The sequence below is a fragment of the Vitis riparia genome, chromosome 8 (genome assembly GCF_004353265.1).
Source record: "Vitis riparia cultivar Riparia Gloire de Montpellier isolate 1030 chromosome 8, EGFV_Vit.rip_1.0, whole genome shotgun sequence".
Classification (NCBI taxonomy): domain Eukaryota; kingdom Viridiplantae; phylum Streptophyta; class Magnoliopsida; order Vitales; family Vitaceae; genus Vitis; species Vitis riparia.
In genome coordinates, this window is record NC_048438.1 from 15,474,745 (window position 1) to 15,535,692 (window position 60,948).

A 60,948-nucleotide genomic window follows, 5' to 3' on the forward strand; every position below is an offset into this window, starting at 1 on the left:
AATAATCTACTTTTTTAAATTTTATTTTATTTTTTCACTTTTTTACCTTTTCATAATTATTGATTTTAATTATTTAGATACACCTTAAATATATAATAATAATAACAATAATAACAACAACAACAATAATATATGATAAATAATTAATAAGAAAAATTAATATGCAAATTTAGAAGTTTAAAATATATAAAAGATTTTATATATTCATATTAAATAAAATATTTAGTTATTTGATAAATCTTATTAAATTGACAATAAATATCAAAATGCTTATTAAAAAGGTACTTAGAATAGCATGTCTAACTTGTTTATTTCTAGTTTCCCAAGTTAGTAACAAATGAGAACCATCTTTTGGTTTCAGGTCAGTTAAAATGTGTCCCAAGTTCACTACATCAATTGCAGGGAAAACCCTTTCTTGTCATCTTTTAAAGAATGTCTCGTTGAAGGGATCAATTTCAAAGGTGTCAAGACAGGTGTGAACCAGAGAAGCTTCCATTTGGATTTTATTTCAAGATTGTTGGATTAAGGGTATGGAAACAAATGACTAACCCAAAAGATACAAACAAAGAACAAAATGAATAAAAAGAAAAACCCCTTCTAGATCCACCTTTCTCGAAGATGAACTCGGTTTACTAGGATGCCGATGGTCTACCTCTAGGATTCAACAACCAAAGAATCTCGCCTTCTGAAAAACTCTTTTAAAAAATTGGTATTCGCATTTTGAGAGTGAGGGGGTTACCTGCTTTTATAGGCCACAAACACAGTCCCAACAGGACTCTACTTGTAAGTAGAATAGGACTGAAAGTGGAACAGGATTCTACTTATAAGTAGAACAAGACTCCATTATCACAATCCCAATAGGACTCTTCCAAAAAATATAAGTGTGGACCCCGCATTTCGGCTCAATGCGTTTCCCACTCGATGGCGAGCTCGATTTTTATTTTGAAAAATTGATTTTTATTTATTATTTGAAAATGACTTGGAGTCGCCACTTATTTTTGTTTTATTTTTAAAGGGTAAACAAAATAAGAAAGAAAACCCTAAGTGCGACTCCTTATTTTGGAAAAGGTGATCTACGAAAAATCGGATCGGGTTCGGGGGTCAGGTTACTTATTGGGAAGGTACGGTAAAGACCGTAGCACCCCTCTAAGTCCATAAATCGGGTCTCTACTAATAAAATGAAGCTGACATGGCAATTGATGCGTAAATCAATGGATACCCCAAATAAATCATGCACATGTGAGAATCAGAAAATGCATGTAGACTAACCAGAGTAGGAATGAGTGTGTACCTGAGCAGCGAGCCACTATGCGCTATCAAAAGAGAGGGTTAGTGCGAAATAAAGAGCATAAATGTAGCTCACATGTCACTAAATCGAGTATAAAATCATCAAAGGCATGCACGGCACTCCACTCAAAATTCATTTTTATTTTAAAGAAATTTTATTTGATGTTGGGCCCCCACCAAAGCCCGTTTATTTTTGCATGAATTAATTCCATAAATTCCATTATTCGGAATTACGGAATTGAATCTATGCTTATTTTAAAACATTTTAAAAAACAGAAGAGTTATGAAAATTGCTTGCCAGAAGGAAAGATGACAGCAAATTTTTATTGAAAATGGACTCTTGGGTGATCTTAAAAATTCTAAGGATGAAAGATGAGAAAATTGGAATTATTTGAAAATCAGAATTTTGAGAAAGATATTTACAAAATGGGATTTGAGAAAACATTTTCAAAATCAAATAAAAAGAAATCCAAGAATGTCACATGGCCCAAAGGTGGCCCATACTAAAGATGGCCAATGCATGGTCTGGTAGGAATAGGGCCCAGTTGACTTGTGCATGCTGAATACAGAAATCCTTACTCACAGCATCTCCACATCAAAAGCTGTATTTGGAACCATGTACGTATCTACATTCTTGTCTTTCACTAAGATGTCCAAATTCTTTGCCTTTTCGAAGAGATTTCTCCTTCCGTTTAGCTTCTCATTAGTCTTGCCATGTCCACTTCCCAATTCCACCAAAGCTGTGATCCAATCAGAATCTCCCTGTGACCGACCCAGTACTTGAACTGAATCTCCATGTACCTGTATCTGAACTCTATCTTTTCTTGAATGTCCTCCAATATCTTCCCTTTGGTGTCAGAAGCATCTATCTTCGGCTTCCTATGTATCGTCTCAAACATCTTGAATGTTGCGGCCTGACCAGCAGCAAAATGCACTCATGCAAAGAGATGCCTGCCCTAGAGACATGGAACCAGTCAATACGGCAATAATGACATTCAGAACTGTACCCCCAGTGTATCCTTTTTCCCAGTATAATTTTTGCACCAAACCATACTGCCAAAACACAACTTGCAAAGATGATGAACATAACTGTTCCAAGGCCTAAATCCTGCAGCCAGGCTTTCGAAAACACCTGATTTATAAGCATTTACCAGAAACTAATTGTATTTAATTACAACTTGTTTTTCCCCAGTAAATAATGCAACTGTTCTAATTGAGTCGATTGTCTGTTCTACTACAGTTGCTGCTGTTGCATAAGCTTTTGGTCCGCGGGTAGCCATCTTGGATAAGAAGAGAGACATGGCTCCACTAGCTATCACATGAAGAGGAGTTGATGATAGCATGACAAGGGTAAACAAAAATCCTTTAATGATGTTATGACAAAGCCTCCAAATAACAATCATTTTCATTTACCAGCCTGATATCCTCCACTGTCTGATCCTTACACATCATGTGAACATTTCCATCTTTAATGGCAAAGGATCCCTTGCTTTCTTCCACCTCTGTTTTCAGCCAATGCTGCAGAGACAAAGGCTTGTCCAGAGACGGTTGATGGCATCATAGGTGTTGCTGCAACAGAGAGTATTTTAGGGGAATCCAATCTGGTAACAGGAGTGGCAGAAACCCATGTGGTTTTAGCAGCCAACACTTCCTCGGTGCTAGTATATCCACTCCCAGACTGAGCAACAAGATGTGAAGAAACAGATATGGGGCTTGAGGGACCAGAGCAAGGTGACATATTCATGGGCTGGTTTGCAAGGACACCATCATTTTTTGTCCCACAAAGTAAAGATTCAAATTCAATTACTCTATATACCCAAGCGGAAACAAAAGATTCCTTGTTGTTCACCCTTTAGCATTTCGTTCCAGCGTTTGAAACATCTTTGCGGGTCACACTTCCTCTAATGATGATGGCTTTGTACATTGAGATGAAATGCATTGGGAGGATGCCACTTGTCACTCGGTTTACGCCCATCCCAATGCTATACTTCTCTGCCTCTAAAGTCCGAATATTTAGTCCTGATCCATCTAATCATGGCGAGACGAGCTGAGAGTGTTCAACAAACTCAACTTCCTCACATCATCCTCAATATATGGGTTCATGCATGGAGAGTAGGGTGGGGATCAGTGAGGTGTTGCGCTTTACTGTCAATACAGTGAACACCCAGCCATATGCAAGCATCACTGTCACTGGAATTCCCATTGGAAAAGGTGCCATATGGATCACAGTCCACTCCTGCCCGGAATCCCAGCAAAGCCAATCCTTCAGAATTAAACGACCAACACCTTTGAATTCCTATTTGCAAGACCATCATTACCACTGACCGCTGCAGTATCAGAATGCCATGCATCAGGAAATACTTCATCTGCTTGAGTACCCATCCAAACAGCCAACATCAGCTATCCTTTGACCTTGTCCCCCTTTCTGTCCTCTAACCTATTCCACTGAGGTGCTAGAGGACTGTACGGGGAAACCCGTTTGGCATTGAGATCAAATACAACCTGACCTATGTAGTCATTCTTCATTAAATCCTTATCTTCCACTATAACTCCCAGCGCTGAAGCCTGCATCCAATCTTTTGAGAAAGCAAACACCCGGTCCCATTCTAGATTAGTTTTCTTCTCAAAATGTGGTGTGGTGCACTTAGAGCTTCCAAGCTTAACTTCAACACACGGGTCACAGCTTCCTGTAACATCCCTTGATGGTTTGAAGGCATATCAACTTCTATATCCTCACAATCCCAAAAGCATCTTCTTTGCCAACCACGTATGCACCAAATGTAGAAATGACCCATGTATATGATTAATGCAAATCCCCCCAATCATCCAGACTGTTGAGTGTGCCCAGATCCACATGGACCTATATTTGTTCCTATCATCAACAAGTAGATGGTTTCCATTTGCTTTGCCAGCTTCTGGAAGAACCTCATTTGAACGTTTACGCGACCGAACCCATGCAACAGGTATTGGCAGGGCGCTGGTAGTGTTATCTTTTTGCATGGCTCTCGTGTATAGCCTTTACTAAATTAAGGAAACATATCTACCAGCATGTGCAAAAGAAATTGTTGTAGGGAATCCGAACCATATGAGACCCTGTTTTTCTCAGAAAAACTCAACCCAGAGAGCTCTTAGATTGTGAGAGAATCCTTGTAGAGGCAGCAGAGAACTCGCGATGTACTCATAAACACCGTGGCTGTGGGTTCTACAGAATCTGCATGGAACTGAAATCCACCAAGTCTTTTCTGCATGAAGCCTAATGGGACTCTTCATCACAATATCCATGCTTATAAAAACCGCTTTCATGTAAGTAAAACACGCCAGAATCCTCACAGACCAGCTTCTCTTTCTTTCCAGGCCTCATCATTAAACTGCCACCGCATGTCACCCTTGAAGGCGCACCCTTGGTTGCTGATTTTTACAATGTTTTGGGCTTCCTCTGCTCTTTGGTAGGATTATGGGACCTCATACATGTGAGAAAATGGGCAACAAGTGAGTAATGCAAGGAATGAGAGGTAGATATGAACATGAAGGGCACGTGATGTCATGGATGAAGTGTGGCCACGGGTGGAGAGAGAAAATGTGGTGAGGAAAAAGAATGGGTAAGTTGGGTGTTGGGAAGAATGAGATGACAGGTATGGTGGGTATGAGAAGGTGGACGTGATGATGGGTACAATGGAGCGAGTCTGATTGGTTTAGAAGGAATGGATGGCATGTATGAATATGGGAAAGTGGGTTTGAACGGTGAGAGGTGGTGAAAGGATGGATAGAAGTGCATGTACATGGTTAGTATGGGGATGAGAATGAGTAGGAAGATGAGAAAAGGTGAAATGAAGAATGGAAGGGCATGTATGTAGTGAGTATAGGATGATGGAGTGAACGACATGGGAGGATATGGGTGATAAGTTAAAGGAATGTATAATGGATGTTTGTGGGGCCAGGTAGGGATAAAGTAGACATAGAAGGGGGTTGAGAGTGATGGATATGGTAATCGGGTCCACTACTGGGAAAGGGCATTAAGTGAAATTCATGGGCCTGAAGGAATAGACCCAGAGGTAATGTTTGATGAACAGAGGGTATAGTCATGGTCCATATCACATTAACCTCATGATTTTATGCCAATATTCCTAGCATAGCCTTGAAAATCACAGCAGCAGCTTCAAACGGCAAAACGAACGTCATCTCGGACAATGGAACCTCTCCGTTTATTTGCCGCGAGAACCCGTAGTAAACTACAATAACAACCACGGAAGTGATCCCCAAAACGGCACGACATCACACCATCATGCCCTGGGCGTAGGGAGAAAAAGTTGCCATCACATGCTTCTCATCGCCCTATTGTGACTAACAGCCATATTTACTTGCTGCATCATCTCATACTCTCCCTTTGATAACCAAAACTGGGCACCCCCTTCAACCTGTATAACCTCTTATCTACTCACTCTAGTAACAATGCTTTGGAGATGCAGACTGCACAGGATAATAATGCATGGCTCTCTTAATATGTGAACATCGTATTGCCAATCAGAAATCCTCATAAACTAAACCCCCAGCTCTGATATTCAGCCTCATCAACGTACCAGTAACAGGGAAACAAAATGGAAGCAAAAGGAGCCAAAACAAAAACAGGGGAAATATAGACGAGGAAAGAAGTAAAAACATGAACGTATTAGAGCCTCATTTCAGGTGACATCCATAGGCTAATACGGGTGAGGGGATCTCAAGCTAGAGTTACAAAATATATGAGAAACATAACTCCATTAACTCCAAGTCAAACCACAAGGATAACAGCAAGATCAATAACAACAAGAAGGGAATGACCTAGAAAATCAAGAGATTCCAGCATATAATCGAACCCAAACTGATGAGTAATGTAAAGCAAACCAAGATGAGAAGAATATGAATCAAAGTAAGCAAGAAAATCGCCTCAAACTTACCTGCAGCTGCCCTCTTCTCCTCTTCTCTCCTTCTCCCAGCTTCCCCCTCACCTGCAGCTCTGCTCCTCTTTTCCTCTCTCAAAAATATCTCTCTCCTCCTGTAGCAGAAACCCTGCCTCCACTCTCTCTGCAAACACGTCCAAAAGCAACCTGCCCCAGCTGCAGGAGACGCTCCCCTCATAACCGACTCTGAATCCTCTGCATCCTCCCATACGTGTTGCCCTCTCATTCATCCATCAACTCCACTATTGTGATTCCCTAGCAGCCAGTCATGAAGCAACACGTGGCTTTCAAGGAGCCCTTCAGCTGGCAAGTGAGCTGCACAAAATGAGAGAAAAAAACGTGCCCCTAATGGGGGTCTACAATAAGATTAAGTCAAATGAAATAAAAATAAAAAATAAAAAAGATATTTTGAATTTAAAAAATAGTATAATTCGTTAAAACACTTTTTCATATTTACACTCTTCTTACATCATGTGTAGCTTATATGAGGTAGGGAAAGGCCTTCACAAAAGAGAACTTGTCTAAGGCATTATTTCCTGGGTGGCAATCAAGTTTTCTCAATAGTCAGACTTCCTAGGAGGTAACGTACGTTCATAGTGCGCCCAAATTCGACAAAGGGCACCTTCAGGTGTGACTCTTTCTATAGTTAAATTGGATAAATATATGTTGTCTCCCTAAGGTTTCTCAATAATTCATCTCCCTCGGGGGCTTTTTTAACTTTTGCAACAATTTTAAAAAATAATTATTAAAAAAGGGTAGTTGGAAAAATATTGATAGATCTACGACACTTTTGGCCACATGGAAGGTGTCTTTTGAAGACACCTTCCATAATTTTCAAAATCATGATACATATTTAAAAGAATTGAATTTAAGCTAAAGGTGTCTCTTGAAAAGATACCTTCTACTCCACAATTTGACAAATTTGAATGTCTCATGAATTTGATTTTAAAGCTAAAAATGTTTCTTGAAAAGACACCTTCTACAATTCCAAAAAAAAAATTAATTTATACAAAAGGTGTCACTTGAAGAGACACTTTCCACAATTCCACAAATTCCAATGTATACTAAAGGTGTTTCTTCAAGAGACATCTTCTACAATTCCAGAAAATTGGATTTATACTAAAGGTGTCTCTTGAAAAGACACTTTCCACAATTCCACAAAATCCAATATATATTAAAAATTATGGAAATGATTTTAAAGTTAAAGATGTCTCTTGAAGAGACACCTTTAGCATAAATCCAAAATTTTCCACTGTGTATGGAAATTGTGGAAAGTGTCTCTTAAAGAGACACTTTCAGTGTAAACCATTTTTAAAAAAAATTATGGAAGGCGTCTCTTCAAGAGACACCTTCAGTATAATTCCATTCTTTGGGAATTGTGGAAGATGTCTCTTCAAAATTCATTCCACAATTTTTTAAAATTGGGTTTGTACTGAAAGTGTCTCATCAAGAGACACTTTCCATAATTTTCGTACAAACAGTGGAAAATTTTGAATTCCCAAAAAAATGGAATTATACTTAGACACCTTTCATAATTTAAAAAAAAATTAGGTTCATACTGAGATCTATGTGTCATAAGATCATATGTCAGGGTACCTTTCATCAGTGGACGTCAACATTTCTCTATCGTCAATTGATCGTCGACCACTCTACAGAATCTCTTCAATCTCGGGATACGATATCACACATCCTCATTTAATAAGTTATTTTTATCATCCCGGTGATAAGGAAGGCATGCAGATTATAAGTATTGATATAAACAGACATGAAATGAACAGCTCTATGAGGCCAAATTCCAAGTAAAAAGTGAATTATAAGTAACGAGAAAATCAAAGCGGTGATCCAAATCATCCACCTCATTCGACGGAGCGGGGGGTACTCAACCTGTATAATCCCAGAGGTTGCTGAGGAGTTTTATTAAGTCGAGTCGCTTGAGCCGGCGAAAAAAACTTTTATTTGCGTGCTAGTACCATTCCTTAAAACTGGTTTTTGGGGGGTTTTGTGCTTTCTTTAACTTGACTTAGTTTCCGCTAGTTCGATAAGTTTTGTTGTATTGAGCACAATAAGAGAGATCACATAAGAACCCAACAGTAGTTGTGAAGAGACACTTTCCACAATTCCTAAAAAATTGAATTATACTAAAGGTGTCTCTTCAAGAGACACCTTTTATAAGTTTAAAAAAATTGGGTTTATACTGAAAGTGTCTCTTCAAGAGACACTTTCCACAATTTCCTTACACAGTGGAAAATTTCGAATTTTGAAGAGACACCTTCCACAATTCCCAAAAAATGGAATTATGCTAAAGATATCTATTCAAGAGACACTTTCCACAATTTCCATACATAGTGGAAATTTTCGAATTTATGCTGAAGGTGTTTCTTCAAGAGACACCTTCCACAAAAGAAAAAAAAAATCTCTTAATTAGTATTACCTTCTATACAACCAAATGTTTAAAGTTTATCACCTGTATACATTATAATCAATATATTGACATTCAATCCAAAACCAATGAAAACAATTAAACCAAATGTTAATTAAGTCAACACCTTTCCAAAATAGTAACAATACTATTTGTGTAAAATAAGTCCAAAATAGAGAGAATACTATAGAACTTACATTAATAAAAAGTTAGTTAATTCAAAATATAACAAGTATAAATATACATCTTGAGTATTTGTCCAAAATAATGATATGCAAAATATTAACAGTATCCAAAATACAAGTCATATGTAGTAACATCCTCAATGTACCGCACGAAGGAGTCTTTCTCTTCCGTTGTGGACGTCTATGATATGCATGCTCCACTATTGGCTCTATGGGGCTAACATGTACTCCTCCATGAGCTTGACGACCACGTCTCCTACCACATCATCGATCATGATCATTCTTTTGTCCTGCTGATCATCATTTGCTATATGAACTAACTTCTCATCAACTAATGTAGCCTCTATCGATTATGGTGATGATGCAACAAGTGGTACTACAGGTGGGGTGGATGACACCTCCATAGGTGTAATAGGAATCTCCTCAACAGGTGGCGAGCTAATGTCAATTGATGATGCATCTCTAAGAACAAATAAAAAATATATATGACTGAATCAAATTAAATTTATTTAATTTATCAAATTCAATTTAATGTATTAATTTAATACAAGACAAATTATTTAATTTTAACAAATAAAAAGATAGTATATCCATTTTTATATATAATAAATGATTTGAATATTAATTAAAAATTAAACATTAATTAAATTTAAATATCGCTAATTAAATATAATAATAATAATAATTGTTTAATTAAAATGATCCAATACTTCATTATGTCCCAAGCCAAATCTAACCCATATTCGATTGAGTTAGTTTCATTGTTTTCCCAAACCCAATCCAAATTACCCCATCTATAATCTCCAAAATCTCGTTGGATTTGGTTCAAAGTTGCAACCCAGTGAAGAATCCCATTTTGCCCCATGAAATTGAATTTGCCATCGTTGGTAGCATTTCCTTCACTACATTGGCAACAAGCTTCACCCAGTGAAGAATCCCATTTGACCTTCATGAAAAAGGCCCTCTTGTCCTCTCCCACTCTCAATCCTCGCAGATACTAATCTAATCATGTTATTATTTTTTATTTTTTTTGCAACCCCGTTTGATTGCCAAGAAAATCCATCCCCCATTCGATTTCCGGGAAAAATCATCCTCGTTTGATTTCCGAGAAAATCCATGCAAAACCTTTAAGGAAAACCAAAAAAATTGTTTTTTTTTTTTTTTGCTCTCTATGCTTTCTGAATCTGTTCTTTACTTTTGTGCCATTGGATTTCAATTTCACGAATCCTAAATCCACGATTTTTTAGCCAGGCTTAAAAACACAACCTTTCCTTGCAAATCATGATCAAATTACCAAATAGCATCTTATGTTTTTTTATATAAAAAAAATTGGATAGATTTTGTATCTTATGTGCGGGCTGGACTGGTAGGAAATATTGAGAAATTTCTTGAAAATTACCGAAATTTGCTTCGACCAATAATCGGTGACCAATATTATGTTGGAGCCGGTCGAAAAAAAAAATGAAAACAAAAATTTCAACTTTCCCACGCTTTCTTGGCAACCAAACAGAATCATAACAAGCTGAACCACAAAAAAAATCAAAACTTTCTCCATAATTTTTAGTCTACTTGGTTTCATTGTAAAAAAAAAACTAAAACTTCATTTTTTTTTTCAACTTTTCCACACTTTCTTGGTGACCAAACACAACCACACCACCTAATATAACCACAAAACTTACAAAAAACACCCGGGGGCAATGGTGTCTCGGATATGCACTTCACTTCCTTCCTATTGGTGTTGAGGCAAGGATCTCCACTCCATGATCAGCGTGCAGGAAAATAGGTTTTCGGACAGAGGACAAAATGAGTTGAGGCAGAGAAGAAAACGGGCGGGGGAAAATGGGTTTGCACTTCTTTTCAAATATAAAATACTATTTTTTTCCCACTGAGTCCTATGTGTTAAAAAGTGTCGTAGAATTGGAATTATTTTCCAATCTACAGCATTTTAAAAATTACTTTCCCTAATAGCTATACATTTATCAAAATTCCTCTCCCTCACTAAGGTTTCTCAATAATTCATATCCGTTAAAAAATCTTGGGGCATCATTACTTTGTGGTTGACAGTTTGTTTGAAAAGCTGATCAGGATAGTGGATAAACTTAATTGGTGCCATGTCTTCCCTGGATCATACGTGAACTAGTGGATATAAATCCAACATTTTCTTACCAACCAAAGATACATCGCTAAACAAAACTAGGAAAGACATGGGAAACCTTAGTCCTACATCTTCAAAGTTTCCTTCCATTCTTCTTATCCTTCTCATATCACTCATCTCCTTCTTCTCTGATGCAACTTCCAACACCCAGAACCTTTTGCGAAGAGGCTCCTCTCTCTCTGTCGAAGATGATTCAGACTACATCACCTCCCCAGACAAATCATTCACTTTTGGTTTCTATGGGATGGGGAAAAATGCTTACTGGTTTTCGATATGGTTCACAAATTCAAAGGAAAGAACTGTTGTTTGGATGACCAATCGAAACAGACCTGTCAATGGCCGGGGCTCCAGAATTTCGCTGCAGCGAGATGGCACCATGATTCTAAGGGATGCTGATGGCTCAACTGTTTGGGAGACGAACACTACCTCCAAAGATGTTGATCGAGCAGAGCTTTTGGACACTGGAAACCTTGTTCTGAAGGACCCACGGGGTAAAATTCTATGGCAAAGCTTTGATTTTCCTACTGATACTCTTCTGCCAAACCAAATCCTTACTACAAGCACACAGCTGATCTCTATGATCAGAAGAGGGGATTTTTCCTCTGGTCACTTTTACTTCTTTTTTGATAATGACAATGTCTTGAGAATGATGTATAATGGGCCTGACATTTCAAGCTTGTATTGGCCTAATCCTGATTGGGATGTTTTCGGAAATGGAAGAACAAAATATAACAGTAGCAGAATTGCTGTTTTAGATGAAATGGGGAGGTTTCTTTCGAGTGATAAAATGTCTTTCAAAGCTTCTGACATGGGTTTTGGAGTCAAAAGGAGGCTGACAATGGACTACGATGGAAACCTGAGGCTCTATAGTTTGAACCATTCCACGGGATTATGGGTGATATCATGGAAAGCTCTTAGCGAACAGTGTAAAGTGCATGGGTTATGTGGTAGAAATGGGATTTGTATTTATACACCAGAACCTAAGTGTTCATGTCCTCCGGGCTATGAAGTAAGTGACCCAAGTGACTGGAGCAAAGGTTGCAAGTCTAAGTTCAACCAAAGCTGTTCCCAAACACAGCAAGTAAAATTTGTGGAGCTTCCCCAGACCGATTACTATGGGTTTGATCTCAATTACAGCCAATCTGTTTCAATGGAAGCTTGCAGGAAAATCTGCTTGGACGATTGCCTTTGCCAAGGATTCGCCTACAGGCTAACAGGAGAAGGGAACTGTTACGCAAAAAGTACCCTTTTCAATGGCTACAAGTCCTCGAACTTCCCAGGGAGTTTATATTTAAAACTGCCTATGGATGTCGAAACGTCAGCACCCACTATTCTTAATGGTGCTGATCCCATATGCGAGTCCAAGGAAGTTGAGGTCGTGCTGAGTTCTTCTTCTATGTATGACCCTGCCAATAAAAGGATGAGATGGGTTTATCTCTACTCATTTGCTTCTGCCATTGGTGCAATGGAAATTCTCTTTATTGTGTCAGGTTGGTGGTTTCTTTTCAGGGTACATAATGTGCCATCTTCAGTTGAAGATGGATATGGTCCGATTTCAAGTCAGTTCAGGAGATTTAGCTACACCGAACTCAAGAAGGCAACCAACAATTTCAAAGTAGAGCTTGGAAGAGGAGGCTTTGGGGCTGTTTATAAGGGTGTTTTGGAGGATGAAAGGGTAGTAGTTGTGAAGAAATTGGGAGATGTCATTCAAGGGGAAGAGGAGTTTTGGGCTGAAATAATCACAATCCAAAAAATTTATCATATGAACCTTGTCAGAATGTGGGGATTCTGTTCAGAGGGTAGACACAGACTTGTAGTCTATGAGCATGTAGAAAATCTATCACTGGATAAGCATCTCTTCAGTACGACTTTTCTGGGATGGAAAGAGAGGTTTAACGTTGCAGTGGGGACAGCAAGGGGTTTAGCCTACCTTCACCATGAGTGTCTAGAATGGGTTATCCATTGTGACGTGAAGCCTGAAAATATACTTCTAGACAATGGGTTTGAACCAAAGATTGCAGATTTTGGGCTAGCAAAGCTGTCTCAGAGAGATGGCCCCGGTTCCAGAGAATTCTCTCGGATTCGGGGGACTAAAGGGTACATGGCTCCGGAGTGGGCGACGAATCTTCCAATTACGGCAAAAGTTGATGTTTATAGCTATGGAGTTGTGGTTCTAGAGATGGTGAGGGGAATTCGGCTTGCAAATTGGGTGGTTGGGGATGGTGAGGAGCAGGAAGCTGAGATGACAAGGTTTGTCAGGCTAGTGAAACGGAAAATTGAATGTGGAGAAGACAATTGGGTAGAGGATACAGTGGACCCAAGATTGAAGGGTAACTTTAGCAGGCACCAGGCAGCAAAGTTGATCGAAATAGGTATTTCTTGTGTAGAGGAAGATGGAAGTAAAAGACCAACAATGGCCACCGTAGTCCAAGTTCTCCTGGAATGTGAAAATGAAGCCCAAGTCCAAACCCTGGACTGGGATTAAATGTCCTAGGTTATGGGTTGTAATTGGTTTTTCTTGTTTTCTTTTTGTATGTCTTTCTCCGTAGCCACTTCTCTGAAACTACATCAATTTGGAATCGCCCAAATTCATGGTCCTGTGTAGCATAAGACATTCACCTCCCATAAAATAATAGAAATTCACAGCATGCAGATACTAAGATTTTTTTTTTTCTCCCCAAAAAGAAAGACAAAAGAAAAAAGACAGAAGTCTGTAAAAAGCAGATGAACAAACTTGAATTTTATTTTTAGGACTCAAGTCAAGGGTGACTAGATGAATTGGTGGATGTAGATTCTGATTTCCTTTCATTTGTTTTATTTATAGCAGTTTCATTTCCTTGTTCAGTCAGTAATTTTCTTTTTCCCCTCACTTGAAGATTATCGTTCCCTTACACCAACCCCCCCCCCCCCCCCCCCCCCCCAATTGGGTGTATAATTGAAATGGAAGTTGGCTTATATTTACTGGTAATGCTTGTGATATCCTTTTTCTCACCTTTTTCTTAGAAATGAAGAATGGGGAAATATGGGTGCTACATGTTTCACTTGTTGAGAACTGCCATTGTTTCATAGATTTCCTATTGATTAACATGATGTAATCCTTGTATGATTTTTGTTCCAAGGAAATTAGTTGGTAAAAAGCTTCGGTCAAAATTTAATTGTGTGACATTGTAGGAATCTTTGTCCTAGATCTTGAATGCCTTCTTTTTGTATGATATTAGATATCATGCATCCACAAGTTCTTCTCACTTGTTCAATTTTTTATGATGTGCGGTTTTTAACATATGGTGTTCTTACATGTCTGGATCCTAATAAGCTTTACTTGTGTGAGCTTATCCTTGTAAAGTTGAAAATTTATCCTACTGATGCAGTGTTGTTAGATATTCTAATAGCTTTACTTGTATGAGCTCATCCTTGCAAGCTTGAAGGTTATCTTGTTCAGGGACATGGTCCTTGCTCTTCTTCTTCTAGAACTTTTTATTCCGTTCTTTTCATTTATTTATTTATTTATTTTTGGTGTGTGTGGATAGCCTTACTATTATAGCACGTGTGTTATTTTTCCATGGGCTATATTACAATTTATCTCTCGTAGTTTCTTCCCTTATTTTTAGGAAGCATACTTATGTACGTCTGAATTCTTATTTGGAAGCGTCTTGGTACTTTGACTGTTTATGTCTTAAGAAGTTGATATCCAAGTGTAGCTATATATTGTTACTTAGAGGATCTGCAGATTTAAGTAGGTTTAGATCTGACAAAACTATATATCAGCACTCATGACTCCATTGTTTGCAATCTGGAGCTATGCTGAACTGTGAAATGAGTAGCTACTGTTACCAACTTGAGGCTTGGGTCAAAGGATGAAAAGGAGGTTGATAGGATATGTTGAACTGTGAATTTAATTAACTCATGTTCATCATTTGATATCATGATCCTGAATTGTTGATCGGATGGACCAAATGCATTTGGTGTGGCACTTGTTTTAATTGGACCTGGTAACATTGATCAGGTATATCATGCCAAAGTTCAGTGTTGGTGATTAATATAAATGGTGATAGCATGTAACAGTATTTTTGGCTCTCTCGTTTCAATGCATTTGAAATCTGTGAAATATGCAAACTTTTTAAGAATTTAATTTCAGTCTAAAAATAATATTTCGGGAAATTTTGCCATAAAATTTGGTTTTATCAAGGGATGCTTTCATAATAAAACTTGAAGTACTCATTAAGCTTATCTTGCTAAAGATGTAATTTCAAAATCTCAAAAAATTTTAATTCATTGCATCATGCTAATATAAAATGTCTATTTCTCACATAAATAGAGAAGTACACACTCCTGGTTTTTTTTTTTTCCAGCAATGTTTGCTTTTTGAAACACCAATTTTCTCATCATGATTGTAGGAAGTACAGAGATGCCAGATGCAATGGAGATGATACTTCAATCTGCCCTTTCTTTGGGTAGAAATGGGGCCGCGAGTTATTTATGTTCCCTGAAATTTCTTGCACTTACATCATACGGTGCTTTTTCCATGTCTAATTTTTAGTACCACACTCAATTGAACTAATTGGCAGTTTTATAAGGTGAGAAATTAATATGTAACTCACCTAGACTTGGATTGTGCTCGTTTTGCCATAACTTCACCTTTGTTTCTCTTTCATTATGTTGGATCTCAAAAAATATTAAAAAAAATGATTTTTTTTTTCATATTTTATTATGTATTTTTAAAATTATTTAATATTTACATATTATAATAATAATAATAATAATAATAATAATAATAATAACTAAATAAAAAATTAAGACTGAGGATAAAATATACAATTTCTAACACAAGTCTAAATGTGTTTTATTGATACAAATGCACAACCAATTATATATATATATATATATATATATATATATATATATATATATTAATTTTAATTATTTTATATTATTTTATAAGGTATTTTATATAATAATTAAATAAAAAACAAAGGTAAATTTATAAGTAAAATTATCAATATTTTTAAATAAAAAATACTTAAGTATCATTTTTTTATATTGTTTAATATATATTAATTTCTTTGTTAAAACAACTTTAATATAAATATTATCATTTTTTATTTTTTTTAATATTTTTATAAAAATTTATATCAATTTTCTCTTATTAAGTTTTTTTAAAATCAAAATATCCACTCATATATCAATTGTATTTGTACCTAGCAAAAAATATAATAGAAATATTTTATCCAAAATATTGGACAAATGACTCAGTCCTCGAAAGAATTTTGTCTTGTAGTTGAAGTTAAGAACAAGAAATATTGGACCTTGGACGTAAATATAACGGTTTCCAGTTGTACCCAATAAAAATAAATAAATAAATAAAGACCTATTTAATAAAGGGTCTTCGTCCAACGTAATTAGACCAGACTTGAGTAGATTAGTCTAAGTCATCCTCCAATGATCAAGTCAAAAAATGTTAGGCATACCAATGGGCTGGTCTGGTAGGCGCGGGTCGCAATATGCCTTTTCTTGCCTTATCATATTCAAAATTTCACGTGTAGTTTCCCACTTGCATTTAAAATTTCACACCTAACCAAATCTTTGTGTTTTTAAGAGATCCAACCAACCAAGTTTCTCTAATAAAGATAATTGAGCACCCTTGGTTTGTTAATTGTAACCTCTTTGAGTGGGGGCTGGTCAGATGAGACTAGAATAATACCAAATGGAAGCTTTGTAGAGTCGACGGTCAATGGTGAAGTGATGGTGCCCAATCAAAAGGCAAATAAATGTTATAACAAGAGGTCATGACTCATCACTTATAAACTGGTATATCAATGAGAGAATAACGCTAGCAAGTTTTCCACGGGTCATCCGTCGTCTGTAGCTTAAAATAAGGTAATAAGATAAAAGAGCCATCATGTCTACTATATATATTGGGTAAGGGGACGTCGGTGTAAGGCATACTTCTGCAACTTGCTTCTTTAAAAATTATCCAGGCGAGTGTGTCCAAATTTGGCAAGTGGGATGGCGACTACGTGGAGTCACAACAGTCATTATATTCCAACAATTATTTATTCTCATGCTCGCCCACTTGTTCTTGTTTTTCTCTCTTTTTTTTTTTAAATCTTAATTATATTTAAAATAAATGTAATTTATATGTAAATAAATATTATAACTTTTTATGATTTATTTTTATAAGATATATTTTCATTTTATATTTGTTAAAAAATAAAAAATATTTTTTATTTAATTATTTTTATAATTTGGATGAGACCATACAATATCTCAAGTACCCCCATCAAAATTTAAAAATTCAAATCTATCACTATTTTTTTTTTTTTTGTCTTATCCCAAACTCATCTAATGTCACATAAAGTACGAGTATCCGCGAAAACGTGCTTCAGGTCCATTCCTAATTGAGACATCTTTTTTGACGGTCTGTTCACCTCAAAGCCCAATGCCTGACAACCAAATGACCAACCAAGCACGTCTTCTCGAAGAAAGGACCAAGCATTTTCTGAGAACAGCTCAAGAGGGTGAGTTTAAGACCAAAATAATCCATTTATAAAATAAAGATACATCACGATTTCATGTGTCAGGGTGACGGTCCAGTTGTCTCATTCCCATTCCCACAACGTCACGTATACGGTGGAGCGAAATTTGACAAAGGGCACCTTCAGATGAGACCCTTTCCCATCTTAAATTGGTTAAATATAATTCATCTCCATTAAAAAATCTTGGGACATCCTTTGATTGACAGTTCCATGTTTGAAAAGCTGATCAAGATATTGGATACTTGATTGGTATAATGCCTTCCTCCTTAATTTCCTACGTGAAGTAGTGGCTATAAAACTAACATTTTCTTAACCAACCAAAGATGCATTTCTAAACAAAACTTGGAAAGGCATGGGAAACCTATTTTCCTCCATTCTTCTCATCCTTCTTATCTCTTTCTTCTTCTCTTTTACAACTTCCAAAACCCACAACTTTTTGCAAAGAGGCTCCTCTCTATCTGTGGAAGATGATTCAGACTACATCACCTCCCCAGACAGATCCTTCACTTGTGGTTTCTATGGGGCGGGGGGAAATGCTTACTGGTTTTCAATATGGTTCACAAATTCTAAGGAAAGAACTGTGGTTTGGATGGCCAATCGTGACAGACCTGTCAATGGCCGGGGCTCCAGGATTTCACTGCGGCGAGATGGCATCATGAACCTAAGGGATGCTGATGGCTCAACTGTTTGGGAGACTAACACTACCTCCACCGATGTTGATCGAGCAGAGCTTTTGGACACTGGAAACCTTGTTCTGAAGAACCCACATGGTAAAATTCTATGGCAAAGCTTTGATTTTCCTACTGATACTCTTCTGCCAAACCAAATCCTTACCAGGAGGACAAAGCTGATCTCTATAATCAGAGGAGGGGATTTTTCTTCTGGTTACTATATCTTATATTTTGATAATGACAACATCTTGAGAATGATGTATGACGGGCCATCTATATCAAGCTTGTATTGGCCTAATCCTGATTTGGGTATTTTTCCAAATAAAAGAAGAAACTCTAACAGTAGCAGAATTGCTGTTCTAGATGAAATGGGGAGGTTTCTTTCGAGTGATAACGCGTCTTTCAGAGCTTCTGACATGGGCTTGGGAGTCAAAAGGAGGCTGACAATTGGCTACGATGGAAACCTGAGACTCTATAGCTTAAATCATTCCACTGGGTTATGGATGATCTCCTGGATGGCTTTTGGAGAACGGAATAGAGTGCATGGGCTATGTGGTAGAAATGGGATTTGTGTGTTCACACCAGAACCCAAGTGTTCTTGTCCTCCGGGTTATGAGGTAAGTGACCCAAGTGACTGGAGCAAAGGTTGCAAGTCTAAGTTCCACCGAAGCTGTTCCCAACCACAGCAGGTAAAATTTGTGGAGCTTCCCCATACAGATTTCTATGGGTCTGATGTCAATCACCTCACATCTGTTTCATTAGAAACTTGCAGGAAAACCTGCTTGGAGGATTGCCTTTGTGAAGCATTCGCCTATAGGCTAACAGGAAATGGGCTCTGTTTCAACAAAATTGCCCTTTTCAATGGCTTCAGGTCTCCGAATTTCCCAGGGACTATATATTTAAAACTGCCAGTGGATGTCGAAACATCAGCATCCACCCTTGTTAATGTTTCTAATCCCATATGCGAGTCCAAGGAAGTTGAGATTGTGCTGAGTTCTCCTTCTATGTATGACACCGCCAATAAAGGGATGAGATGGGTTTATCTCTACTCATTTGCTTCTGCCCTTGGTGCGCTGGAAGTCCTCTTTATTGTGTCAGGTTGGTGGTTTCTCTTCAGGGTACCTAAGGTGACATCTCCAGTTGAAGATGGATATGGTCCGATATCAAGCCAGTTCAGGAAATTTAGCTACCCCGAACTTAAGAAGGCAACCAACAATTTCAAAGTAGAGCTTGGAAGAGGAGGCTTTGGGGCTGTTTATAAGGGTATTCTGGAGGATGAAAGGGTAGTAGCTGTGAAGAAATTGAGAGATGTCATTCAAGGGGAAGGGGAGTTTTGGGCTGAAATAAGCACAATCAGAAAAATTTATCATATGAACCTTGTTAGAATGTGGGGATTCTGTTCAGAGGGTAGACACAGACTTTTAGTCTATGAGCATGTAGAAAATCTGTCTCTGGATAAGCATCTCTTCAGCACGACTTTTCTGGGATGGAAAGAGAGGTTTAACGTTGCAGTGGGGACAGCAAGGGGTTTAGCCTACCTTCACCATGAGTGTCTAGAATGGGTCATCCATTGTGACGTGAAGCCGGAAAATATACTTCTAGACAATGGGTTTGAACCAAAGATTGCAGATTTTGGGCTAGCAAAGCTGTCTCAGAGAGGTGGCCCCGGTTCCAGAGAATTCTCTCGGATTCGGGGGACTAAAGGTTACATGGCTCCAGAGTGGGCTATGAATCTTCCAATTACAGCAAAAGTTGATGTTTACAGCTATGGAGTAGTTGTTCTAGAGATGGTGAGGGGAATTCGGCTTTCAAATTGGGTGATGGAAGATGGCAAGGAGCAGGAAGCAGAGCTGACGAGGTTTGTCAAGTTAGTGAAAGAGAAAATTCAATGTGGAGAAGACAATTGGATAGATGATACAGTGGACCGGAGATTGACGGGGAGGTTTAGCAGGCACCAGGCAGCAACATTGATCGAGATAGGTATTTCTTGTGTGGAGGAGGATAGAAGCAAAAGACCAACAATGGCTACCGTAGTCCAAGTTCTACTGGAATGTGAAGATGAAGCCCAAGTTCAAATCCAGGAGTTGGAGTAAATGTCCTTTTTTTATTTACTGATTTAGTTACGGGGTTTGTATCTCGTTATCAAATTAGTAAATTACATAGTCGTCATTGGTTTTTCTTGTTTTCTTGTTTTTGTGTTTTTCTCCATAGCCACTACTCTGGAGACTGGAACTACATTAATTTGAAATAACTCAAATTCATGGTCCTTACTCCTGTGTAGCATCAGATTTTCACCTCCCATATAATAATAGAAATACACATCATGCAGATGATAGGAATTCTTTTTTTCTCCCACCACCACCCCCCCCCCCCCCCCCCCCCCCCCCCCCCCACCCAAAAAAAGGAAAAAAGAAAAAAGACAGAAGTATGTAAAATAGAGGGATTTGGCAGGGAGACTGTAGTTTGGGCAGAGATGAGCATCATAGGGAACATCGATCATAGGAACCTGGTCAAGATGTGGGGTTCCTATGCTGAGAGGAGCATATGCGTTTGGTTTATGAATACTTGGAGAATGAACCCTTGGTTAAAATTTCATTCTCAGAAATCTCATATTCATCCAGGAGATAATTAAGATGGGAGGCCATAGGGAGAGCAAAGGGTTTATCTTATTTACATGAGGGGTGTCTAGAGTGGCTACTCCATTGTGATGCCTTAGAACCTACTGATTGGTGAAAGTCTTGGGTATCTCAAAAACTTTTCAAGGGTGGGTATGATGCGGGGTTTTCTATGGTAAGGGGCACTAGAGGATATCCGGGTCCAGGGTGGTTGATAAACCTAAAGTTTAATGCAAAGACGGATTTCTACAGCTGTGGACTTTTCCTTTGAGTGGAAAGGCTGCATCTGGTTTCAGATAGGCTACAGCCCAGGGAGTGAGCACAACCACTTGGAACAATTGGTGAGGCAGAAGATGGAAGAAGTAGAGCTTGCAGTTGCTAAGGGTCGCTTTGCTGTGTGCAGGAGGAGAAACACTCTAAAACTACCCATGGCGTTCATATTGTCTTGAAAGCACCATCACATTCATTCTCCTCCCTCTAGACCAAATCAAGGGAGCTTGCCATCAAATTGTAACAATTCTTTAATTTTTATTCCTAATCTTCTAAAACTACAAAATGAAAACAAAACATAAACAAACAATACTCGAGACTAATCATTGTGATCAACGCAATATAAAAGGCTTCAGTATCAACCTCTTTTTGTGAACATATGATAAAAAAAAATCAACTATATTTTTAAGATTATATTTGATTATGAAAAGTATTAAGAAAAATGATGTTATAAAAGATGTAAAATACCATATAAAAATAATTTAATTTTAAATCTATCTTTTTATTTTTATTCATTTTTTTCTCTTTATTTCATTTCTTTTGCATATTTTTCTCAAATTTTCCACCCGGCCAGAGCAGGCGTAATTGTTCTTGAGCTGGTTACTGCTTCACCACGTGTGACGCATCCTAGACCATCCATCCCGAGATTTTTATCCTATGAAAGGCCCCAACACATCCTCAACCACGCATTCATTGCAAGAGACTTATTCCAGCTTCCAAGAAAGAACGACTCCTATGCTCATCACGACCATAAGCAAACAGAACGCAGATGAAACTGCTTTTGTGCTTCTCTCTGTTCCTTTTTCACTCTGTTGTCAAAATCGATTCAATTTGTTCTGTTTTTAATTAAATTATAATCAATTTATTTGTCAAACTAATCTGGCTCTATAATGGACATGAAAATATTTGACAAAAAAAAAAAGGACCATATAATAACACTTTGGTAGCATTAAATTAAAGGAGGCTGGCAGATTAATAACTCACTGCCTCCTTAATGGGTCTATTAAAGCGGAATTTAAGTGCTGAAACCCTAGAGATCTCGTCACGTGCTAATGTTTTTGGGCCACGTGCGAAGCCCACGTATATATGGTAGCAAACATGGCGCCACGCCCACGGCCATCTCCTCCAGCGCAAACAAAAAAACACAGAAGTCTCTGTCTCAGTTGCTCACGCACGCTCCTCCTTCCTCTTTTATACGCCATTTCTGACCATCCTTTTCAGGTTCCACCTTTCTTTTGATTTCCCCCATTCCAAACAACCTGTTCGTCGTTTTTTTTAAAAAAAAAAAAATTCTTTATTTTCTCTCGTCATTTACGGCTATTTTTCCTACATTTTCCGGGAGACTTTGAAAAGGAAAGAGTTGTTTCGGATGATCCGAGCGGATTTTCTAATTTATGCATTAGATTTGCTCCAAATCTTGATTGTTTCCAACCAGTACTTTAGTTGATTAGTTGGTTTCTTTGCGTTTTACTCTCAAATCTCAGTTATTATTTGTCGACGTATCCGAGGTTGTATTGGTAGCAACATGGCGGCTTGTTCATCGAGTATTGGATTGTCTAGCTCTCTGAGTTTGCGAAACGAGGTCGTTTCGGGGATGATTTGGAGTCATAATTTGATTATTGATAACGCCAGGTTGGGGTATTTCGTAAAGGAAGTGGCATTGCCACTTTTGTGTAGGAACAGTGGAAGTAGACATTTGTATAGGAAGAAAAAGCAGAGGCGTGGAGCAATGAGCATGTTGGAGCCACAGGCTGAGCTGCAATCTGGTGTTGCTGAAACTCCGGTTTCAAAAGATGTGACTGATACTTCTGTGAGAAACGATGTTAGGGTTTTGGAAACTGGGTGTGCATTAAAAACTGATAGTGAAGATGGTGGTGAGGATATGCTTGATGGCAATGGTGGTAATGGAAAATTTCCGAATGGTAGGGGGGGCGGCGGCGGCGGTGGGGGCGATGATAAGGACGATGGGGATGACCACGAAGAAGAGGAATTAGGACCCATTTTGAGCTTTGAGGAGGTGATGAGAGAGGCGCAGGCCCGAGGGGCCAGCCTTCCTTCCGATATGCTGACTGCTGCCAAGAGTGTTGGAATTCGGAAAATACTTCTCCTGAGGTATTTAGATTTGCAGGTACAACTTTGCTAAATATTGATACAATTTCCTTTTTGGTTGTGGGAAATCAAAGGAAAAAAAAGGGGTAATATGAGTCCCAACTTTATAATTGGTTTGCTCCTCGGATTGAAGTTTAATGATCAGCTCAAGCAAATGTGAACAATTACTTGAAGCGGATAAGTGTTTGGAGGAGATAGCAAATGGGCAACTCCCATGGTTTCTCATTGTTCTTGCTTGCATTCAAACAAAGCCATGGTTTTTTATACAATTAGAAATTCAGTTAATTTCCTTGTGCAAGACTTCCATTCGTCTTACTCATTTTGTCTTGTAATAACTGGTGTTTATGATATTCCTGTTGCAGGGGTCAGTCTGGCCTCTAGGCTTTGCTGTGAAGTCATGCTCTATGCTTCGTAACCGAATGTTGGCTGATCCATCTTTTCTTTTTAAAATTGGAACAGAGGTTTGTTAAACCTTCTCTGATATAACTTCCTGCTTGAAAATTTTCCAGCTAAACTGTAGACATATGGTTCTGCTAAGGTATTCTTGAACTTGAGTAACTGAAAATTGGGTAAGTACTTACAAGTAAATCCATCCTTCAGCCTACTTAATAGAGTGGAAGTGGCCAACTTATACTTCAGATTGAGCATATAATGTGTGGTCCACATGATTGTTGAGAGCACCACCAATGTTGAGGCCCTTGGTATTGTCATATATATGTTATCCTTATTGATTCAATGTGATGCAGATAGTCATTGATTCTTGCTGTGCCACATTTGCGGAAGTTCAAAAGAGAGGCAAAGACTTCTGGGCAGAATTTGAGTTGTACACTGCAGATCTTTTGGTTGGGGTGGTTGTTAACATTGCTTTAGTTGGTATGTTAGCACCCTATGCTCGAATTGGGCAGCCATCCATATCTAAGGGGTTCCTTGGACACCTACAACGTGCTTATGGGGCTCTTCCTAGCAGGTTGTTAGTTTATGCCAGGAAGAATGTTAACTTGTTTTCCTAATAAGAAAATTTTGATTGAAGTTTTTAACTTACTTGAATTCAGATGTGTTTGATGTGCTTAGTCTTACATGTGAGTTCAGGCTGTCAATTGTTTATCTTATGCTTTATGCAGTGTATTTGAAGCTGAAAGACCAGGTTGTAGATTTTCTGTAAAGCAGAGAATTGCTACATACTTCTTTAAGGTGTGACAATCTAAAACTATTCAGCAACAGTATTTTATTGTGTATTTTTCATTGATTAAGTAGTTCTGTTACACTGTCAGTTTTCCATGACAGTATTTAGTTTTCATTGTTGAACATGGTTGTTTCTTGTTTAACTGGATTTCAGTATGTGTTTGCCATTTTTTTTTTTCGTTCTGTAAGTTATAACTAATGCACACATTCTCTTTCCAGGGAATTCTATATGGATCAGTTGGGTTTGCCTGTGGTCTTATTGGCCAAGGCATCGCAAATTTGATCATGACTGCCAAGCGGTATGCTTCTATCTAGAATATATGCTAATTTTGACCTTACGTACTTTTCTGTTTTTCTTACCTCAATATATTAGTACATTCTGCATATCTTGAAGAATTGGTACTTGAGAGATTTGATTAACTTTTAAATTGCTGTTATCTGCTTCAAGTTTTTGTAACTGTATTTTTGTTTTCTTATAATTGCTTTGAATGATAGTTATGGATCATTGTCTAGTTGTTTTTTTTTTGATAAGTAAAGGATATTCATTCAAAAGGCACAACGCCACAAGGTATACAGGGAGTATACAAGGCAGCTAAGGCCTCAAAAAACAACAACAAGAACAAAAGAATCACCTCCCTTTAATTGGAGGCTATCCACTCCAGGAAACCTATAAGGAGAACGCCTCCTCACCTACATACAATTTGGCCCAACTCCAAAGATTACAAACAAAAAAATTCTTTAACTTCTGCACATTCAACACACCTCCCCTAAAAGCTAATCTATTCCTCTCCTTCCACACCGTCCAAAAAATACACAACGGAATGGCGTCCCAAATCTTTTTCCTTTTCTTTCCCACAAACGAGCCCCTCCAGCTAGCTAAGACCTCCTTTACACTTTCTGGGAAAACCCATTTCACATCAACTAAACCAAAAACAGTATCCCATAGAGCTCTAACCACTGTACAATGAATAAGGATATGATTAACACTTTCCTCCTCACAACCACATAGGAAGCAACTGGTTTGCTATTATTTGTTTTAGGGTTATTATCATGTTGTGATAAAGTTTATTAGAGTTAGGATTATTAAAATTAGTTTCCCGCTAGAGTTACAATTGTCTATCTATACGTAGGCCTAGTAATGTTAAATACTTTAGATTTTGATTAATAATGTTCGTAATTCTTTGGAATTCTCTTTTCTACTTCTGTTTCTCTCCTCTATATTCTTTTTCTCTCTACTGCCCTACATTGGCTGAACATTTGGTTTTGTGCAAGAAGATCCACTTTGTAAGTTATTTTCTTATGTGATTGATGGAAAGGCCTAGAGGGAAGAAAAAGGATATCCCTATGGTGTTCATCAACTTTAAAGACACATGTTGGGGGTACTTGTGGAGATTATGGCAGGTTTTTAGAAAAGGAGCATCAATTAGATATATTGATGTGATGAAAATATGTGGAATGAAGCTGTAACTAGCATGAGAGCAATTGGAAAGTAGATACATAAATAATCAATTATCATAGGCTTACATCAATTGAAATTGGATTTAGGCTAAGTCTTGGCCATGGATTGGGCTGAGGAGCCAGCCCCAAAGACCTGATTTTGCCTATTCCTTTCATGCTTGAGCTCGCTTGGATCTCACCTAGACATATAACCCACCCAATCCTTCTCCACCCTTTTCCCCAGGTTCCATGTATGTATCATATACAAGCAACAAAATATTTGAGAGGTTGGGTGCTAGTGTCTTTTTACCATGAAAGGAACTATATTCTAGAAGAGTTGACACACATTATGTGTATGTGAAGGAAATAGGTAATGAATTAGTTATTAAATCAATGGTAAATCATGAATAATTAAAAAAGAAATAAAAAGGAGTAGAGAGATGTGAGTTGGCAGTTAATTCTTAATAAGCCTTACCAACCTTTGTGAGAACATGAGAAAAGAATTTTCTTACGGTGGATACATGAATAGAAGATGAGGTACTAACGTAATAAATAGTATGAATATAACTATTGTCCATAATGAGTATAATAACCTTAGTGACTACTTGGGGTAAGGACACTTTTACAAAGATAGGCATCAGGGAAAAAGAATGAGATATTAGTTGGTTTAGTGACTTTACTGAATGTTGAATGAGCTGTTAGTTTCCTTTGGTAAGTGTGTAGCTTTTGCTGTTTTTTTGGCATATGAGTGGAGTGAGTAATTTCACAAAGAGAATGCCAAGAAAAGGATATCAAAATGTGGTATTGGCTTAAAATATAACATTGCTCTATTGTGTTTATTTGTGCTTTTTCTTGAAGTGGATTATTGCTCACCATATTCTCTCTCTATATATCAGGAGCATAAAGAAATCAGAAGAGGGCATACCTGTGCCACCTCTTGTGAAGAGTGCAGCTCTTTGGGGTATGCCTTTGTTTTACTAGATCTTCCATTGTTTGTTAAGTTTATTGCCCTAGTATAATCTTGAGATGGTTTTGGTATCATGAGATCAAATGGACATTGTCTTACATGTGCTATAGTTGTTTACTATTGAAGGATCATTAAGGCAAAGACATAGAAAGATGTATATTAATAAAAACAAGGCACCCAACGGCTAACCCAAAGCATTATACAACAGGCACCTATAGGCAAAATAACAAACGAAAGAGGGGTGCAAAATGATCACCTGCCCTCATCTATAGCCCAACCACTCAAAAAAGTTAATCAAAGAATTAAGCCCTTCATCTATACACTACTTAGACCAAGACCACAAATTACAAACAAAAGAATATTTCATCCTTTGGATTGAAAGATCCTCATTTTCAAAAGCAACCCTATTTTTTTCCTTCCAAACCGTCCAAAAGAGACATAAGGGGGCTGCTCTCTAAACCTTTACTCACTTCTTGCCCACAAGCAAACCATGCCACCCAAGAAGGATCTCTTTCACTGATGATAGGAGAACCCACAGCACACCAAAAAGGTTAAATAACAACTCTCACAAAACCCTAGCCTTGGTGTAATGAATTAGAAGATGATCAATAGAGTCTTCAGCAGCACAACAAAGATAACATCTGTTCGGAAGAGAACAACCTCTCTTCTTTAGTTGGTCCAATATTAGAGCTTTACCCCAAGAGGCTTCCCAAGCAAAAAAACCAACCTTAGTAGGAACACAAGGGCTCCAAATAATGCTTTTTGGGAACGGGACTGTGCTGCTACCCTCCATAGCACTATAAAAGGATTTAACAAAAAAATTATCATCCGTGACCTCCTTCCACCGTATCCTATCCTACAAATTAGTAACCACCCTCTTCCCTTGTAAGGAGAATAGGAATCTCTCCACCATCTCCCAATCATTAACTCTTGTTACTGGCTATAGGCTTGACCCCTTTGTCTATATATGACTGATCATGATCTGAAATTTTTTGAGCTAGTATGTCCTTTTCTGATCATGTTTTGTTCTTCTGCTCCTGTCCTATGTAGTTCAGAACTTGAATCTTCTCAAATTCTTAGGAGTTAATTTTTATGCTTGCATAAAATGTTGTGTCTCTTCTATCTGAATTTTGTGGTGTTCTGTGGCTTGGTTGTGAGGCCATGGGTTCAATCTAGGGCCTGTTTTGGTGCATTTCTAACAGCAAGTTGGTTCTTTCAAGAGATTTAGTGTAAATAACTTCTATGTGAAAAGATATTGAATTCTAGAACCTCTTCCTGAAAACTTTTGTGCACTAGTATCTAACCTCCTGCTTTACCAAAAAGGGTTTTCAGGCCCCAAACCTGCTGTACTTTTGAAGTGTTTCCGTATATAACCAAACATGGTCTGAAGCTCTTATCAGTCAGAAATAGCTTTTAAGCAATAAAAAATTGTGCCAAACAGGGCCCAAATCTTCTAGCTGAATGGAATACCAATTGTGGGAAGGCCCCTATTACATGATACCTGTTGGACGGTCGCCAGCAATCCATGAGATACCCAGGCTATGCTTGTGGATTTGCTCTCCAGGAGCTGGCTGAACTGATTTCTTGGTTATCATAGTAAACCAAACACAGAAGTTGAAAGATTTAGGAACTATGTTGCATGGGTTTGGGTATGAGTATCAGATACAAGTATGTGTTTAGGTGTCTAATCCTTCACAACTCAAATTTTAGGATACAGAGATTCAGCTAAGAAGGATCCAAAAAAGAGGCATGGATACCGGGATACGACATGATAAAAGAAAACCCAATTAAAAATAAATTAGAAGTAAAGGTATTCTTTTTAAAAGCTCCCATCTTTTCCCTCTAATCCATTCTTTTTCTCCTATCCCTAAATATTCTTACAAATATTCACTTTTTAGCTAACTCTTCTTTTTCTCTAGTATAATTATTATTAAAAAAGTTAAAAGAATAAAAGGATATCAATGAAAAAATCAAATAGCCACACTCAATGTAAAATAGGAGTATCTGAAAAGAATCTCATACCCACACCCATGTCATGCATAGCCACGCGGGTATGTTGAGTGAAATTGAAGGATTCGGGTATCATAGTTTAGGAAGTGCCTAGTGCCTGCATGTAGATAATGTTACAATCTAATGCTCAACCTGTGTCTGATATGATAATACAGGCCTTCTCAACTGAAAGACTATTGTACTAATTTGGATTTCTCACCTCTTGAATAATTTTGGTATTTTCCAACTTACGTCAAACATCTAAAACTACGAAGAGCTCTACAAATAGTCTGATCACAAATAGTGATGTGAGATTCATCAACTGCATTTGGTCTCATGGTTTACAAGAACTGCACTGGGTTGCTTTAAAATAATAGAACAACAAAACAAATTCATTGAAGCCCTTGAGGCCTGGCTCAAGTGATAAAGGGATGGAGAGAATTTATGGGAGGTTCTAGGTTCAAGTCCCAATGGGGCAAAAAAAATTTTATCAAAAAAAAAAATCATTGAAGAAAATTTGAAATAGTCTAGAAGCACATAGTGCCCATTTGGGTAGCTTTTAGCTTCTGGATTGAGCAGTAGAACAAGCAGAAGTCAATGCTGTTTTTTGTATTTGAAAACTGTGTTTTAAAAGTGCTATTCTGAAAAATAAGGGCAATTTTAACCTTGTTAAGAGTTTCATTAAACTCAAATCTCCTTCCTGTTTCTCTTCTTTCTCTAAAACACAAGGAAATCATGTTAGGTTTTAGGGCTAATGTAGAGGAGTTTTATCCGTGCAAGCTGAAAATTTACTTCTTAGGATTCAAAATCTGCTTTTAGCATTTTAGAAAGCTCTACCACACAAGGTCATGATATAAGGAGAAGGAAGAAGAATTCCTTGTAGAAAGCCAAATTTTTGTGCTCAGTGCACATCAAACCAGGGATTGAAAAAGAAAGAGAGAAGATGAAAAAGAAGTTCCTCAAAGGAACCTAGATTTAGTTCTGCGAGCACAATAAATCATTATGGAAAGAAGCAAGAAAAGATGATTGGGAGCAAATCTCTCCCATTTATTTAGTCTTAATCTATCTTTAGGTTGTAATATCATTTTAGAACAGAGATGCCTAAAAAAGGCTAGGTAAAACCAAAAACAACTAGAGAGATGCTAACTTCTTCCATAGGAAATACTAAAACTTATAAAAAGAGTGAAAGGAACAAACAAAAAAAAAAAAAAAAGGAAATATTCTTAAGAATAGATTCTAATAATGCTGAACTACTTCAATAAATAATTGCCACATGCTATAGGGTCATGTCCATGGTGTGATGAACCCCCAATGTCCAATCCTTTCAACAGTCCAAAGTTTAAGCAGATTTCTACTCCCAGTATGAAAGATTAATTACCAAATTGTGGTGGATTCATGTGGTATCCTTTGTGCTGTTTGAGTAATTCCTGTTTCTGCAATGATATTAGATTCCATCATAGGTGTTGCTTTTGCCTTTGGCTCGTACTTTTTTGTTCTTTAATGGAGTTGGATATGTTAGCAGCTTACCATTTGCATGTCATAGACTTGTTTCTGCATCCTACTGCATTCTGTCTCAGTAAAACTCATCTTTTCCATAGAGCATTAACTAGGATATTTAAACAAGTCCGCCACCTATCTTTAAAGTTCCACTAATGGGCTTGTTTCTCCTCCAACTTGCAGGTGTTTTTCTTGCAGTTTCTTCCAACACTCGCTATCAGATCATAAATGGCCTGGAACGGGTGGTAGAAGCATCACCTCTGGCAAAGAAGGTTCCCCCAGTTGCAATGGCCTTCACAGTTGGTGTGCGATTCGCCAACAACATTTATGGTGGGATGCAATTTGTTGACTGGGCCAGATGGAGCGGGGTGCAGTAATTGTAGGTATTACATCCGTTTAAATGGAGATGTCCTCTGCTAACCCATGAGTAGGGGGTAGATAGAAAAACTTCGGTGATACTGATCCACAACTATCATTTTGATCCTTAGAGAACTCTCATCCTGCTTGAAAATTTTTGCTTCAACAAACAAGAAGCACTGGCAGTGTAATTTGAAGCAATTGTCTCTTCAGAATGGCTTTTATGTTAAACATGATCAATAACAACAACCGTAATGTTTTCCTCTAATGATGCTCGTTTATCTTTTGAAACAAAAGTGGCAAACAGGACTGTACTCGAATAAATGACATGGATTATAAACCAGAGGTCCAGAACATTAAGGCATTGTACTGAGATGAACCACAATACTTTTGCTTCCTTTCCTGTGTTTTCCCACATCCAAGGGAGCACAGGGGAAAAGGAATTTTGTGAGTTTGTCCTTCACTTGTATCCCTGTTGATGGAAAAAGTACGAATTTATAACTGTACGCACAACAATGAAATTTTCAACTGTGAGGAAATATTCTAAACGGAGCATGAATTGTAATTTTGTATTAAAAAAAAAAGGGAAAATTTTGTCAATCCTCTTTAGTACTGAATCGAATTTTAATGTGGACCATTAAATTTTGGCATTAAAGTAAGTCATTGATTTGTCATAAAAGAGGAGCCAGATGGTGAAAAACTAGTCTATTTCTCCACGTTTTTCATTCCCCTTTCCTCACCTACCACCACATTTTTCTTTTAAAAAAAATTCAAAAGTACTTTTCCATTGTCTTCTCTCGCATCCTTATTCTTATTCAATTTAAATTTTATTTTCTTCTCCTAAAATTTATATTCTTTGTAAAGTTAAAAAGAAAAATACACCTCAATAATTTCTCAAAAATAAAAGAATAAACTTTAAATACCAACTAAAGAAAATAGAAAATTAAAATCAAATAAAATAATACTCTAAACATACCATAGAAACATTAAAATAAAATCTAAAATAAACTATTTTATTTTTATTACTTTAAATTTCATATCTTAGTATGACCACAATATTAAGATAGGAAAATATGACCTAGATGTAAGAATTTAACTAGTGTACGAAACATACAACTACACAAAAAATACAGTTAAAATATGAAGAATGTAACTAGGATAAGAAAATTTTGATCCGAGGATGATAAATGTGATCAAGATATTAACATATGAAATTTTATGATTTAGTTATAAAAAAAAATACATAATATAATCAAGATAACAAAAATGTGATGAGTACAAAAAATGAAAATTGTACATTGAGGTAAAAAAATAAAATAAAATAAAAATCCTAACAGTAATAACGATAAAATAACATAAAATTACATAATATGGTATTTTCATTCACGTATTTATATTTGTATAAGATAAATAATATAAACTATACTAAATTTGGTAACATAGCAAAGAAGCTATGGGTGTGCTTAATTATAATTCTTCTTGGTGCGGTATTTTTTTTGTTTGATAAACAAATTTGACTAGTACCGAGCATTTGAGAGAGTTTCTGTTTATTACCAAACGGTGGTTGGTCTCAAACATTTAAAGGTCTTGTTTTTGTTTATGTAATTTGATAGGACAAAATTTTGGCATTTGGACAATATACTCAAAGAACTATACAATTTGTATTAACGCAAATTTAATAAGCAAAAAGTTATAGAAACTATACACAAAATATCATAGTTACTAATAAGCAAATCACAAAATTTGTGATATCCCACATTGGGCAAGGGAAGTATGTCACGACCTACTCAAATGACATTTCCCATGGGCTTATATAAAGGGCGGGAAGCTTTTGGAGGCTCCTAAAACCACTTACACGTAGCCATTGATGGGAAGAGTGGAAGTTTCTACAAAAGGCTAGAGACACCCACACTTCTCTACATCAAGGGTGGAAGACAAGGGAAGCCTATGGAATGTTCTAAAAACTTCCAAATATGTCTTGTAAATACTTGTACATAGCTTTTGTATAAAGTCTTCTAGATAATTCTAGGATAGTAGGGAACCTTTGTGGGTTCTAGAAAGTTCCATTGGTGCCTATAAATAAGTGAAGGCCTCATTTGGCCAAGACACCACTCAAACCACTTCGTAACCAAGCAAGTGAGCTTTCAAGCACTTGTAAAGTTTTCTTTGAACAATAAAAGCTTTCATTCTTCAAGTGTTGCCTACTACGCCTTCCAAAGCTTCCAAATTGTGTGCATCTTAGCCTAGCGAGTTAAGCATCGGGGGTAAGGCCAAGTTAGCAAGATCAAGTGTTTTGACTTGCCTAAGTGCCACATGAGACTAAGTCTGTGACAGTTGGTATCAAAGCATGGTTGTGAAGTGGGCAATGTAAAATAAGCATGTCAAGGTCCAACGTTGAGGATGCTAGTGAGCAAACTCGTAGAAGGGAGATCGAGTCTACTGCATAGGGCATGGGTAGGAAGGATAAGTCTCATAATGTTGTTGCTAACATGGAGGCAAGGCTAGCCAAGGTGGAGCTAGCCATGGCGGATACTCGAGAGAGGTTGGACTTGATCGGGCAAGGCATGAAGAAAGGTATGAAGGATCTTAGAGAACAGATCCAAGACCTTCATGAAGGGATGCTAGTCTCATAGGTTCAACCAGTGTCACACGAGGAGTTTGTGTCCTTCCAAGAGAAGGTCATGAGGATGCTTACTAGCATGAAGTCAACGATGGCTGCTCGAATGGAGTCCCGAGATCAGGAGGTTAGGGCAAGAGTTGGCCATCTACAAGGTCGTTGTGCCGGCGCGGGTCATGGCCACATGGGAGACATCTAGGGTGGAGGTACCGAAGCCACAAGGATTTAATGGCAAGCGAAATGCCAAGAAGTTGGACAACTTCTTATGGCATACAGAGCAATACTTCGAGGCTATCGCACTAACCGATGAGGTGGCTAAGGTAAGGATTGTGACCCTTTACCTTACTGACATAGCTACTCTATGTGGCGTCGAAGGTTTGTTGATATGGAGAAAGACATTTGTACTATAGAGACATGAGAGGACTTCAAGAGGGAGATCAAGAGGTAGTTCTACCTTGAAAACGTGGTTTACTTAGCCAAGAAAAACATGAGGCATCTCAAGCACACAAGCTAGGTTTGTGACTATGTCAAGGAGTTCTCTTTGCTCATGCTTGAGATTCCTAATATGACTAAGGAGGAGTTGTTATTCAACTTCATGGATAACTTACAAAGGTGGGCCGAACAGGAATTAAGAAGTTGAGGTGTTTAAGACTTAGCCACTACTATGGCAATAGCAGAGTCTTTAACAGATTACAAGAGGAGAAACTCCTCCAAGGTTGAATCTTTGGAGAATAGCCATGCCACAAGTGGGGGAGACAAAGTTTCAAGGGACCATAATGCTCTTAGAATGGGATCAAGCAAGACTCCCAACGTTTGGAAAGGAAAGGGTAAGGTAAAAATGAAAGAGTTTACGCCTAAAATCAAATGTTTCTTGTATGATAGTCCACATTAGGCACGAGATTGTCCAAAGAGAAAGGCATTGAGTGCCATGATTGAGAAGAAGGAATAGGAAGATGAAGCACATATGGGTTCGATGCAGCTACTGAATGCCCTCCAAGCCAACCCAAAGCCTAGTACGCCTAAGACTTCCTTACTATCAGAGGTGCAAGTAAAGAAGGCAAAAGGAGAGCGAGCTGAGGTGGCCTACCTACACATGGATAGGGTCACCAATGGAAAGGTAAACTCAATGATCAAGAGGAAGCAACACTCCAAGCATCGAAAGCACAGGTGCTTGTATCCATCTGAGGCCTCATGGGAGAATGATGTGAAGAATATCCTGATTGGAGACAAGGGGTCCCTTCTATGATAAAGTATCTAGTCCAATGGAAATTACTACCTAAAAGGCAAGTAAGTTGGCAACGTATGGAGGCCTTGAGAAAGTTCTGGAAACATATCGAGAGATTTCAAGCCAAGCTGATGATGGGAATGTCGACGTCAACGGCATAGGTGGGGGAGATTTTCACGACCTGCTCAAATTACCCTCCTCATAGGCTTATATAGAGGGTGGGAAGCTTCTAGAGACTCATAGAATCATCTGCACTTAACCATTGGTGGAAAGAGTATGGAAGGTTCTAAAAAAGGCTAGAGACACCCACACTTTTCTACATCAATTGTGGAAGACAAGGGAAGCTTATGGGATGTTCTAGAAATTTCCAAAGAGTTCCATTGATGCCTATAAATAGGTGAGGGTCTCATTTGGCCAATGCACCACCCAAACCACTTCGTAACTAAGCAAGTGAGCTTTCAAACACTTGTAAAGTTTTCTTTGAGCAATAAAAGTTTTCATTTTTCAAGTGTTGCCTACTATGCACTTTAAAGTTTTCAAGTCGTGTGTATTTTAACCTAACGAACTAAGTATTGGGAGTAAGGGTGATTTAGTAAGATCAAGTGTCTTGACTTATCTAGTGTCATACGAGTTTAGGGATAGACTAAGTCTGTGACAAGTAATTCTAATTAAGGGTCATTGATATATTTAATTTTCTTTTAATTTAAAATAAAAAACAACAAATGAAGACAAAATCAAAAACATTAATTAGGCGTATCTTGTGGGAAGATTTATTAATAGGAAAAAATGGAAGAGAGGGAAGCGAGGAGGTAATATTTTTTTTAGGAACAATTGTGTTTTGGACCCGGCTGGGCCCAAAAATTAAAATTTAGCCTATAAAAGTTGCATAATTGATGAAAATGATATAGAATGTGAAAAGACCAATATACCCTTCAAAACTATTTTGAATATTTTCTACCATAATATTTGACAAACTTTTTTATCTTAATTTTTTTTAATAATTATTCTAAAATTTTATTATTTTTAGAAAACTATTTTTTTAAAAAAATATATCATTTTAAAAAAATAATTGACATATTTTTAGTTATTTTTTACATACATAATTTTTAAAATATATATTTTTCAAGATGTTTGATTTTTAAATAATAATTATAATAATTTATTTTTATTTTTTGGAAAATTGTGTATTTTTTTCCAAATCACTAAATTAAATTAAATTTTATTGAGGTTTACAAAAAAAATAAAATTTAAATCAATGATTGTTTACTTTTTTTTTTTATAGTCAATAAATATCATTTTTGGAATTTTCACACTTTCTCTTTATTTTGGATTTAAATAGTCGGTGTAAAGTTTAATTTTTGGCTAAGTTCAAAATACCATTGTTATATATATATATATATATATATATATGTTTGACCAGAAAGTGAATAAAATTAATTGTACTTGGAGCTGGCAAATACAAGTGAATGGACCGTACGTAAAGCGACTTGAAAAAAGGGAGTGGGGGAGGAGGGCGTCTTTATCGGCCTTTATTACAGGTGTCAACCTGAATCCCATGTCACCCCTCACCTTTTTCTGCCAACTACTTCAAAAAAGGATGAGAAGTTAGCAGTGGCCAGTTTGAACGTTGAAGCTCAACTCAGGCATTCCAAACCCAAATCCTCTTCTTCTTCAACTTCAACTTCAATCCACCCCATTTTCTTCTTCTTTTTCTTCTTTCATTCCCTTCTTTTCTTCCACACCCATCAAGAAACCATGACCAAGATCGACGCTCTCCGTCGATGCATACTCCCTTGCTTCTCCGCCACCACCACCGTATCTTCCACCACCACCATTGCCACGACCAAGAAACGCCTCAGCACCTCGCTCAGGGACGACATCCAAGACGACCACCTCCAAGATAACCCAGAAAACGACGAAGACTCAACCACCACAGACGAAAGCATCCCCACCCACCCCCACCAGGCCCCCGCTCGCCCCTCCAAGACAATGGTCATCGGCACCATCTTCGGGCACCGCCGCGGCCACGTCTGGTTCTGCGTCCAACACGACCGCCTCAACACCAAGCCCTCTCTCCTCCTTGAACTTTCTATCCCCACCCACCAACTCGTCAAAGAAATGCGCTGCGGCCTAGTTCGCATCGCCCTCGAGTGCGACCGCTCCGACCTCAGCTCCTGTCCCCTCCACTCCGTCCCCGTTTGGACCATGTATTGCAACGGACGTAAGCTTGGGTTCGCCATTCGGAGAAAACCCACTGAGAATAACCGTGTGATGCTCAAGACCATGCAGTCGATGACGGTTGGAGCCGGAGTGATTCCGGCGGGCTTGGGCTCTGATGGAGATGGTGAGCTAATGTACATGAGAGCCAACTACGAATGCGTGGTGGGAAGTTGTGACTCGGAGTCGTTTCATCTCATCAATCCGGACGACTGCCCCGGACAAGAACTCAGTGTCTTCTTGCTAAGGACTAGGTAATATGTGATTTCTCATTGCAGCCAGGGGCATTTTCGGCAAGAATGTTAATGTATGGGTTTCTTTGTCGTCCTTCCTCTATACGGGGGACAAAAAGTTTTGGGTTTTCTTCCTCAAGGTGCTCGAAAACAATGTGTTTTCTTGCTTTAGCTAATAGTTTTGGAGTTCTCTGGGAGGGGTTTCTTGGAATACAGAGTGACATTTAATTTAATTTCATTTGAATTTGCCATTCTTATTTCTTTTTTTTTTATTTTATCCAAGGAGGGGTTTTTAGGTAATGTAATTCTTCTTGTAGAGGTGATGACATTTTATAAGTGTTGATTCCATTAGAATTGTATTGGACATATCAAATTAGATTTCATGCTTCTCATGATTCTGATCTTTCATCCATTCAAAGCTTGATTCTCTGTGTTGGACAATGCCAAGAAATATCACCCCTTTGCTATCAGGATTTTCTTTCTCTTAATTTCTCTGCCTCAATTCGGTGCCATTATCTATACCTTCAAATAATAATAATGAGTACAAAGGTTCCATCTGGTAAAAAAATAAAAGGTAAAAAGAAAAAAAGCATATTTTCTTTTTCGTCCGAACTTTATTTGGATTCTGATAATGCCTACCTGATTAGTCTTTTCTCTGTAAGAATCAATTTGTGGGTCTGAAGAGACTGGATTTGCAAGGATTTTGGATTAAAGTTCAAGATATGTTTGTGGATTCTTTCTGAACTTGGTAAGGATTGTAGAAGAATGTGACGTTGTACTTTCACTTATGGTTTATTTTTCAAAAAAGGATCTTTCTTTTTGTTATGTGTTGTATGTACATTTATTCTCTGGGCCAAGTCCTGGATCTGCTGGGTCTCCACATAACAAATTGTAGACCATGGAAGGCTTGGGACCAACCATTAGATTCAGAGGTTAAATCAAATGAGTGGTCAAGAGGTTTCAGCATTTGAAGTAAGAAATTTTCGACCAATTAGTGTTTACTAGGGATTAAAATGATATAAAGGGGGAAAGAGCTTCATGGGATGGGATCTTTGAGGTATATACGGTCCACTATTATGCCCATTGGTATGCATTGTTCTTTTTTATTGGCAAACAATGAGTAGTAGTACACCAGGAGGAGTACTACAAAGGGTGCCATGCCAAAAGGGCCTGCCCTGGTATGCATTACTGTCTCCTATGCAAATGGCATCAGGGTTTTCTCACTAGTCACTACTTCCACAATTATTTGTTTCTTTTTATGATATTTCTCCTGTGAAAATTACTCGCTACCTTTTTGCCCAGCAACTGCAACCAAAACTGCTTTTAGTAGTACTCTGTTTTTTTTTTTTTTTTTTTTTTTGTCGTTTTTCCCCCCCTCTAATTCTTGTGATCATGCTATTGAACTGAGTCGCACTTATTTTTCCATAACTTATTAAATGATTTCTTTAGATGTGAAGAATCAATCCAGTTTAGTTGGCAGTCTGGTCTGTGGGTCCAAAGTCTTTGCCTTTGGAGGAGGAAGAATATTCTTCTACGTTTCTCAGGTTATTTGTGTTTTGATAGTGGCCAGAAGATATTGAACCACTGAGATTGTCAGATATTTGCTTCTCAGGTTGGAAACATATCGTATTAGTTATCATCCAGTATTTTGCTTGATATTATATAATAAATAGTAAAGCTTCACCATCAAGCCGTCAACTTGTATGCTGGCTCTGTTACGGCTCCATGAACGGTCTAGGTTCCAAAACGTTACCACCCACACAGTCTTTAGATACTAAAACTTTCCAGCCAGATGTCTTTCACGTTTTGAACAGACTTTTTGTCCACCTTCTTTCTGGTTCATAGCTTTGCAACCAAGGACCACTTCCAATGAAGCAACATCACACGATAAAGAGGCATGGATCACGTGGAGCTGCCACTTCTCTGCAACTTTTTTTATGGCTGTGGATAGAAGCTTCTCACCTACTGGTTGCGCAAGGGCTATTTACCAACTGCTCCATTTGAATGTCACACAAGCCCCTGATTTTTGTAGCATTCTTGACAGGGATTAGTAACTATGGGATTTACCTCCAAATTTTAATGTTTTGATTTCAAGCGACTATAGGGCATTCGATTAAGTTCTTTTGCAGCAAAACTGCGGAAATTTTCCACGACTCAAAAAAATAAATATCTGGATCCTGCCTTCAATCTCCACCACAAATTTCTCCTCTTCTGAATAAGAATCTTCGTCTACCTTGCACTCTATATCTGGTTATTACCAGCTTTTCCAGTGACTCAGGCACTGCAAGAAGAAAAGTGATTTGTCTTTTAATTGCTTATTGAGATGCTCGAGGGAAAAGCAGTGGTGCGTGAGACAGACATGCCGGAGGCAATGCAGAACCATTGCTTGGAGTTAGCTTACCAAGCTCTCGATCTGCATGAAGTTTGTGACCGTCAAGCCATTGCTCACTACATTAAACAGGTTCATCTTAAACCCTTTGTATTCGATTTTATCCATGCAGTGGAAATCAAGTATATGTGCCACCCGTTTTGATTAAAAGTAAATAGATCTTCCTTCACTCCGATACAAGATTAAGCTCTAATAATTGTACATCTTCCTTCAGTTGCTCATTGGTTTGATAATTGTGACTTGTCAATTGAAAATATATATGCAATAATATGTATGGAGCAAAAAAAAAAAAGAAAGGGAAGAAAACAACAGTGAAGAGGGGAAAGAAGAAGAACCAGGCATAGAATGACTGCAGCCCAAAAGGCCAGATAGGTATGTAGACATCTAATTTCTTGTTGTAGGCAGTACCTGAAGGAGAGATCCGCAACCTCTATTGTTGCAATTGAAAGTGGTTCCTTGAGAAAAGAGAACCAAGTAATTCCAAAAGGTAAACTGCTATACAAAGATAATATTTGCTCCTCATAACTAGTGTCCAATTTTTTTTAAGAAAAATTTCCCTCATGACCAGGTCGTGATTAGGAAAAGATTCTAAATGAATCAGATTTTAGCGGCCATCTGATAAGACTTGTTTAATTAGTATATTTAAAGAGGAAGTGACTGTTGAATCGATCAATAATATTCCTTTTCAAGTATCTCTTTTACCACACAGAAAAAGTTGTATACTCTCAGTCCTTTTTAACTGAATGGGTTGTGGATTGAACAATCTTTCAGTCCGCAACAATAAGGTCACATTTAATAATTGCACGTCCAATCAGTGTGTATTCACCTTCAACCTTTTTCTCTAGAAAATGGATACAAACTATTTTCTAGGCTGCTAAAATGTACCATTTATCAGAACTCATCACTTGAAGTTGCCTCAGAGGAAAATGTGATCTGCGTCTTTGCATCAATTGGCTGTATAAGTTTCGAAAAATTATACAAAGTCTAGGCATGGACGGAGCTGCATAGTTGTAAACAAGGATTTACGTGACCAGTTGCAAGTGGTTGATCGAGACAAAGCTTGATCAAGTTGCTTAATGACTCCTTGAGGGCTGCATAAAACCAGCTCTATTCACATCCCGGACTTGGCCAAGGGCCATGATGATCATTTACATGTTAGATTTCAGAGACGATGGATGTGCCTTTGGGCTACGATCCAGGGTATGATGACGGATCGTCTTTTAACAATCATGTGATTTGTGAAAGAACTATCATTGATCAATTTGGGCACCAACATGCAAATAGGAACTATTATGTTCAGAATTCATGCAGCAACCAAGTAGGTCATGGGAAGTGCTCATTTTTAGTATCAATAGATCCTGCATGTCCTTGAACATAGGGCAGACTGTTGATTACCTTGGAAGAAAATATACAAGCAAAGAACTAGAAAATTCCTTCTTCGAGTCATATGCATATAGTCATAGAACACTAGCACTAACACCATGTGTATTCTAGTATGATGGTGTCTATCAAGTTTCTGCTAAAATTCAGACTTTCTGAGTTAATAAATTCCTGCTTGTTTTGAATGAGACAGAAATTTGACGAAGCTTATGGTCCAGCCTGGCACTGTGTAGTTGGCGTAGACTTTGGGTCTTGCATTACACATCTGTGTGGAAATTTCATCTTTTTCCGAGTGGAGACTATGGAGTTCCTTGTCTTCAAGGACGGCAAGGACTTGACTGAAAGCAAGGAAGAGGCAATTGGAGTACTGCAGGGAGCCTGAAAAGTTGATTCATGAGATCCATGTGCAAGCATAAAACACCACTTCTGCCATCACAAAGTGTTAGAAATTGTCGCTCAAAATCATCAAGGCTCATTTATTGTTGCAAAATAACTTGAGGATGCAGTTATATTTCTTTTAGCAGTGAAAAGATCTTTGGAGCTGATTAAAAAACCTCATCACAAATATTTGGAGTGTGGCTAATTCAATCCATTTTTGTCATTCTTCCTTTCTAGAGTCGTAGCTTGTGTTGGAACCTGGGCTCCAAGTCAACACAAGTGCAGCCCTCTCCCGCTGTTTGGCAAAATATATCAGAGTTCATCCATGTAAAGCTGTCCCATGGTTAAGCTGGTGGTCCGAATAATTAAATATCTGAATTGGAATGATCCACCACAAGTAGTACTTTACAATAAAGCTTACCATAGTTATGCAGTATGAATCATATATATATATATATGACTGCATACTTGTGATCTCCTGATCTCCAGAAGTTCAGAAAAGAAGGGAATGAATCAGAGAACAATAAAATAACTGATGTATACAAGAAAAACGAAGCTTACCATCCTGTAACGGATAGACATCTGGTTTGAATAGGAGATCGCATTGGCAGTGAGGAAGAAGTAATCTGCAACCAGAGGACTAGCTGCAACGGAGATATACTTATCTAGACCTCAGGATGCAGATTACCCGATCCTGACCCAATATTGCCTCAATGTGGAGGAAATAAATTTGTGAGAAAGAAAGAAAGAAGATGAGAGCAATATAGATCACTAGAAGTTTGTAGCAAGAGAAGAGTGATGGTTTGTATGCATGATCCACGGGAGGAATTTATAATGGTTCTAAAAGTTGATATAATATATTCTCCAAGTAGAGGTTGGTATGGTGTAAAAAGAGATGCATATAGTATAAAGCCATGATAAGGTGCTCTAGACTGATCATCGTTGGTTCTGTTCTTTCCCAACCAATGATAGGGCAGGGCGGTCCCTTTCCGTAGATAATGATGTTTCTGTCTTGACTGCTTTCTGTCTTGACCGCTTTCTGGACAAAAAGAAAAGATTTTTGCCTAGCTAGTAACATGAAGTTTCTCTCGACCCATTTGACAGAAAAATCCTCAAGAAAAGAGATTAACAGTGTAGACCCGTGGACAGGCAGACAGACGGACAGACGTGCATAATGGGGCTGATTAGTCTGCTTGAAGATTAGTGCTGTATTGAAGAATCTAAAGCTTTATGAACTCATCAGCTCGTGTGATTCTCTAGCTCTCTCTCAAAAGTGATGAGCTAGAAAAAGAAAGAATGCAACATTTACATGTAGTGTCAGGTTTTGATGGTCTCCATCTGCTTTTACAGTGTCATATTCTATTCCATTGGTAATTGATAGGAACCTTATTATCCCCACAGCTTACAACAGACGTGTTTGATTTATTGGAAAAAGCTGGGGTTCTGTAGATTAATCCTTCCTCATCTTGGTAAAGTGGATTGCTATTCTATGACAATTATAATTTGCAACCAAGGCGATGGTAGTGACCTTAATATACTTGGGCAAACGAAGATCAGAAACTATTGCTTCTATTCTGAAACGACCATGGCAGAGCTAAACACCACCGTAGTCTCTGCTCATCCAAATTACCAATGACACAAAAGCCAACCCTATCTATGGGTATGTCACTAAGATTCTCCCATTCTTGGCATGAAGCAATAATGTTCTTAAGAGTGAGGTGGTGTAAGACAGAAACTGAGATCAGGATGGCAAATTGCACAACCGGAAAATGAAATGGAGCATATCCTAAATTTCCTACGGTGTTGGCTCGCCACGTCTGCCCCACCACCATCAATCCATTAGAGCCTCGTTGTCAAGCGGGGCAGAGCCACCTATTTGCTGGTTTCTTCAAAAGCCAAGAAAGGAAACTGTACTGGAATCGCATTCTTCAAGTGAATAGTAGATGACAAAGACATTCAGATGATGACAGCAGAGGTTTTAAGAAGATTCTTGCACCCAATATACCTGGGGAAAATTTAAACCTTTCTTTCAACAAATTGTGTGCGGTTATTGCATATGCACGCACCAAGGTAAGTGGATTTACATGAGAGTCAGACACAGCACTGTGGTTTTGTTAACCTTAGAAAATGCAAAATAGGGATATGCCAGACGAAGTCCTTCTCTGGCTTCTTGTTTCAAGGTTGCTTATCATTTCTCCCCCAATCTCCACCAATCCCTTATGCGTGTCTTGGCAAGTTTAGTGGTGTGCCCATTCATTTTATTATCTGACTCTGACCAAACAGATGAAGTTTATTGGAAGCAAGTTGCATGTAGCATGTATGCATTCAAAACAATCTTGATAACCTCTGACACATATGCAAATGCTGATCAATTACCAAATAACCCATCCATCTATCCATTTTTAAGCCACAAGGAAGAAGACAGGGCATTACTGAAAATGGAATGAGAGCATCAGTCAGCAATGTCATGATGGAAGAGAGCGCGAGTTGGAAGCGGCGAACCCTGAACAGGTAGCTACAGAATTAAAAAATATTTTATGATATATCTTTGGGGAAAAAATTGGTAAATGAAAGTAGGCAGATGCCAGATAGCTTGAACAAAAAGTCCAGGAACTCCAGCAAGGGTGGACCACATTTAAAGAGAATTGCAACAAAAAACCAAAAAAAATGTGGAAGTAAATCAGATCTGTGCCAGAATAAATTTAGTCCTGCAAATTGTAGGAAGGGAATTTGTGCCTTGATGCATTATCTTAATTAAAAAAGAAAAAATGACATGCCCAACAGATTAAGTTCAGGATAGTGCCCAAAAATGCCTGCAAGCAAACGAGTCCCTACATCCAACCCATTCACTCAGTAAGACACAGCAAGGCAATCACCCAGTACGTCTCCTTCGCAAGCCCAAACATGGTTAGATTCAGAGATAATGAAAATGGAAGTAGGTTAAATACTATAATATTAAAACTGATGACAAGTAAAAATTTAAGATAAAGGCTTAAACCTTGATATGAAATTCGGTAACAATAAAGCCTCCTCTCTGCAAATTGTCATCTATTATTTGTGCACTCAGCCAGATTTTTCCTGAAGTCCCCAGCATCACTATTATAGACATTCGTACTAACATCTCCTGATTTTGATTTTAGAAAGTAATGGACATTGTTAATGGAACAATATTCTCCTATCTAGTATGATAAATCCATTCCACCATCAACATCCCAGAGAAAAGCTGTTTTACATTAATGCAACAAGGGAAAGTTATGATATCAACAAATGTTTGGAATGAATTATACACATTCTCTGCCCTCAAGTTTTAGAGTATTATATACCATCCAAACAGTTAGGCTATGTTTAATGTCGGGAAAAAATTAAGAAAAAATATAAGGAAAAAAAAATGAGGAAAGAAAAAATTAAAAATTAATAAATTATTCAAAATACTTCTTCAAACTCATTTAATTTATTTTCTTTTATTATATAAAGATCAAATAATTTCAAGATACATACATTTTTAATTATATTTAATTTTTTAATTTTTTTTATAATAAAATCAAATATTAAAAAATATATATTTTTCTTTAACATTTTCTTTTTCTTTTTCTTTTCTTAGCACTTTTGAAAACCAAAAGTATGCTTAGAAATCATGAAAAAGGAATCACTTTAACATGTAATTATAAAAATCATCCAAATACTTCACCAAGACCACAGAGATCATACTTTTTCGTCCACACTGCTGTTCATGAATGCTGTACCATACTTTCTTGAAAACATGTGAAAACACAAGTAACATACCTACAAAGATCCAAGAATGACTACATTTTTGGTTCTTCATTCTTCAGTAAGTTTCCATGCATGGTTCATCATCAAATAATTTCTCCAAACTAAAAATTGAAAATTTCCAAAGGATGCGCAAGGCAAGTGAGAATGCGTAACTAGAATAAATCGCAGGTAATGACAAACTGTCAAAGCAAAAAACTCTTGTGATGATATTATCATAAAAAATCCTAATACCTCTGAAAAATTAAGACCTAAATATACTGGACTGGGATACACTTGGTGACTCCATAACCACTATACACAAAAAAAATATGGCTCAATGGCAGTAACCGCAAAATTTACCACCACACAATTCTCAGCAATATCACAGAAAGAACTCTTCTAGCCAGAACTCTAAGCAACTAATCATCATTTTCCATTTTTTCCTTTTTTCATGTTGGATGAAAGGAGTGTGTTCGAACCTAATGGACACAACTGATGGTGGAAACTGAAGTATTTTGTTGCCACAACTACTATTCGGCAAAATCTTGTGACAAAACCCTCTTCAATGTTTCGTAAGTCATGAAGGCAATGCCCACACCAGGAACAACCTTGTAGTATTCTGGCAGAATCCCACGATACAAACCTCGCAGGCCTTCAGACCGGATAATGTGCCCAAATGTCCCAAACAGACCAGTCTTATAGACACGGGCTCGTCCAGCAACCCCTTCCAACTGCATTCTTCGTCTCACCAGATCAATAGGGAATGTTACTGCAAATTATTAGGAAAGCAGAAGAATATCAATTGAGAGATTCTGAAAAAGGCGATAATACAGAATATCAAGCATAAATCAGATATCCCATAATGAAGTAATCTGCTTGCCATCATCAAATTTGTCCCTTTATATTCTTTATTTAAAAATGTTGATATCAATGAGTCTAAGTTGGACACAAACACGGGACACAGCTACAAGATTTGAGAAACAAATAATGGTGAGAATGTTGATGGTAACAAATGTGCACTTTTTGTTTAGATATTTGATAAACATCCTAGATTTTCCCTGTGTGCTTGACCTTTGTCTGCCATGCACATGTACAGCGGAAAGTTGATCATACTACAGATGAGAGTCATGCCCATTGTATCCGAAATGGACTCGGATCATCTTTAAAAGTGACCGTATCACTTAGACGAGTAAAAAAATGCTTCTAAGTTACTAAACCCATCAGGCCAGATTGGCTTGGTCACTTGCTCAACAACTTGTTCCCAAGAGTAGTAGTAAGGCCTAAAGAGTTTCATATAGTTCAAGTAGTTGCAACACAGGGATTTGCTAGGTAACCACAACACCCATTGTTACTTCAGTAGGACCAAGAAATTAATTGAACATTACTGCTATTGATTGCTCACACTGTAGCAGTGGTTAGAGAGCCATCCATCAAGGTTCAGTGCTAATGCCTCTTCTATAGGTTGGTAACCACAACACCCATTTTTTTTTTTTTTGGAATAAATAAGAGTATTAATTGGTGCTAATAGCACACAAAAGCACACAGGTCGTATATAATGAGTGCCAAAAGGCTAAACTGAAAAGAGAGGAAACAAAAAAATACTTCCTCAACAATGACCCAACCAATTTATGAAATCAACCAAAAGCATCGAGCCTCCACCTATGTACACCATAAACCTTTAGAAAAAAGGCCTCTTCTAAAGGTTTGTGGACCCTCAAGCAAGTCCCAAAGGACAAAACTTACATAGCTCTCCAACTGTAAAAGCATATTGGCTCTTGTGTTCTAAATGCCAAATAGCAATGGAACCAAATGCGATACTTGCAAAAGTTAGCAAATATTTGGATGAGCAAAACCAAAAGAACATTGTATAAAAATATGAAGTTTGTACCAATTAAGAGGAAATCCTTTTTGTGCAGGTTATTTATCTTGTTAAGATCGAAGTTCCAGGCTTACTTGAATGCAGGTTGTAAATCACTCACCTGTAGATGATGCAATGCCTGAAAGGCTGCCACAAGCAAGACTGACCATTATAGTGGAATCACTGGGCCTGTGTCATGAAAGTTAAAAATTAAACATCATCATCAACCACACAAAGCAGGAGAAGTAGACATAAATTGGCATAAGAATACAACCCAACTTTTTAAATAGGAAAGATACTATGCACTGATTTATTCATTCGAGTCACAGAGTCTTCACCTTTGAGCATGCCAAGAAGATCTCAGTGCCTCATAAACAGAGAAGCTTATTGCTATACTCGGTCCAACCCCCTGCATCATACAAAGTAAGACAGTGGCAATTAGACCCAAAAAGAATGCAGTAATAAAGAGTGAGGAGCAGCATAGTAAAAACATACCAACAATGTTGCCCCAATTCCTTTATACAAGCCCAAAAAACCTTCCTCCCTGCAAATCGTATGCAGAGCGTGCCCAATACCTCTATAGTATATTGTGTTTCTCTACAAAATTCACAAATGAGTTATTAAAAAAGCTAAACCTGAAAACACACAAGAAATGGGCTATATCACAAACCACACCTGCGACCCAACTCAATTGGTTAAACACCTTTAAAATAGCACGCTACTTTCAGACAGTCAAGGATAACTAACCCATCCCAACCTTTTCCCAAAGGTGGTTACTTTTCATTCTGAATTTCCAGTCTTTTGCTTGCATGACACATGCATTGGAAACCAAATGATAGTTATGCCACAGAATTGAGGCAAGTCCACAAGTTAAAGAGAAATGGTGCGGCATACAAATACTAGAAGCAATGGCCTTAAATTTTAATAATTTAAGTATAGATTTTCTCTATTTGTGACAGCCCACAAATTCTTTACTCTTTAGCATATGGATCAGTTGCCCCTAAAAAGAGCACTTTTAAAATTGTTATCATCCATCTTTCTGTCTCTCACTGTGTGTCTGTGTACATGCCTCAATTATTCTCTAATTTTAAGGATGAACTAGGATGATATTAACTAGATGAGCTACCACTTGCATGCTTATTTAGTAATCACACAAGAACCACACCCTCTTAACTGTTGTCCAGTAACCAAATTGTGTAGATGACTATGAAATTATTATAGAAAATGAGTAAATGTTGTTGGCTTATAACTGTTTTTTTTTTATAAGCAAAATAATTTATAAATACAACAACTAAGCAAGACACCAAAAATACACAGGACGTAGTGGTTAGCTTATGATATTGTAAGGTTTTTATTGATTTGAACTTTGATCAGCAAAATGTCACAAACTGAACAGCCACTTGCAATTATCAAATAAAGAAGACTATTGTTATTTTCCCAAGCTTATGTTCTTTTTCTTGGTGATTCCAAATTTATTTTTTTTTTATCAATAAGTAATATATGTATTGCAAAAGAGGTGCTAAAGAAGCAACTCAAAGAGTTACAGCAAAGAAACACTCACCCCCTTTACAAAAGGACCCAAGACACTAGGAAAGCACAAAAAACCCTCTCCCTTAACGCATACACACTCATTCTATAAAATCTATTAAGGTCGAAGGACCATCTTTTATCCACAATTTGGTTTCTGACCATAGTAAATACACAAAAGAAATTTCTTGGTGATTCCAAAATTGTGATTAGATGATTCAAATCTACAACAGAACATGTGCAACATGCAAAAAACAAACCAAAAAGACAAAACAATAACAAAGCCTTGAAATGATACAATGCTTCAAAACATGCCAAATATGCTTTTTAGAACATATTAATGAGGAAAAAAGAAGATAATTAAATAAAGAATAACAAGATGTACTTCTGCATTTCCTAACTCAACAGAGCGTTGACATTACCTGTGCGGCAAGGCGTGTCCTGACAAGGTCCAGTGGATATGTAGCAGAGGCAGCTGTTATGCCTGCCAACCCACCACTTACAAAGTGCACAGACATGTCTGCACTCACATTTCCCTTATGACTTTCTATGCCAGAAATGGATTGTAAAAACTGTGAAACATAAAACGAAAAGTGATATTTTAATAAGCAACAACCAAACTGCAACAGTGGTACATCAACACAACTACAATTATGATGATTCACAGAACACTTGCACTTACACTCTTGTAGCGTTCATAAGCATAGAAATTAACTGAAGAATAAGGAAGCCGGTGAACAATTGTAACCAGGTTTCCTTTCCAAAATGCCCTAAACCCTTCTTCATGAACAATACGTGAGGCTTCGTGCCATATGCTTGCTTTACTCAACGTGGCAACATCAGACTGCATACCTTGAACCTAAAACAATACAATATTAATCAACCAAATAGCTAACTAAAAGAAAAGTAATTATAGCAGAACCAAATGAGTAAATGGTGAGTGTAACAATATAGGCAGATGCAAGTTTAAAGGTCAAAGAGATGTAAATCCAAGCTAAATATAACAGCGCTTATTGATCAAAATAAAAAATAAAAAAATAACAGCAGAGGTGCTGTATGGGAAGTCTACCTTCGCATAGATACACCTCAACAGACAGGGAAAAACAATTCCCCAACAGTGTACATAATGGACACAACCTTACAAACCAAAATCTAATTACCCTCCAAAAAACACCAAAGGAGGCTATATTTTGTTCAGGTTAACTCTGAACATCAGGGCAGGCAAGAGTGTTTCCAGACAGATCCTTGGCTCAACAAAATGGCTAGACAAACAATATAAAATGTGTCAGTCACCTGGCAATGAAGATTCAAACAACTTAAAATTCAACTCAACATCATCTCAAATTTTGGTTGGCCAAACAAATTTTATTTTGAGAATAAGCTCAATCCAGGGTCTTATAATTGTTTATCACAAGCCATCATTCCTATCCTTGATGCTCACACAAGATTTGAGTCTTTCTTCAGTACTTGTAACACCCCCAACTTGAATTAAATCATTCTTTGCAGATGCATAGTGCGACATTTGAATAAACCATCTTAAAATAATTTCCCTTAATCTTGTCCTCAACAGAACCCACCTCCAATTCCCCAGGAATATGTTCAATATTCTTGTATCTTCCCCGGTGCTACCCGTCAATATTCATCTTGGATACATCCATTTCTTCAGTATTCTATTAAACATCCCACATTTCTTGAAATCCTTGAAGTATCTGATTGTTGAAGGATGTTATTTGGGAATTTTACATGTCAGACAAAAATGCCTCCATGTGCACTTGCACCCAGTCCTGACTCCACTGAGCTGTCGATGGTTAATGTTATGTTATTGATTGAAACCATAGCTAGCCCATAATAAATTTCAAGTATCCCATCATTGCATAAAATTTGAAACCTTTTTAACCTTTTCATTGACCGAACAAGCACATTCACCTTCTTCTAGAGATAACTAACACAAACCCCAAATTATTCTACATGCATGCTACCTAGAATTAGAACAACATAAACCCCCACTAAAACAATAATTCCACCCGACTTAAAAAAATTTCCTTATCGAAACTTCAATACCTCCGGTCTAACCCGGAATTTTAGAATCCATTCCCCAATGCGCCCATGTCGTTATAACAAAACAAGAACACCAAAAATATTTTCTTTCTACAGCTTCCCTTCCTCCACAAGCATTTTCCACCGCGAAATTTCGCACGAAGCTAACCGAACAGAGGGCAAGTGAGAAACCAACCTGAAAGAGAATGGTGAGGCGAGCAAGAGGAGCTGTGCAGGTCTTGCTAAAAGCGCCGGCGACGCCGCCGGCCAGAAGCTGGTGCACCGTCCCGATTGGCGACTGCTGCTGCAGAAACTTCCGGGTAGCGCCACCATCGACCACACCGCCGTGGCCAGAATTCAAAGCTCTCTGCCCTCCTTCAACAACAACTCTAGCTTCCATTTGTGTACCCTATAAGCACGGCACTTTCCCCTCTTCTGAGACTAAATAGGTAGGGAGCTAGGATGAAAAATCGTAGAAACCCTAGAAAAAAGAAGAAGAAGAAGAAGTGATGGTGGTGCATAAAGAGAAACCCTGAAAAAACCCTAATGGACTCCCACCAAAAAAGAGATAGAGGTTTGTATTCCTACGGCTTAAAAACTGGGTTTTCCACAACCCAGCACACGCTTAGAATCTGCGTGCTTTGGACGGTGAGTGTGAATCTTGTTCCTATTTCTTTGTATTTTCTCTTTTCCCTTTTCTCCCATTTTGCTTTCTTTCCTTTGCTTCCCTTCCAATCTACCATCTCTCCTAATTATATTCCCATTTTTATTTCATTAATTATATCATTAACAACCTCTTAATTGCTATTAATTTTATATTCATCGAAAATTATTATGATATAAATCAAATCCTAGATAATTCAATTCATTACAAATATTCTGATTCATTTATTCAATAATATAATATAAGATAATTTAAAATTATTGTTTTACTCTTAAATTATTGGATATCATATTTATAAAAATTAGAATAAAGTTCAAGTTTTTTATTTCATCTTTTGGAAATAAGAAAAAATTTGTTAGTTTTGAGAATTTAAATATATATATATATATATATATATATATTTTATGGTTAATTTTTAAATTTTTATTATTATCCTTATATATATATATAAAAGGATATTATTATCTAATATATAAGCATATATATATTTAATTTAAATTATATATAAGGATATTATTATCAATTTATTTCTTATTCATTGATATTCCTATTATTACAAAACATTGAAATGAAAACAAATAATTATTCTAACCTTGAATTTTTAAATTCATCCATTCACATTCTCATTCTCACTCACCCATACCAAACATCCCCTTATATAAAAAAAAATATTATTTTTTGTCTAAACATTTTTTATCTTTTCATATTTATTTTATAGTTTAATTTTCATTTTTTATTTTAGATTGTCATTACCCTTTTTATTTATATTTTTAATTATTTTCTATATTTATCACATTCACGTTATTTTAGAAAATTAAAAAAAAATTCCTATTACTAAACTCTTAATTTTTTTTTATAGTTATCCTTTTACTTTTAAAATTTTTAATGTTTTTTATTTTAAAATTTTAAAAAGATAAATTTATTGAAAAATAACTAAATTGTATAAGAAATATTATTACTATAACTTTTAAGTTTTAACTAATAACAAGAAAATTGTCATCACAATTTTTTTAATAAAACCTTAGAAATTTTTTAAATAAAATATGTTATTTACAATTTTATTTAAAAATTATTGAAATTAGTATTTTTTTTTATTATCTATAAATATATTAATAGAATCTAAGATAATCTTAGTAAAAAACTTTGATAAATATTATTATAATTTTAAATTATATTTCCAATTTATTTGGATAGAGTTTAAATTTGTTGAAATTAATAATCCAACTTAACGTCAAATGAGAAGATTCTTAGGAAATATTATAAATTATTATTTATTTAAGTCTTTTTATATTAACCAAAACTCTCGAACTAATCATGGATTAGACACTTAAGGGTCATTATGATTAATTTATTTTAAATTTAGGTTTGTTATTATGTGGACAAAAAGAATAGAAAGTAATAAAAAATTATGTTATCAAAACCTGTTTTAATAAAATTATTTCATAAATATAAATATAATATCTTTTCATTTTTAAACATTGAAATATAATATATTTTTACGAAAATAATTTTTTTTTTTCACATTAATATTCTAGGTTTGTCAATGTCACTAATTTTAATATAAAACAAGTTCAAAAGGTGTATTATTATTATTATTTCTATTTATAGAATTTAATTACTATAATATCCATAAAAACAAATATTTTCATCCTTAATTATAAGCAATAATTAATAAGTATGACACCCACAATGCGGTTAATCAAACGAAAATATGAAGCATGCGTGTACAGATGGGTAAATGTCGGAGGCCCAGGGGCCATGGCCCAAGCTTATACACAACGACCAACTTAAGGTCCTCGAAGACGAGTGGTGACGAAGACTAGGTCCAACAAGGATCGAGGATTGGGCCTAACGCTGAATGTGCGGCCCTACCTGACCAAAGACGGGCCTGAGTGGCCCATAAGAGAGAAACAGAGATGAGAGAGGAGAGAGTCGGGTTGGCTGGGGATTGCATGAAAGTGAGTCATTAGCTAAAGTGATTTAAGGGCTAAGAAGGGAGACTGATTGAAGGTGGGTGCATGCACAAAACAAATATATAAAAGGTTAAAGTCATCTTCAAATGTTTAACCTCGAATCACACGCCAGCTTTTGCAACCCTCTTTTTTGGACTTTTCCACAGAGTTCACTTTCTCTTTGGTTGCGTGGAAAGCATACAGGTTTTTACCATAATAATAGAAAGATACCCAAATGATATGCTGTAATCATTAAAATGAGCCTCCTTTTTCCCTCAACGTAACAGTCCAAGCATCAGCATGGATTTGTTACCACTGACCACCATCACCTCGCCTCCAGCCCACCATTTCTAGAGTCACCTTCAATTATGGTCTAAAATATTAATTTCATCACATCATCAATCTTTGTTCAATTTTTAAAATGCATGGAATCCCAAAAAACCCATCCACCCATTTGTTAAACCAAAAGGGACCTGCTAAGCGCAGCCCCAGTTGGCGAGTTTTGGTAAGTGGGAAGAGGAGAGCAGCCGTGAAAAAGTTGGTAAAAGGACGGAGGTTCATTGCTTGTCATCTTTTATTTTTCAACGTTTGAGAAGTTTGAGAAATTTGATCATTTATGAAAAGACTTAGGAAATTAAAACAGTTTCATGTGTTAGGTAAAGGCCACTTACTTGACATACTATACTCTTTTCCCTAAGCTGGGAAAAGATAGAAAGAAAAAGGGAAAAGGGGGCCTTTCACTAAGGACCATGGGCAACAAATGGCGCTTATGAAACTAAAAAGGTAAGAGTAAACGTCCTCGATCAAAAAGGAAAAGCAAGAATTAGTTCGGAAAGACACAATCATCGTCCATGCAAATATTTTAAGCCAAAAACAAACAGTCGTGATTCTTTCAATATGTATATAATACAACAAAAAGGAAAAGCAACAGAATCATTTCTAGGACTTGCTTTGACCTGGTCTACCACCACTTCTCCCCCACTTTTCCCTCTTTTAAAAGAATTTTTATCTTCCCCCATAGAGGAAAACGCCGGATCACTGCCTTTGCTGCTTTCACTGAGCAAAAGCTAATATAAATTCAGATTCATGGCAACCACTAGCTAGGGGTGTGCTTGGACTGCCATCTAGGATAGGGTCCTAGGTCTCCAGCTATACATGTCACAGCTCATGAGCATACAATTCAAAGTAGATTGTAAAAAACAAAAAAAAAACAAGCACAACGGAATGAATCATTCAATCCATATAGGACCCTCAGAATACAGAGGTAGATTGCCATGGCCCATGGGTATTCATAAGCATCCGTTAGGCGCGGATACCAATTTTATATTCATAATGCAGGTATGCTAAACCCCACTGGCTCGCGTAGGATGAGACTCCAAATTTACTGGCAAAATATATTCTGTAGGGCATAAATATGATAGAATGGGTTTTTGTAAAATCAGAATAAAGAAGCATGTGTTCAAACGTGACAGTAGCGATTCCTGCAGAATGAAGCCTGCAGCTGTTAACACAAATTCCTACCACAAAAACACAGCTAGCAGACAAATGATCTGGGTATCTCAAGTGGTACAAAAGCAATGTCCATGACAGGCCAGGTAATACCAGTGGTGCTAATTGGAAGTTAATGACACAGAGACACAAGGATCTGCACCTAAGTTCTTACGCATCAGGTGAACTGAGATCATTTCCTTTTCTTTTCTTTTCTTCTTGTTGATGGTTTTAGTTCATTTCAAAGCAAAGCGGAAAAGAAAGAAGCCCCCAAAGATTTTTATTGTCATTGGAAAAAGCCCCAAAAAACTCAAGGAGTCAACCACAGTAGACTAGATAGAAGAAACCCTAAAGAATAAGAGCTTAATCTTACAAACTAAAATAAATATCACAAGGGTTCCATCCAAAGATGCATGCGTCTCCTGGGCTTCGACAGTTTCTACAAGAAATCATCTGATTGCCACAGAAAGACCCCATAAAAGGTTTCCATTCACACTGGAAAACAAAATTTAGGCCCAGCCTAGCCCTAATTCAGTTGGCTACCACCATGGTATCATTTTCCACCATATAAACATATATCAGCATTTACACCAACTAATTATGTTGTATGCGCATCTCAAACGATCATATACACCCAGAGTGAATTGGTAAAAGAAAAAATATATAATTATTTATCTAAATTTTGAAATGAAACATACCTTCTTACACCATTACAAGGCGGCAATCATTTGATGCCTTCTGTTCCAATTTGGAGTCTGGCAGTCAGATAAAAGCACATCTAATTGGGTCTTTGTCAGAATAATATCCAATTAGATAATGCCAAGACAACCAAAATGGGACATCTTCAGCCAACAAAATCATGTAAAAGTTGCCCTCCAATAACATCCCTTCCAAAATGCCGATTTTGTGCTTCAAAACCACCTATAACATATCCCTCGCTATTTGCATCAAGGCCAAGCCCAAAACGTTGAGCTGCATTAATAGGAAAGGACTCTGATAAACCAATCCCATTATTCTGGTGAAGACCCAGTGTTAGGGAAACATTACTGCTTCCACCTGCAGTGCTCACACCAACTCCCACATGCGGATGGGCCGACAAGTTATTGTAAGATAAATTCATTGGCTCCTCACTACCCACGTGTACCTCAGAAAGCTCATTTCTGGTACGTTTCAATGGGGCATCTTGAACTCTTTGAGCAGAGGTGGACGGATTTTCAAACACAAGTGAGTTTGCTGAAGGTAAATGATCACTCTGCCTGTCGGCGCTTCGCTCCTCTCTCTGGGAAGATTTTTGAGCTTGTCGTGTCTCCAGCGTGTGTATCTCTTCCACCATTGGCTTCCAAAGTCTTACTCTTGCATTGATGAACCAGTTGGAAACCTGGACCACAAGTGACTATGGTTAAAATAGGTTGGATGAACATGGGCATAATATAGAGGGAAAAAAAAAATCAACTTTTCGAACTCAAGCATAAAATAATGAAGGAAACAAGCAAAGTTTCCTGTAACTTCTCCAAGCTTTTGCAGTTGCAAAACCTACATAGAGAGATGATGCTAAAATAGAAGAAAACATGGCTCACCTGGTTCCGGGAGAGACCAGTCTGCTTAGCCAACATTAGCTTGTCTGTATCAGTAGGATAACTGAAACACAAAACAACAATTGAATTATCTCAGAAGCTTCATATACATAGATATCAACATGTACATGCACTGCCTAACAACAAAAGAAAAAATGATAAATATATAAACAGAATACATGTTTATTGAAAGCATAAAATAAACTCACACGATTATTATTTTTGCGTGTTGGTTAAAAAATTAAATTACTCACGGGTGAAGGAAGTGTTCAAACAACCATGCCCTGAGTACAGTTACAGCTCGCTCAGGAAGTCCCCTTTGGGGTCGCCAAACAGGTTGATGTTCAAGAAATCCTGAGCTGTGCATGGGTCTTTGACCATAAAGGCCTCTATCAGTGTTCCCAAACCTTGGACTTTCATCTTTTCCATGACTTATTTGTCCATGGGCTTTGTTTGTGAACTGAAGCTGGTCGGTAATGGCATTCTTCAAACACCTGAAGTGTTTAGACATAGCTTTCAGAGCCAAGTCGGCATAGGGAGCCGCATTGCCGAGACCAGCAACCGATTCAAATGATGCTACAACTGCCTGCATTTGTTGATAGTAGTGCTTGTACCTCCTGTAAACCTAATATAGACCAAAGATAGCAGAAATTTATCAAAGATGCAACTCAACAAAGGGACTAAAAAAACATATTCCATTGATGTTAGAATGGAAATAGAACAATTATTATCAATTCTTCACTTTTTTGAAGCATTACTCCAGATTATACTGCCTTTCGTAGGACAAAAGGCTCCTACAACCAATAAGTACTCGTATTATTGCAGTTCAATTTATTAGTATTGGTAGCAGGCAAAGAAATGACAATTGGTACCAGGTCAATAACATAAACCCAGGAAAACAAGGCTAAAGAGGTTCAGATAGAGAATATTATCTAAGATACAAAACTTGCGACCAATTCAGAACCACCCAAAAGGGTAGACCTTCCTCCAAATTGAATGAACAAAAAAAGCTTCCACTCCAACTCATTGAACTACAAATGAATTAAGTTATTTAAGTGGATCTGTAACTCAACCACCTTAAAACCACTACAATAAATATATACTTAAAATTATGAAGTAAATAACATGGATATATTACGAACAGAAATCCAATGGAGAATAAAAATGCAATAGCAGTAGTTATTTTGCTTCAAGTGGAAAGCACCAATATGACTCCCTTACAAGGAAAAAAAAAATATATCACCAGAGATCATTTGTTCTCTTTCCTGAATCACAGATGGTTATTATCTTATTTTTTCCAAATGGCAAATAGATAAATCATTCATGGAAAAAAAAAATGCCATTAAAGCAGTTAAAATAAAAGCATATGGAAAATAAGGATAATTAAAATCTAACCAGAAGTCCAAGCTTTCTGGTTCTAACAATTTAGCAGATAATTGCAGCAGTTAATACCTTAGCCAATGTTTTACAGTCTCACTTTTCAATAGCTAACCAAATCATGAATCATGGTATCCACCCTTTTCAATGGTACCACCCTAACTAAGCAAGACAGGAAATATGTTGTCTCCTTAATATACCCCAAAACAAGCACGATTTTGAATAGAAAGGACCCCAACAAGGTAAAAAAAGGCTTTTCTGACAGCAAGGATGGATCAGAAAGGACTTTACTTACTTATGACTGAGGGCCTTCTCTGAAAAAACCTATCATTATAAAAGAAATTAAAACTACGTCAGATTATTGACTCAAATCAAACAATATTCAGAGGAGACAATGGCATTTTTCCTTTGACGAAAAATTGATTATCCACTTCAAAGATAGCTGGGAAACAACCAATTGGTGAGGTTTTCATGCTTCAAAAGTTACTTATTTCTCCTCTCTAATCAGAGGTATGCAACTAGAATTTTCCTATAATCTCACTCCAGTTGAGAGAGAGAGAGAGAGGTGCCGAAAGAAGAACCCAACATAGTGCTCCCTAACTACCATTGTTTTGCTTTTGCTAGCTGCTACACTATCTCAAAAACCTTAAAAGGATAAAAAATGATAAGTAAACACTTAATTATCAGCAGCAATTAAAAAACCAGATGAATTACTGATAACAACTTTAAAGAACCAGAGAGATATCTACTCTCTATCTTGCTCCGAAAGGCATCACGGCAACTTTCCGTAGAACAAACATAGTCAACCTCATTTAATGGCGGAAACCAGTAGATGAACTGGACTAGGTTAGTTGCAATTTTGTCAACCCCAAACAGAACTACAAACTAATTTATTTTTACTTCAGATTAATGGATTCTCATCTTGCTTTGAATAAAGTCATCCTCCAGTTTAAACACACAAGTTAAGTGACAAACACACTCCATGAAAATTCAGCACCAAGTAACATTATGAAACCAGCGAGATTTCCAGTCCTTAACTTTCCATAGCCGGTATATTTCCCGAGTACAGCTGCTTGGATGGTGGTTTAAGAAACCAAATATCACTTGGAATATCTAGCATATGTATACCATCTCCTGTACTTTCTTCTTTGCACTTGAAAAATCCAAACTGTTCTTCAAAGTAATATTTCAAATTTTGCTAAAATACTTTTGATCATGTGCTTGACTGCTAGACCGGCGGGTGAGGGATCCTGATTAGATTTGCAACCCCGACCAAGAGAAAAATATAAAGCACGGAGGAATAATCACTCTTGAAACTTGATATCTTGCCAAACTAGAAAATCCAAATTCACCCGTGATGAGCCCCGGGGGAAAAGGTAGAGAGCTTGTCATCTCATCTTCTTTAGGCATGGAATACCATTATGCCTTCCATATACACTTTTTCCGAGTATAAATCTTTTCAACCGGATTCTTTCAATCACTTTATGCACATTACACCCCAAACTTGGTGACAATGTCACCTATTAGAACTCTTTCCATGGCTGTCAGATACTTTATGGCACCAATCTTTGTGCATATATTCCCTCCTATCACCTTTTCCAAAAAAGATGATTTGCAATCTCTAAGGCCATCTATCCCCTACAGACGAGAATCTAATTCACATAGAATACAGTTGTTACAAGGACTCTATGATTTAGATATTATCACAGATGACATGCTTCTTTGCCACTTATTCATGCAACACCACAAATTGCATGTTGGTTTAAACAATGACTAACTATCCCAACCCATTAATGAATCATTCATCTATATACTAAAAATCAATTGGACAGTGACTTCTACAGTGGTGAAAAGCTTGGGGATCACGAGAATGAAGGAGGAAAAGAAAATTTAAATTGATCCAAAGGAAATTAAAACGGCGATGCCAAACTGCAGAAAATTATCGAAAATATTAAAACAAAAGATCCAATCATGAATATCAAACAAGAAGTATGTTTTGAAGGTAAAACTCATAACTCAAAACTCAACGTCGAAGAAATCCCATTTAGCTAAAGTGCAAATGAAGAAAGGATGGCGTCGAATTAGAGTCATACCTCGTCTAGCATCGAAATTAGCCTCGACTTTTTTCTCCGGTGCTCCCCCCCATCTCCACAACTGAGCGGATCATCAACAATTCCAGTTCCGCTCAGACTCTCCATTGGAGGATCCATCATCGACGAATCCGCTGAGACTCTTTCGGCGTAAAGTCCGCAGCCCACGTCGCAGAACTCCTCCAACAACTGCTGTGCAGGTTTCAGGAACCTCGATCCCTTCAAAATTGAAGCATAGCCTGTAAAAGGCCCGAGAGGGACGGAACTCCTCGATACATCATTAGAGGTGGAACCACTACCACCAACAATGCCCGGAACCATATAGCCACCAGTAACCTTATCGCTAAAAATTGCAGACCCGTACCTTTGAAGATTCAGTTCCAGTGGAAGATTGTTTTGGTGGGTATGGTGAGAGGACAGAGATAGAGACAGCCCTTGCCCAGTGGTGTTAGACTCATGATGGGTCAATGATAAGGGCTCCGGCTTGAACACCACCATCTCACCACCATTGAAGGACTGATCAAAATCTCTGAGGTTTTGGGGAGCGTAAAAAAAAGGGTTATGGTTCATATCCTGAATCGAGCTGGGGTTTATGGGCAACGAAGATTGCGGATCCAAGTAAGGATGGTGCGAAGTCGAAGAAGAAGAAGACGCATTCATGATTCCACCAACATAACCCATCAAATTCACGCCTTCTTCTTTAACAACACAACCTGGGTTTGCCTTGCAAGCCTCAGCAGAGCCTGAAAGTGGGTGGCTATGGTGCTGAAACTCATGGGCGCTGGCGCTGGCGCAAGTTAGCAAATCGGAAGGCAACAGTGAGGGATCGTAGAGAGGGAGCAAACCGGCGCAGCCGTGAAGATTAGCAGCTGCCTCCACACAGCCCGAGTGGTTCTGAGCCACAACTCTAAGCTTATCCCTTCTGCTCTGCTGTGGTACGTGGTAGGGCTCAAAACCATCCGCCATCACGAAGTGACTGTGGAGAGAGGAGAAAACGAACAGGAAGAAGAAGAAGTCGAGGGAGGGGGGCCGGGGATGTTTTGTCTATTGAGGAGGATAAGAGGCGAGAGAAAACAGTGAAAGAGATGGGGTGATGATGAAATGAAAGGTTATGATGATCTTCTTCTGAGCTGCAAGTATGGCAGACTGGCGCAAGTTAGCAGAGACTGGGACGTGAAGAGGATAGTGAGAATTCTGGGTATGGTATGGCGCTTCACTTCACGCATCCTCACAAGCACACACTCACTCTCTCTCTCCTTTCTCTCTTCTTCTCTTTCTCTTTTCTCTTTCTCACTCACTCACACACAGAGACAGAGACTCTCTTTCTCTCTCCTCACTCCATTGAGCCTCTGCTGCACATAGGGTTTCGAGAAACCGGACGACCACCGGCTATTTCCGGTAATTATTGAACTAACTGTGTTGCCGATATTTTCTGTCAGGTTTTTCTTTTTTCCCCTTTGTTTTGTCGTTTTTAGTTACAAGCTTTCTTTCTTCCATTTTTAAACTCTATTAAATTCAAAATATTAATTTTAAATAGGGCTTTATTGATGACGCACGTGAGAAGGCGGGAAAGCTAACAGAG

General features: G+C 37.5%; 7 protein-coding genes across 10 annotated transcripts; 5 read left to right on the forward strand and 2 right to left on the reverse strand.

Moving 5' to 3' along the window:
* Positions 1–10,990: 10,990 nt before the first annotated feature.
* Positions 10,991–13,827, forward strand: LOC117919909 (putative receptor protein kinase ZmPK1). The gene has a single exon (XM_034837210.1). It carries the CDS (start codon positions 11,033–11,035, stop codon positions 13,466–13,468), a length of 2,436 nt encoding a protein of 811 aa, XP_034693101.1. The 5' UTR covers positions 10,991–11,032; the 3' UTR covers positions 13,469–13,827.
* Positions 13,828–17,740: 3,913 nt separating this feature from the next.
* On the forward strand, positions 17,741–20,453 carry LOC117921312 (putative receptor protein kinase ZmPK1). Its single transcript, XM_034839172.1, has one exon. It carries the CDS (start codon positions 17,869–17,871, stop codon positions 20,278–20,280), a length of 2,412 nt encoding a protein of 803 aa, XP_034695063.1. The 5' UTR covers positions 17,741–17,868; the 3' UTR covers positions 20,281–20,453.
* Positions 20,454–22,175: 1,722 nt separating this feature from the next.
* Positions 22,176–30,974, forward strand: LOC117921191 (protein RETICULATA, chloroplastic). Its single transcript, XM_034839009.1, has 7 exons — positions 22,176–23,200; positions 23,544–23,642; positions 23,928–24,148; positions 24,303–24,372; positions 24,583–24,662; positions 26,697–26,761; positions 30,437–30,974. Exons 1-7 carry the CDS (start codon positions 22,598–22,600, stop codon positions 30,628–30,630), a joined length of 1,332 nt encoding a protein of 443 aa, XP_034694900.1. The 5' UTR covers positions 22,176–22,597; the 3' UTR covers positions 30,631–30,974.
* A 5,050-nt stretch (positions 30,975–36,024) lies between these two features.
* LOC117921083 (protein MIZU-KUSSEI 1) lies at positions 36,025–37,294 on the forward strand. The gene has a single exon (XM_034838874.1). It carries the CDS (start codon positions 36,208–36,210, stop codon positions 36,925–36,927), a length of 720 nt encoding a protein of 239 aa, XP_034694765.1. The 5' UTR covers positions 36,025–36,207; the 3' UTR covers positions 36,928–37,294.
* Positions 37,295–38,816: 1,522 nt separating this feature from the next.
* On the forward strand, positions 38,817–41,438 carry LOC117919947 (dynein light chain LC6, flagellar outer arm-like). Of its 3 annotated transcripts, none has more exons than XR_004652159.1 (2): positions 38,817–39,778; positions 40,187–41,438. XR_004652159.1 is itself a non-coding variant. In XM_034837259.1 (2 exons), the coding sequence occupies exons 1-2, from the start codon at positions 39,226–39,228 to the stop codon at positions 41,051–41,053; spliced, it is 327 nt and encodes a 108-aa protein (XP_034693150.1). In that variant the 5' UTR covers positions 38,853–39,225; the 3' UTR covers positions 41,054–41,438. The 3 variants fall into 3 exon arrangements, 1 of the variants encoding a protein (XP_034693150.1); XR_004652160.1 differs by having other exon boundaries at positions 38,818–39,778; positions 40,865–41,438; XM_034837259.1 differs by having other exon boundaries at positions 38,853–39,363; positions 40,865–41,438.
* Positions 41,439–44,956: 3,518 nt separating this feature from the next.
* Positions 44,957–50,909, reverse strand: LOC117921243 (mitochondrial substrate carrier family protein B-like). Of its 2 annotated transcripts, XM_034839080.1 has the most exons (8): positions 50,810–50,907; positions 50,418–50,702; positions 48,867–49,043; positions 48,607–48,756; positions 47,153–47,254; positions 46,996–47,066; positions 46,779–46,846; positions 44,957–45,568 (listed from the first exon to the last, which is right to left on the reverse strand). In XM_034839080.1, exons 2-8 carry the CDS (start codon positions 50,619–50,621, stop codon positions 45,330–45,332), a joined length of 1,011 nt encoding a protein of 336 aa, XP_034694971.1. In that variant the 5' UTR covers positions 50,622–50,702; positions 50,810–50,907; the 3' UTR covers positions 44,957–45,329. The 2 variants fall into 2 exon arrangements, with proteins under 2 accessions (XP_034694971.1, XP_034694970.1); XM_034839079.1 differs by having other exon boundaries at positions 50,418–50,909.
* Positions 50,910–54,643: 3,734 nt separating this feature from the next.
* On the reverse strand, positions 54,644–60,745 carry LOC117920956 (BEL1-like homeodomain protein 9). Its single transcript, XM_034838677.1, has 4 exons — positions 59,370–60,745; positions 56,154–56,524; positions 55,903–55,963; positions 54,644–55,703 (listed from the first exon to the last, which is right to left on the reverse strand). The coding sequence occupies exons 1-4, from the start codon at positions 60,330–60,332 to the stop codon at positions 55,170–55,172; spliced, it is 1,929 nt and encodes a 642-aa protein (XP_034694568.1). The 5' UTR covers positions 60,333–60,745; the 3' UTR covers positions 54,644–55,169.
* Positions 60,746–60,948: the final 203 nt, after the last annotated feature.

Coding starts and splice junctions, on each gene's coding strand:
- LOC117919909 (XM_034837210.1), top strand. CDS start 11,033: ATGGGAAACCTTAGTCCTACATCTTCAAAGTTTCCTTCCATTCTTCTT.
- LOC117921312 (XM_034839172.1), top strand. CDS start 17,869: ATGGGAAACCTATTTTCCTCCATTCTTCTCATCCTTCTTATCTCTTTC.
- LOC117921191 (XM_034839009.1), top strand. CDS start 22,598: ATGGCGGCTTGTTCATCGAGTATTGGATTGTCTAGCTCTCTGAGTTTG. Junction 23,643..23,927: donor TTTTTAAAATTGGAACAGAG/GTTTGTTAAACC, acceptor AATGTGATGCAG/ATAGTCATTGATTCTTGCTG. Junction 24,149..24,302: donor TATGGGGCTCTTCCTAGCAG/GTTGTTAGTTTA, acceptor TGCTTTATGCAG/TGTATTTGAAGCTGAAAGAC.
- LOC117921083 (XM_034838874.1), top strand. CDS start 36,208: ATGACCAAGATCGACGCTCTCCGTCGATGCATACTCCCTTGCTTCTCC.
- LOC117919947 (XM_034837259.1), top strand. CDS start 39,226: ATGCTCGAGGGAAAAGCAGTGGTGCGTGAGACAGACATGCCGGAGGCA. Junction 39,364..40,864: donor TTGCTCACTACATTAAACAG/GTTCATCTTAAA, acceptor TGAATGAGACAG/AAATTTGACGAAGCTTATGG.
- LOC117921243 (XM_034839079.1), bottom strand. CDS start 50,621: ATGGAAGCTAGAGTTGTTGTTGAAGGAGGGCAGAGAGCTTTGAATTCT. Junction 48,757..48,866: donor CTTATGAACGCTACAAGAGT/GTAAGTGCAAGT, acceptor TATGTTTCACAG/TTTTTACAATCCATTTCTGG. Junction 46,847..46,995: donor TCTTCTTGGCATGCTCAAAG/GTGAAGACTCTG, acceptor TTCATGACACAG/GCCCAGTGATTCCACTATAA.
- LOC117920956 (XM_034838677.1), bottom strand. CDS start 60,332: ATGGCGGATGGTTTTGAGCCCTACCACGTACCACAGCAGAGCAGAAGG. Junction 56,525..59,369: donor TAATTTCGATGCTAGACGAG/GTATGACTCTAA, acceptor GGTCTATATTAG/GTTTACAGGAGGTACAAGCA. Junction 55,964..56,153: donor TTTGAACACTTCCTTCACCC/GTGAGTAATTTA, acceptor TTTGTGTTTCAG/TTATCCTACTGATACAGACA.